The sequence below is a fragment of the Castor canadensis genome, chromosome 9, assembly GCF_047511655.1.
Source record: "Castor canadensis chromosome 9, mCasCan1.hap1v2, whole genome shotgun sequence".
Taxonomy (NCBI): domain Eukaryota; kingdom Metazoa; phylum Chordata; class Mammalia; order Rodentia; family Castoridae; genus Castor; species Castor canadensis.
Window position 1 is genome coordinate 12,367,207 of NC_133394.1, and position 72,089 is coordinate 12,439,295.

At 37.2% G+C, this 72,089-nt stretch overlaps 2 pseudogenes; one reads left to right on the forward strand and one right to left on the reverse strand.

Annotated features, from left to right (window-relative positions):
• Nucleotides 1–12,338: 12,338 nt before the first annotated feature.
• On the reverse strand, nt 12,339–14,224 carry LOC109674955 (large ribosomal subunit protein uL1m pseudogene; annotated as a pseudogene).
• A 110-nt stretch (nt 14,225–14,334) lies between these two features.
• LOC141411038 (alpha-ketoglutarate dehydrogenase component 4 pseudogene) lies at nt 14,335–42,987 on the forward strand (annotated as a pseudogene).
• The last annotated feature ends 29,102 nt before the right edge of the window (nt 42,988–72,089 follow it).

Below are 72,089 nucleotides of genomic sequence, written 5' to 3' on the forward strand. Positions count from 1 at the left end.
TTAAAATATAAAGCTTAGGCCCAGAAGCACCTAAGTTCACTCAGTCTTCTTAGCTCTACATTTCAGGCAGAACTTAGAATAACCTTCTCTTGATACCCTTAGTCCTAGTGTTTTTTGTTTCTGTTTCTAAGTTTCTTATTGTTGTGCTGAGTGGGAGGTACATTGTGGCATTTTTAAAGTTCTATTTATAAAGATATATGAAATATATCATACTTGAATTCACTCCCTTCACCATTGTCCTTTATCTTCCTTCCCCCCATTCTTGGAATAGTTTCAACAGGTCTCATTTTTCCATTTACATACATATGTACACAGTATTTGCACTACATTCACCCTCCTACTCCCTTTTTCCCACCTCCTCCCCACTCCCATTGGTACCAGCCTCCCCAGGCAGGATCTGTTCCACCCTCCTGTTCTCCAATTTTGTAAAAGAAAGGAAAAAAATGACATTTTTGTCTGTTTCAGAGCATCTCCCAGAGTGAAAATGTTATATCCAAAATTCGATTTTTTTTTGGTATGGTGAATTCCTACTCAATCTTCAAGATTAGTTATATATCATTTCTTCAGTGAAGCCTTCCCTAGCATCACTTCCCTAAAATCATTAATTACCTCCAACTCTGACTTAGTCCATTCAGGCTGCTATTTTAAAAAGGCTTGAACTGGGTAAGTTATAAACAAAATAAATGTACTGAGCATAGTTCTAAAGGCAGAGAAATTCAAGATCAAGGTGCTAGCTGGTAGCATATCTGGTGAGGGCTTACTTCCTGGTTCATAAACAGATGTCTTCTTATTTACTCACTGTTAATCTGGCAGGAGAGTGGTTTGTTTTCATTAGCCTCACATATTAGTAATCTTTACTTTTGTAAGATAGAAGAATTGTATGAGACTTTGCATGAACGACAGATAAGGATGCCACACTGTAAGTCTTTTTTAAAAGAATGTACCTAAAGTAAATTTTTGAAAATTCTGCAAAATAATAGTTATAAAATTACAGAGAGGAAAGAAACCTAATAGGTCAACTCTTTCAATTTTTAGACCGAACATTCTAGTTGTAGAAGTTTAATGGATCTGTCCAAAAATTAAACAGATGGAAAGTCACAGCAGTAGATATTCAACCTGGTTTTCTGATTACTTCACAATATAAAAAGAAAGTTATAATTCTTTTTTTTAAGACCTACATTTGTCCTCATAAAAGGCAAGATACAGAGAAGATGGAGTATCTCATAGGCTGGTAAACAACTTTTTTCTGAACTGTAAGCTTCACTGAGTTTTTATGTCTCATAAATAAACTATTTCCTAGGTGAAAGACAGAAGTATTTTTTAAAACATACTTAAAAATGACTCATCATTCAAGACTTAAATAAGAGCAAATGAGGTTTTTTTCATATGTTTAAAAAATTTTTATTATGGTGCTGTGTGGGCATACATTGTGACATTTACAAAAGTTCTTACAATATATCAAATATTTCGTACTCGAATTCACCCCCTCTATCATTCTCCTAACAAATGGGTTTTGACCTCATTAAGTTTAAACTACATTTTTCAATATAGCAAATTAGCATAGAGCACTGTTCTCTCTCTCTCTCAAAATCAACCCTGGACAAACTATAAAAGCAAGTGGGAAACTTTGATTACAACAATTAACATCAATTACAAAAACAGCAGTAGATATGTATGAAGAAACAAAAGAATGTCCCTTGAATAAGTAAGGGGCTAGGGAAACCACTGATTTGTAGCCAAGTCAGTAGGAAGTACATATAACCTAGGGATTTCTACTTCGATTTGGCATTTTAGGTGAGGAGCAGTCTCTCCTCACCCTTCATTTGTGGGTCTGTGCTATCCCGGGTAGCTGGTGTGAGAATAGAGTTACATTATAGGACACTCAGTTGGAGTCCACAGAGAACTGGAAAATTGCGATGTACGGGAAACCCACACATTTGATGTTGAAGTGTTGTGAGTAGAAAATCATGGATTTTTTTTCCTTTAGTGGTAAATATAATTTGGGAAAAATATACATATGTATATATTTGCACTTAAATATAAATATAATACATGCATGTGTATGACTATATATGTATACCTGCATATATATATACATATAGATATATATAGAGAGAGAGAGAATGAATAAGGAAAGATGACATAATGTACTAGAATATGAACAGAAAAGACATTAATGTGAATGTACCTAATGTGACACCCTCACATTTAGGTGATAGCTGTGAGGATGAGCACAGAGCAGAAGCACTAGAAGTTGGGATACATTTTGATGGTAGAGTTGATAAGATTTGCTGATGGACTAGATGTGGGGCACAATAATAAGACAGGAATTAAGATTTCATTTAGACAGAGAAAAGGAAGGGAAGAGCCAGTTGACAAAAGGTAGTAGATACCAAAAATTAAGAGAGTGGTTTTGGACTGGGTAAATTTGAGGTGTTTATTTGATATTTAGTTTGAAGCAACAAGCAAGATGTCAGACATATAAGCCTGTAGCTCATGAAATGGTCAAAAAAGCAGATAAAATTTGAAGAGCCATCAACACATAGGTAGCATTTAAAGTCATGAAACTAGAATGCATTGCCTAAGCAGAGGACAGAGAAGAACAGGGGACTAAAAGCTGAATGCTAAACATCCTGAGATGTATTATGGTTTGGATCTGAAGTGTCTCCAAAAAAGGCTCATGTGTTAAAAGCTTGGTTGCCAGTTGATGGGCTTTTGGGAAGTGAACAGATGATGAGGGCACTAACCCATCAATGGATTCGCACATTGAATAGCTCACAGTTGAATGGTGTATTCCAAGGTGGGCTCTAGTTGGAGGAAGTAGGTCAATGGGGGACATGCCTTGAAGGGTGTATCTTGTCAATAGCTCCACCATACTCACCAGCTCTCTGCTTTTTGGCTGCCATGATGTGAGCAGTTTTCTTCCACCCATATGTCCTGATGCTCCTTCCTTGCCACAGGCTTAAAAGCAATGGAGCTATCTATCCATGGACTGATATGTCTGAAAGTGTGAGCCAAATTAAATCGTTCCACCTTTAAGTTGATTCACTCAGTTATTTTTGTCACAGGTACAAAACATCAAGGAAAAAACAGATCAAGCATAAAATTTCACACAAGTCAAGGACACTGAGGTCTGAAGAAAGCCAGGAGATGATAGTGTCCTAGCAGCCAAGATAGTAAGTTTCAAGATAAGAACAATCATCTGAGTCAAATATTACTAAGAATGTAAATAACATAAGTGGAGGAAATTAGCCAAGAAAATGCTGGCAGTTGACATCATTAAGAGTAGTTTCAATGAAGTAGAGGAGGAATCAGTCTCTTATAAGCCCTAGGTAAATTAATCTAATTCAGTTTTTTGGACCAGCAAAGCTGAATGGGTGATGTATTGAGATGCCTTCAGCTGGTAATATGCTGCCAAGGGTATTGGTTGCCAGTGCTTGTGTGTTCTATGTCATCTTTTGATAACTGAAAACATAAACAGAAGTTTGTATGTAGTTTATATAAAGTTTAAATGTACTGTAAGATTTCATACTTAAGCTGATGGTTGCTTCCTTGTAAAGAATCTGTTTACATACCAGTCAATCCTATTGTTTAAATAATTTTAAAAAATCATAAATATGTCATTTTTTACTAAGGATGCTCATGAGAAGAAAAACTAGCATCCTAAGTCACAGGGAAGTTTTGGAATATTTCCAGGCTTACAATAGAGAACATAGAAAAATGGAAGATTTGAGAGTAGAGGCAGTAAGTCTTTCCTTTCGAACTCTCCAGGAAATGGTTTATTTGGGATTGAAAACCCATGGATAGATACGTGATCACAAAAAGTCCTTCTTCCTGGAGTGCTGAATTAAGTGGGTTAGGAAACAAGAATGTGCATTATAATCCAATAGAGCTCTTCCTCTCTCTACAGCCCTTAAATCCTAATAGCAAAAATAATTAAAAGAATAAAAGTGAATAAGAAAAAAGATCTGAATGGTGTAAGGGATACCTAGCAATTTCGAGGCCCTGATTCTAAACCCCAGTGCTGCCAAAGATGAGAGAGAGAGAGAAGAAGAAGGAGGAGTAGGAGGAGGAGGAGGAGGAGGAAGAGAAGGGAAGGAGGAGGAGGAGGAGGAGAAGGGACAGGAGGAGAAGGAAGAGGAGGACAGGAAGGAAGGAAGGAGAGGAAAGAAGGAAAGGAGGGAAAAAGAGGAGAGGAGAGGAAACAAGAAAAGAGAAGAGAAAAAGGAAACAAAAGAAAAGACCTATGTCCATATTTTTTGGTCATCTTTTCATGAGCATCAACAGTACTATATCCATTCTCCAATTTGGAAATTGGAGGGGACACAAATATTTAGTCCATGGCACCAACCTGATCTTACTTACCATTCCTAACATGGCAGTCAACATACAAGGCTTGTCCCTTTTCATGTCCACACTTTTAATCCTAGCTTTTTATTAATTTGTTTGTTTGTTTCTTTATTCATTATGGCAGTACTGGGCATGCACTGCCACACCTAGCACTCCTACCTTTTTAGAATCTAGTTATATTTCAAAAAAATTAGAAACATTTATTTAGCATTATCTGCATATGAAGAACACAGTAGGTTCAGAATGGGAAACATATATCACATGGAAATTCTAGGGCACTTCTAAAAACACAACAGGTTTTCCTAAAATACAAACGATGATTTGGGGAGCTAACTGACCAATCAGGAAAACTCAAGTGACAAGAACATGTTCTGTTCTTCTAAGCACGTCAGCTATGTAGTCCATCTAGGCAGACCTGAGAAAGTTTGGTGGATGGCTCAAGTGGTATAGCACCCACCTAGCAAGCATGAGGTCCTGAGTTCAAACCCTAGTATCACCAAAACAAAAATGGAGAAAGAGAGAGACCTAAAATTCAGAGACCCTGGGATGAAAGAACACCATGGTACAGTGACAAGAACAGCGAACTGGGAATCAAACTGGTTTTTTGTTTATTCTACAATTAACTAGCAGTGTCACCTAAGCAGTACTTAAAAACCCTCTCAATATTTTTACTACACTATTTAAAAAAAAAACTATGTATCTGACTGACTCAAAAGTCTCTTCTAACTCTGGGTTTCTATGACTTTAACCAACAGAGCTGACATTCCAGAAATTCACAAAACAATTGGAGTAATTTCTAACTTCATCATAATTCATGTATGCCAAGCTATCACATCATTCATTCCTATATTTAACAAGTGTATTGGATGTCTGTAACATGTGAAGTCTTATGATCCAGAGAAGGAAAATATGAGTCCCTGCTCTTGAAAAGATCATAAGTAAAGGAACTTATATATGCCAAATAGTTCACAACACATCATGCTTGCCCTATCAGAGAACCATGCCAACTGGAATAGCTCACAAAAGAAGAGTGACTAATGCTTGGGAAAGGACTGAAGGTTTCAGGGAATCCTTAAATGAAATCACATTTGAGTTGAGAATGAATTTTCTTGATTAATGAGAATTCTCCATTCAGAAAGAGAAAATTTACATTCATTGCCCATCAAGGCAAGGATTTATAGTAGCTATTGGTGTCTTTCTATGGGCTCTCTTGGAAACATTTTAAAAAACATTCAGTCCTTAAACTAAAGCAAAAACAAAATCCCTATCTTTTTTTGAGAAAAACAAATCTGTTTGATCTTTAATTAATTTATAGGTTTCTGAAACCAAGCTATTCTTAAAATGAAGTTAGAAAAATTCATTCACAGAAAGACATTGTTTAAAGAAATGGTCTGTAAACTGAAGAGCCTACCACAGAGTGGGAGAAAATATTTGCCAGTTATACATCAGACAAAGGACTGATAACCAGAATATATAGGGAACTCAAAAAACAAAATTCTCCCAAAATTAATGAACCAATAAAGAAATGGGCAACTGAACTAAACAGAACTTTCTCAAAAGAAATTCAAATGGCTAAAAAAACACATGAAAAAATGCTCACCATCTCTAGCAATAAAGGAAATGCAAAGTAAAACCACACTAAAATTCCACCTTACCCCTGTTAGAATAGCCATGATTAGCAACACCACTAACAACAGGTGTTGGTAAGGATATGGGGAAAAAGGAACCCTCTTACACTGTTGGTGGGAATGCAAACTAGTACAACCACTCTGGAAAAAAATTTGGAGGCTTCTTAAAAATCTAAACATAGATCTACCATATGATCCAGCAATACCACTCTTGGGGACATACCCAAAAGACTGTGACACAGGTTACTCCAGAGGCACCTGCACACCCATGTTTATTGCAGCACTATTCACAATAGCCAAGTTATAGAAACAGCCAAGATGGCCCACTACTGACAAATGGATTAAGAAAATGTGGTATTTATATACAATGGAATTTTATGCAGCCAAGAAGAAGAATGAAATGTTATCATTCGCAAGTAAATGGATGGAACTGGAGAACATCATTCTGAGTGAGGTTAGCCTGGCCCAAAAGACCAAAAATTGTATGTTCTCCCTCATATGCAGACATTAGATCAAGGGCAAACACAAAAAGGGAACTGGACTTTCATCACATGATAAAGCAAGAGCACACTTGGGAGGTATGAGGATAAGTTAAGACACCCAAAAAACCAGATAGTCGGCCTCAATGCAGAGAAACTAATGCAGATAATTTAAAGCGACAGAGGCCAATAGGAGAAGGGAACCAGGAACTAAAGAAAAGTTTAGTTCGAGAAGAATTAATTTAGAAGGTAACACACATGCACAGGAAAGCAAGGCAAGTCAACTCCCTGTATAGCTGTCCTTATCTCAACTAGCAAAAACTCTTGGTCCTTTCTATTATTGCTTATACTCTCTCTTCAACAAAATTAGAGATAAGAGCAAAATAGTTTCTGCCTGGTAGCGAGGGGGTAGGGGGAGAGGGAAGGGGTGGGGAGGTAAGGGAGGGGGCAGGGAGAAGGGGGGAGAAATGACCCAAACATTGTATGCACATATAAATAAAAGAAAAAAAGAAAAACATTGTTCATCTTGACATCCCATTCAGTTTTTATAGGTTTTGTTTGCAATTGAGTAGTTCAATTGAATCATAAGTCATAAGCCTTTCACAATTATAAAACTTTTTAAACTCAAGAAAACAAAAACCATATGGAGCTCTCAAAATTTTATAATTTTAAAGAACTTTATGATTTTATGCATTTCCAAAGTACGGATCTTATTATCTCCAGTGCTCATAACAATGCTTGATACATTTTAGACACCCCATAAATGTTTGCTAAATTTACACTGAGCAAAGAAGTGAGCATAGGAATGGATCAACATGACAGACAATACATGGGAAAGATATCGAAAGAGAGCTACAAAACGCGGTTTGCATTTCTTTTGTCAAGAAGTGTAGTTATTCACCATCCCAAAGTGAACTAAAGAGCAGAGGAGCTCCCTGGATGTGGGGAGTCATGCTCCCGGTGAGGGTTGATTACAAAAGGATTCAGCAACATGGGCCATCATTTTTCATTATCTTTTTTGTATATGATAAGTGCACCATAATTATATATTAACTTTTTTAAGGAGAGTGTAGTCCTAGGGGTAAGAAAATGGAGAGAACTTGTTCAAGAAGCTTTGTGTGGAGGAGATCAGAGAAATTGAAGAGGCAGCTGAATGGGGGCCATGAGGCTGCATGTATGAAGCAGAAGCGGGAAGGGATGGGGGCAAAGGCCTGAGCAGCTCTGGAGCACTATCCCCTCTGTCCTCTGTCCTCTGTCCCTGCCATCTTCAACCAGGTGCTCTCACACTGGAGCAACTTGGACTGTGAAATTCAGTTGGAGGCTTGTCATAGTGTAGACAGCAAGTGTGCCGCAGCCCTGGCACCTGAGTTCCCAATTCAGGAGTTCCAGGTGGGCCTGCAAGTGTGCTTCCTGGGAATGCCCATTCAAAGACCCCACTGAGGAAGACTGCTCCAGTGTAAGCCAGACCTGTCCATGCACACCCCTCTGGATTTGAGAATGAGATTTGTTCCTTCCAAGCTAGGGGTGGGAGGAAACAGGCAACTGAAGTGGAAGAGAGAAGGAAAGATGAAGGAGGAATGGGCAGAGCCTACCCTGCCCTAGCCAAGATCACTACTTCTCCCTGGGAACCTTGATCTTAAAAAAAAAAAAAAGTGTAGTTATTTCCCAACCACCTGAATTGGGGCTGATCTTGTGACTTGCTTTCACCAACAGACTGTGACAAAATAATATAATGTGATTTGTAAGTGTTGGACTCAACCTTTGAGACTCTGTTCTTAAGTTCTTGAACTGATGCCACCAGTATATAAGAAACTCAGATTATCCTGCAAAAGGAGACTTGTCAATAAGAGAAATTCCCCAGTCAACAGCCCCCACTAACAACTACATACACTCCTAGTGGAGCGACCAGATCACTGCAACCACATAAGTGACCCCAAGAAAGACCAGAACCACCCAGAAGAACCCAACTAAATTGCAAAGTTGTGAGATGTTGCTAAAACATGGGATGTTGTTTTAAGTCACTAAATTTAAGGATGCTTTGTTACAAATCAATATAATTGATAATGAAATTTGAAGTGGGGTCCTGGCTTAACAAAAATATAAGACATGGATCATTGGATTTGAGACCAAGTAACAATCAAAGGCTGGAAAAGCAGCAAGAATGAGTACAAGAATGTTGAATAAGTCATTATCAAGACTACAAAGTAGTTTATGAATTGCTATGGCAACTTAGAAAAATGGACACTCATGGTATGTACTTGGGGAAAAATTGGTGAAACTGTTACCAAAAAATAACATGGAAGCTAAATAATGTACCTAATGAACTCTTGGATCCAGTTAATGAATTATCAGGCAGAATATTGAAACCTTAAGCTTCAGTTGTGTATAGTTAACTATAAAATAAGATTGAGATTAAGTGAACAAGGAATTTCTCAGTCTGAAATCAGAATATACAATATAGAGTGGACTTGCTGAATTGGAACATAAAACTGTTTCTCATCCCAGCAAAAAAATTTTAAAGTAAGAAATAGTCTCAGAGTAAGGATGGACTTGAGTGTAGCTGTAAGACACAAGGGTGTTTGCTAAGACTTCAGAAAGATTTAAGATGGTGCCCAGTAGACTCTCAATTTAACAAATGGCTACTATCAATCATAAGAGTGTTTTTCTGCAGCATCTGATGCTTCATTCCAAAAGACATCTGTCTCAAACCCAGTGTGGATGCAGCTCAGACTAAAAGCAACTGGGATTATTCAAATTGAAAAATGCCACCAGTTTTCCACCATAGAAGGCACTATGGAGCACCCTCCAGATCGTCTTTCAAGAATGAAAGAACTATTACCCCATTTGGGGGTCTATTGCTCTTGTAGACAGCTCTGTGCTACAGATCCCTTTGGAAATTGCCATAGCTAAAAACAGCCACCTTGGCCAAAGTCATGCCTCTGTCCTTAGAGTACGATATCCAATATGTGACAAATTTTTATGAACAAAGGTCCAGCACTTTCTGTCCAACTCATCCCATGTTCATAACACCCCCATATACAGTCACTCAGGGTTCCATTTTAACTTCCATTACATGGAAATGAAGGGGAATGGGGGAGAGGAGGGGAGGGGAAGGAGGGAGATATGGTCCAAACAATGTATACACATATGAATAAATGTATAAACAATTTTTAAAAAACAAAGAAGTAATAAAGAAAAAAGCTCTAGTTACAGCAAAGAGATTGTGAGTATAGGCAGATGGTGATAAGACATCACATGCCCCAGTATCCTAAAGCAACTGACCTGATGAAACAATAGACCAGCCTGCTGAAAGTGTGGCAGAAACATTTTGAATGTGATTCTTTCTTGATATGGAGCACTATCCTCTAGATCAGAATGTACACTTTAAATTAACAAAGTTTGTATGGTTTCATGTCACCAAAAGGAAGAACATTTTTGTCTAGAAACCAAGAGGTTCCTGTTTCCCATCTTTCCCAGGGACTACTTAAGAAATGTGTGCTTCCTGTCACTTCAATTCCAGGTCCTGTGGGTTTAGAGGTCCTATTTCCCAGTGGGAGAATGGTTAAACTGTAGTTTATAGCAATAGTCCTATTGAACTATAAGAGAGAATCATTTCAATTCTGATGGTAAATAGATGAGTGCAGTGACTCTGGACCAAGATGGAGTTATCAGGGGTTCAAACTCAGAAACGAAGGAATGGGTCTCTAGTTGAGGGTGAGGGAAATACAAAATGGAAAATAAAGGATGCAGAGATGGAGATCCAATTGCAAGACAGGTTTGAGTTCATTCCAATAATCTTCCTCATCTAAGTTTTATCCACCAGAATCCTTGTGGAACTCTTTACCGAACTTGTAGGAAGAAGATCTCAGCAGCATTAGGAATGGATGATGACTGATGTTGTGACTCATCATCCAGACTCACTTTCAAGAGTGAAGAATTTATTATCCTAGCACCCAGAAGTGCCACTGGTAGGCAGTCCTCACCTGCCAACCCCCTTCTTGGATTGCTTGAGCAATAAAGAACCTCCTTATTCAAATTCATACCCTTTCCTTGGGCGGGGAATGGGGGTGCTGCACGTAATCATTACTTTAAAGACCCACCGTCTTCTTGCTCCATCTTGCAATAGCTTTGTAGTCATCCTTAAAACACTCTGTAGAGACACTGGAGGCTTCATCACAGCTCTTTTTCTCTGTCTGTCCAATTCTACTCTCTTCCCTTTCCTTCAGCAAGTGTTGGTCCCAAGAACACTCCCTAATAAAGATCCCACACAATAATCTCCATCAAGAAGATTTCCTAAGAAAGTTAACACAGAGGCATCAGTCTGAGAAAGCCACTAAACTGCAAGTACAGGTTGTCCTTATTACAATATCCCATTTTACCATACTGCACCCATGTACTGCAATTTAATTCTAGCACTAAGCACCTGATGCAGACCCCGTAACTTATTTGTGCAGTCCTCCCCAAGACTTCCCTCACTTCAGATGCTGGCTACAAGTCCCCAGGCCATGCTCACTTCTAACTGACTGGCTATAAATCCAAGGGTTTTCACAAACATCTCAGGTTCAACTAATTCACTAGAAAACTCCACAGAACTCAGAAAAGTACTACTATAAATGAACTGTAATTTCATGGTAAAAGATACAACTTAGAAATAGCCAAATGGAGACACACGAGGCTAAGTCTGAAATGGCCTCAAATACTGAGCTTCTGTGCCCAATCCCTGTAGAATAAGAATACATGAATATGTATTAGCATATTAGTATGTCACAAACCAAGAGCTCCACTGACTTCAGTGTCCAGAGTTTTATATGAAGCTATGTTACATAGTCATGATTAATTAAGTCAACAGCTATGTAATTAAACTGAATCTCCAGCCCCTCTCCCTTCCCTGGAAGTCAGGCTGGCTCAAAGTGCTAACCCCCCACTAATCATGTACTTGATCTTTCTGCTGCCTAGCCCCCATCTTGAAGTTACCTAAGGAGCTCCTGAATAACAAAGAAGCTTCTAATACTAGGAAAATTACAAATATTTAAATTCTTTCAAGCATCAGGAACAAAGGCTAGTGAAATTCTTTATGATACTAGAGATAGGGAAGAAACTTTCAGAGAAAGAAGGATAAAACCACGAATAATGGAAAACAAAAAGATTAGGGAGCCACTAAAATGAACAGAACTAGGCTGAAGTAAAGGAATGCTTCTACCCCAGAATAAGGCCTACTGACCACTTGTGCACAGCTGGATTTCATAATTTCTATGTATCAGTAATAACAACTTTTATTTCACTATTCTTTGGAACAGAGGAATTACTTCAAGGAATCTCATCTACATCCAGGTTGATGCCAATCTTAAACTTGTATGTCAAGCTTGACATTAAAGTTGGATAAGATACTAAAGTTGGATAGACTTTTGGGGGGTCTTAGGAAATGATAAGCACATGTTCCATAAGGAAGAATCTGTCTATAATTCTATCTCTCTCTTTCTATCTATCTATATATCTATATTGATATAGATATAGATCTGTGGCCAGAAAGTATCAGGATTATTGGCCACTACGAGTAAAAATGAATGTTTCTCCCAACTGAAAATGGTGATAGATGGGGAGAAGTCCTGTGACATTCTGACTCAGTTTCCAAAGGGAGCTCTGAGTGTGTAGTGGTGTGCTGCAGAGGGCAAGGGTAAAGAAAAAGAAAGAGTGGGAAACAAAAAAATGCAAATATCACAGACCTGGGCACCAAGCAGAAATGCAGTCTACACAGATAGGGGATCTGGAATATGTAGAAACTATGCAGTTTCATAGTTTTCTCTGTTGCTTAAAAATTCACTAAAAAACAATTTCACAATTCAACATTTTAAGGCAGCTTCTTCATTGTGTTCTTCAGTTTCTACTTTTTTGAACAAAAATGCATCAGCCCTTTAGTTAAACTTTCAGTTGTTGAGCTACAAAGGAAAACATGCACCATAAAGGGACCCAAACTCAACAGTACAAACCCACACACTTCATTAGTAACTGTTTAAAGACTGACTGCTTCTGATAACCAGAATATACAGGGAACTTAAAAAACTAAATTCTCCCAAAACTAATGAACCAATAAAGAAATGGGCATGTGAACTAAACAGAACTTTCTCAAAAGAAGAAATTCAAATGGCCAGAAAACACATGAAAAAATGCTCACCATCTCTAGCAATAAAGGAAATGCAAATTAAAACCACACTAAGATTCCACCTCACCCCTGTTAGAATAGCCATCATCAGCAACACCACCACCAACAGGTGTTGGCGAGGATGCGGGGAAAAAGGAACCCTCTTACACTGTTGGTGGGAATGTAGACTAGTACAACCACTCTGGAAAAAAATTTGGAGGCTACTTAAAAAGCTGGACATCGATCTACCATTTGATCCAGCAATACCACTCTTGGGGATATACCCAAAAGACTGTTACTCCAGAGGCACCTGCACATCCATGCTTATTGCGGCACTATTCACAATAGCCAAGTTATGGAAACAGCCAAGATGCCCCACCACTGACGAATGGATTAAGAAAATGTGGTATCTATACACAATGGAATTTTATGCAGCCATGAAGAAGAACGAAATGTTATCATTCGCTGGTAAATGGATGGAATGGGAGAACATCATTCTGAGTGAGGTTAGCCTGGCTCAAAAAACCAAAAATCGTATGTTCTCCCTCATATGTGGACATTAGATCAAGGGCAAACACAACAAGGGGATTGGACTATGAGCACATGATAAAAGCGAGAGCACACAAGGGAGGGATGAGGATAGGTAAGACACCTAAAAAACTAGCTAGCATTTGTTGCCCTTAACGCAGAGAAACTAAAGCAGATACCTTAAAGCAACTGAGGCCAATAGGAAAAGGGGAACAGGTACTAGAGAAAAGGTGAGATTAAAAAGAATTAACCTAGAAGGTAACACCCACGCACAGGAAATCAATGTGAGTCAATGCCCTGTATAGCTATCTTTATCTCAACCAGCAAAACCCCTTGTTCCTTCCTATTATTGCTTATACTCTCTCTACAACAAAATTAGAAATAAGGGCAAAATACTTTCTGCTGGGTATTGGGGGGGGGAGAGGGAGGGGGCGGAGTGGGTGGTAAGGGAGGGGGTGGGGGCAGTGGGGAGAAATGAACCAATCCTTGTATGCACATATGAATAATAAAAGAAAAATAAAAAAAAAATAAAAAAAAAGACTGGCTGCTTGCTGGTCATTTGGCATAACCAATGTTGCTATTTTGACCTCAAGAAAGTTCTTCTTTTCTTCATTTACCATAATATCATGTGTACTTTTAAATAATTCAAACATGGGGGAAGGTTACGGCCATTGGAATTCCTAATAAGCTTTGGAAATTTTTTTTTTTCATTTTGTTCTTGAATGGATTCTTTCTGGAACAGCTGCATAAAAGTCAACATGAATTTCATCTTCCAAAACCTTCTGAAGTAGAGGACCTTCTCTTACAATGCACCTCCACTTTCTACTGCTATTTTAATTTCTGATGTGGTCCCGTGAATAAGTAACCTTATTGATTTCTGAAGCAAATGGATATGGAAAACTAACGCTGGCAAATGGCTCCACTTTGTTCCTTTTCTCCAGAGCCATGTCCAGTGTCAAATCAAGATAAACATCTTGCTCCAGATTAATAAAGTCCAGAATTTTAAGCATTTTAAGTAAGTGAATGCCTTTCTCCATTTCATATATCTGCCTTGGGTACAAGCATTTTAATTGAACATCATTCTCAGGTTTGCCTTTCATCTTTGTTTTCATCTAATGATTTATCTTTGGCAACTTTTGTTTTGTTTTCTTTATAGGCTTCATAACAGGAGCAAAATTTCTGTGGGCACTTGAATGCCTAAAGAATAAGGATGCCGGTGGCTCACACCTGTAATCTTAACTACTTGGGAGGCTGAGATCAGGAGGACTGAGGTTTGAAGTCAGTCCAGGCAAATAGTTCATGAGACCACCATCTCCAAAAAAATAAATAAATAGAAACAAATGGACTGGAGGTGTGGCCCAAAACATAGAGTGCCTGCTTTGCAAGAGTGGAGCCCTGAGTTCAACCCCCTATCCACAGAGGAAAATTAAAAAGAGTAAGGACAAAAGATTTCTGATAAGCCATCTTAGAAAAGCATTCGATTGGTGATGCAGTAAGACTCAACCAAAGCATTTTAACAGGTACTTCCATGTAGACCATTCTGGACTATGTTATATGTGTGGGTTCTATTCTCACACAGCATCAAAAAAGATAGTCAATTTTTACTAAGTATCACAATATAATTCTAGGATTTAGAGGAGTTTTTCAAGTGTGTACTATGAATGTCTTTTCCTGAAATATACTTTTGTTCAAAGTGAAGTTGGGAAAAGATGTTCATTTGGCCACTTAGTAGCCTAGTTCTACTTCGCCTTCACCTTGCTAACCTGTTTTTCTTTACTATTCTGTAATTTATTGTTAATCATAAAATTTATTACAAATTCACAGTATGTGAAAAGTATCAGCAGCAAAAGGATGATGAGCTATAAAACTACAAAATCATGAAATTTTCTGAGCAAAGCCAGGCTACAAATGATACTTGCATACTCATGATCTGTCTGAATACAATATGTCTTGGGTTCAGATTCTATTTCTGAAAAGCTCGTCATCATTTAAATGTGAAATCATGAACAATGCCTAAGTACATTAGTACTCACAAACTTATCTGGGAAAATGTTCTTTGTAGTGTGAATGATCTATGACGAGGGTTAAGACTTTGCTCAGCATTTAAATACTCTAAGAAAATCAAACAATAATTTTGCTCTCTGAAAATCCTTAACTTCAAATTTCTTACAAGGGTTTTTTTGTTTTTATAAAAACAGTGAAATTTGCCTCAAAAGTGATTCCTTATTAGGCCACCTAACTAAAAAGCAATGATTCAAAAAAGTGTAACTATTTTTTAAGGCTTAATCTCCTTACTCCCTGTGTCCCATGTTTTATAGGACATTGGAATGGTGAAAACAAGAAAACGACAAGCAGTCACAAGTGAATGGTTTCCTGGGTCAGTAGGGCCTCCATGTTTCTTAGCCATTCTTTGTGTGTCCATTTGGATCATGTTTTAGTTTTTCTGGCACTGCTAACTCAGTATCCTAAAATCTTTATTCTGTACTACAGCCCTTAAGTTCTCTTAAGAGAATTTATACAAGTGATTTAAGCAAAAGAAATATTTTGGAGAGGAAAAGGATTTCTTAGAGCTCATGAACCTGAAGGAAAATCTAAACAGGAAACATTTTAGAAAGGGCAAAAACCTGATAAGCAGCCAACTCAAAACATTACATCAAATGACTTTGCAACTACTCTGTTCCCTGTGAGTCCTTACCCAAGATTTAAATAATAAGAACTGGGTGATCTAGCATTGGTCATACAGAGGGCTATGAAAAGAATTTACTGATTCAAGAAACCCACAAAATTCATATGAGTCTGAAATAGTGTGGAAGTAGCTCCAACAAATGAAAGATTGCCATTCAAGGGGAATCTTCCCAGAAAAAGCAAGTGCTTTAAACTTGCTTTTTTTGTGTGAACTCTATACACATACTATACATCCAATCAAACAAAATCCCATATGCATCTCTGCATACCCATCACCCGTCAGTCCTTCTCCTTTTGTAAAACAGGATTCCCCTCTTCTCTTATTTCTAGGCTGAAAATCTCAAGTGCCTTGTAGCTCTTATTTTCCAGTCTGTTTATTTACCATGTCTCTGTGTCTTCCAAAATCTTTCTCTTCCAAGAACTCTTCTCTTCACCATATAAATATGTAAGAAGCTCTCCCATTCTAAAACTAATTCTTTCCACCCTGAAATTCCTTTGGCAAACCTTTCCTCCTCATGTTGATAATCAAGTTCCTAGGAAGAGAAGCCACTATAGTCTTGACTTCCTCACAGCCCACAGCACTCTGATCCAGTGAAACTGCCCACTCAGAGTCATAAATGACCTCCCTCAGTGACACCTCTAGTAGATACACTTAGTCCTTGCCTTTGGGAGCAAGCATAGTAGCATAGTGGTTTAAAAACATGAGTTGTGCAATCACTCTTAGAGTTAGCTACCGATTACCATTAATTTATTGGATTTCTTTTTAGGACATTTAACATTGTTAGTGAAGGTTCTTCTTAAAATCCTCAATTACCTTGGCTCCTGTGACATTCCTTTAACATTCTTGCCCTGCTTTGTCATCCTTTCCAATTCCACTTCTCTTAAATACTGATGTGGCACCAGAGTTACTCTAGATTCTCTTTTCTTTTCATTTAGCACATTGTCCCTGAGAAATTTTATCCACTCCCATAGTCCCAGTTACCAACTATCTTCTTAGGATTATTGATTCTTTCCCTTTTCTCTTTTTTGTTCCTTTTCTCCTTTCCTCTTTTTTTCTTTGTCATTTCATCATTGAGAATTAATCTGTACCATGAGTTGTTCCAGCATCCTAACTGATCTTTTGTGTCCAATCTTAGCCCTTATCAGTCCCTTCTTCATATCACTGCCCAAAAATCTGATCTGAAAAACATTCACATAAAATAGAATGAAAGAAACTATGAAGTAAACATTTTATACCGATCACTCATGGAGAGTAAAAGTAGCCCCAATTTGGATCTACCTGAAAATTAGTATGAGGTCAATAGAAAAGACAAAGACCTGAGCCTTTAATCCTAGCTACTTGGGAGGCTGAGATGAAGAGGATCATGGTTGGAGACCGGCCCAGGCAAATAATTTGAGAGATCCCCATCTCCAAAATAACCAGGGCAAAAATGGATTAGAGGTATAGATCAAGCAGTAGAGCACCTGCTTTGCAAGTTCAAAGCCCTTAGTTCAAACCCCAGTCCCATAAAAAAAGAAGACAAAGACCTATAATCAACTTTCAGACACAATAATTTTCAAATATTGGCAAACTTCCTCCATAGCAAATATTCATATCCATTAAGCTTGGTCTGCCAAAAGCGAGTGGTTAAGATCACTTATTGTATATTCCAAGTTCCTGATTCTTTTTTGGTCATTTGAACATAAAAGAGATTGGAACTATTTTCAATATCAAAAGTAGCCCATTAAGAATAGCTGGGTAAGCAATACCACTCTTGGGGATATACCCAAAGGAATGGGACACAGGTTACTCCAGAGGTACTTGTACACCCATGTTTATTGCAGCACTATTCACAATAGCCAAGTTACAGAAACAGCCAAGATGTCCCACTACTGATGAATGGATAAAGAAAATGTGGTATTTATACACAATGGAATTTTATGCAGCCATGAAGAAGAACGAAATGTTATCATTCGCTGGTAAATGGATGGAATTGGAGAACATCATTCTGAGTGAGGTTAGCCTGGCCCAAAAGACCAAAAATCGTATGTTCTCCCTCATATGCGGACATTAGATCAAGGGCAAACACAACAAGGGGATTGGACTTTGATCATATGATAAGGTGAGTGCACACAAGGGAGGGGTGAGGATAGGTAGGTAACTCAAAAAAAAGATAGCATTTGATGTCTTCAATGCAAAGGAACTAATGCAGAAACTTTAAAACAACAGAGGCCAATAGGAGAAGGGGACTAGGAACTAGAGAAAAGGTTAGTTCGAGAAGAATCAATTTAGAAAGTAACACATATGTACATGGAAGCAATACTAAGAATCTCCCTGTATAGCTATCCTTACCTCAACTAGCAAAAACTCCTGGTCCTCCAGGAGTTTTTTTTTGTTTATACTCTCTCTTCAACAAAATTAGAGATAAGGGCAAAACAGTTTCTGCTTTGAAGCAAGGGTGTAGGGGGGAGAGAGAGGGGGTGGGGGGAAAAGGAGGGGGTGGGAGTAAGAGGAGAGTAATGACCCAATCATTGTATGCACATATGAATAAAGGAAATTTTAAAATAAATAAATAAATAAATAAATAAAAGAATAGCTGGGTAGGCTGGAGCCTTGGCCTAAGTGGTAGAGTGCCTACCTAGTAAGTGCAAGGTCCTAAATTCAAACTCCAGTACTGAAAAATAAAAACAAGAGAATATCTGGGTAGTACAGAATTTATATTATAATTATTAATTATTTTGTAAATTATACAAAATAATGGGTTTCACTGTGATATTTCCATGCATGCATATATCAGCTATGATCATAGCCATCCTCCCTTGTGCCCTCCCAGACTTTCCTCTCTCTACCCTCTTCCTTTCCCCTTCCCTAATAGTCTGTCTTCAATTTTCAAGTCATCTTTTTTTGTTTCATTTGCCCTGGATGAGAGAAAAGAAGTGATATTTGCCTTTCTGTGACTGCCTTCTTTCACGTAACATAATAAACTCTAGTTCCATCCATTTTCCTGCAAATAACATAATTTCCTTCCTCATTATGATTGAATAAGATCCTATTATGTAGATGTACTACATTGTCTTTATCCATTTATCAGTTGATGGGCACCAAGACCGATTCCATAACTTGGCTGCTATGAATAGTACTACAGTAAACATGGATGTGCAGGTGTCTCTATTGTATGCTGACTCAGATTCCTTCAATAAATACCCACGAAAGGTGAGCTGAATCATATGGCAGCTCTGTTTTTAGGTTCATTTGGATATTTTTGTTGTTTTGGCTTGTTTTTTCAGACAGGGTCTCACTATGAAGCTCATGCTGACCTTGAACACATGCCTCAGCCTCCCACACGTTGGGATTACAGGCATGCACCACCATGCCTGGCTCTATTTTTAGTTTTTTAATGATCCTCTATATTGTTTTCCATAGTAGCTAATACTGAATTAAGCATATTTAAAACTGAATTACAAACAACTTGGAGAACTTTAGGGGCTGACAGGGATACCAAATGAGAACAAGATTTACTTGATGATTTATTATTTTAACAAAAGAATTCAACTATAAAAACTCTGCATGAGGTTAAATCATGTTGATAAAGTAGTAACTACAATATATTATAGAAAACTTGCTTAAAAGCATTACACCACTGAATCCTATATTCTTATTCTAAAGTGGAAAAAAAATCTTTGCAGTGGGAATTAAGACTTTCTCTTAGTCTGATAGGCTGGGACAAGCTAACTTAATTTGCATCTATAAATTCTGATTTAGTAAACATTAGGCTACATCTAACAGTGTTCTGACAGTGATATTTTGTCTTGTCTTGACTAAAATCTGATCAATATGCCCCTATCTATATCACTCAGAGTGAAAAAATCCCCAAGAAGGGAATAAGTGTTAATTTGTCAAGGGAAAAAATTAACCTAAAAGTGTATAAATAACTAAGAAATTTTTTAATCAACCTTTAAGCCATATTCTAAAAAATTACATAAAGCATCATTTTCTCTATTATTTATTGACCAACATTGTAGTCAAACAAATAAACGTGACTATGGTCCACCCTTAAAAAAAATAAAGCACTGTTACTTTATTATCAACTCGAAAGATGTAAAGAAAAGTGGTATTCAGCACACTTGGTATTTGATAGTTGAATCAGCTCTTCATTGAAATGACTTTAGCATACCAAGCCTTATGGAATAATGAGTGTCTTCATTGCTGCTGTCTTCAGAAGTAATGTCATCTGCCCTATAATCCCATCTTGGGCTATGGTTATTAAACAGTTATAAAAGAGAAAGATTGGGAGACCGAGATTAGTTCCTTCACAAATGCAACAAAATCAACGAAGAGCATTATTCAGATAGAAATAGGAAGACATGTACAGCTTTTACTTCTACTATACAAAAACAAATGTCAAAAGGCAGTTTCCATATTATCACACCACAAACCCGTCACAAATCTATGTCATTGCATGTATGCCTTAGAAGAGAACTGGTTCAGATATTTTTTAAATGACTAAGGACAACTCTAAGAAGAAAGGTAATTAGGTGCCTTGTTTATACAATAGATAGCATCAGTCTTCTAAGAAGAAAGGTAATTTTCAAACTTGTTTCTTCCTAAAAAACAAAAATCTTATTTCTAAAAAAGTTGTTTATAAATAACACACATTGAGTTCTTTCTAAAATATTTGTAACCAAATCGATACTTTCCTTAGCTCTGTGTGGAATAAAAAAGGACACAAAGTTAAAGGTAAGTATGTTTACTTCTTATGGCAGCCAGGTTTTTAGCACAATATGACAAAAAAAACTAGCATTTAAGTAAAATTTTCTTTTGGTTTGTTTTTGAGATGGGGTCTCACTATGTTCCTCAGACTGGTCTTGAACTTGTGGGTCAAAGGGATCTTCCTGTCTCAGCCTCCAAAGTAGTGGAACTACAGATGTGTACCACTACTCCTGGCTTCCAATAAATGTTAACAATGAATGTATTTAATAAGACACTTAACTTTTAGAATAACAATAGTGTCACCCATAGGTGACAATAGCAGAAAAATCGCAAACACGTGATGAAAGAGATTTACATGAATCCATTCTTGTTGCCTCTATTGAATCTGATAAAATTAATAATTATTTACAAGGCCAATTAAAAATTGCTGATGACGTTTTCTGAAAGATTTTCTGGGTCATTTTAAGGCTCCCCATTTTAGTCTTACAGCTATTGCACTCTTCAGAAAATTTTTAGCAACAATCAACACTTCATCTTATTGATTAAGAAACTTCACAAGAGCCGTTTAATTTTCACTTGAAATATTGAGTCCCTTCTAAGTATATGCTGATTCTCAAGAGAGAAATTCAATGGAATGTTCTGAAGAACAGCTCTCCATCGGTCATCAAAGCAAAGATCCCAGTGTCACCAATACATCGCTGTTATGTTTTGACAGGTGACTTATGACAATACATGACTCCACTTTAACAAGCTCTATTCACCATAAGCAACTAACCCTTCCTTTGCATCACTCACCAACACTCAGTTCTCAACATAAACCTTGCTTTCTTCACATTCTGGGCAACACATGCTTGAGAGCAGTCATCTCATTTTCACCACTCCCCATCATTATTCTCAATGTTTTCAATCTCCAGAAGAGCTCTTAAAATAAGATAGATCTTGGTCAGAATCACAAGATCAACTTACTAGATAAATGACTGTGGACAGATTACTTACCCTGCTTCCATTTCCATTATCTGAAAAATATAAACAATATCTAACTTGCAAGTTGTAAAAATTAGAGGTGGTACATATAAGAAAAGTACCCCTCTCCACCAAATGATGAATATAAAGACTACATTAGACAATAAATTCTCATTTTCTTATTTTCATCTCTGTCTGCATGAAAAGTAATCTATATTATTATTTTAATAACACTAACAAGGCCTCTATGAGCTACTTAATCTCACTCTCCACTCTCCATAGTAGTAACTGATATATCTCTTACTTTTGTTCCTACCCAGGTGGCCTTATGAGCACCAGAATTTCCATACAGATGCTCTTTGACTTATAATAGGATTACATTTTGAGGAAACCCATCTTACATTGAAAACACTGAAAGTCAAAAATGCATTTAAGTGCTGGCGGAGTGGCCAAACAGTAGAGCACCTGCCTAGCAAACCTGAGGCCCTGAGTTCAAACTCCAGCAGTACCAAAAAAAAAAATTGCATTTAATACACCTAACCAAACAAACATCATAGTTTAGCTTAGTCCTCTTTAAATGGATCCTTATATTAGACTATTTTAGGGCAAAATCATCTCACACAAAGCCTATTTTATAACAAAGTATAAATCTAATGTAATTGTTTAAATACTATGCTAAAAGTATAAGACAGAATGACTGTTTTTATAGCATAGGTATGTTTTCATACCATCATAAAGTAAAAATCCTAACTCAAACTATCATAAGTTAGAGGCCATCTGCTTACAGTCCTCCCACCCTCCCATCCAAGGTCTTCCTTCCCTTGGTTTCAGTTACCAGTAGTCAATCACGATTTGAAAATATTAAGTGGAAAATTCCAGAAATAAACAATTGACAAGTTTTCAATCGTGTGCTGTTCTGAGGAGCATGATTAAATCTTGCACCATCCTGCTCCAATCTTCAGGATCCAGGATGGGAATCATTTGTCCCGTGTGTCCATGTTGTATACATCTCCCACGCAATACTCAGTAGTTATCTCAGTTATCAGACCAGCTGTTGTGATATTGCAGCGCTTGTGTTCAAGTAACTCTTATTTTACCTAATAATGGCCCCAAAGGGCAGAAGTAGCAACACTGGTAACTTGGCTATGCCAAAAAGAAGTCATAAACACTTGCATTAAGTATTATCTCATATCCTCATAAGAAGAAGGTTGAGATAAGGATCAATAAGATATTTTGAGAGAGAGAGAGAGAGAGAGAGAGAGAGAGAGCACATTCACATAACTTTTATTAAGATATGTTGTTATGGGCTGGCAGGGAGGATCACTGGGTAGAGTGCCTGCCTAGCAAGCATGAGGTCCTGAGTTCAAATTCCCTTACTGCTAAAAAAAATTAATATATTGTTATAATTGTTCTATTTTTTACATGATTTTTTGAAACAGGGTCTCATTGTGTAGGCCAGGCTGGTCTCAAACTTTCTAGCTGGCCTCAAACCCATGATCCTCCTGCTTCCACCTCCCAAGTGCTGAACTTACAGGCACACACAACCATGCCCAGCTTGTTCTATTTATTATCAGCTATTGTTAATCTCTTACTGTGCTTAATTTATGAATTAAGCTTTACCATAGGTATATATGTACAGGAAAAAATATATACTATATATATTATAATATTACATATTATAATATTTATATATATTATTATATATTATAATATTATATATATAGTTTGGCACTACCCATAGTTTCAGGCACCAACTGAGGCCTTGGACCATATCCCCCATGAATAAGGGAGGGTTTCTCTAGACAGAACACAGAGCAACCCTCTGGTAGAAAGCCATTACAAAAACTGTCTTAAAGCAGAAATTGTGTAGCAAGAATACTACTTTTAGCTCCATTATGAACACAAGAACTTTTGTGTTCATGCTGTGATTTGCAAAGCAAGAACCCTGCTTTTATATATTTTTAAGTATCTTTCCATCATGGAGGTATATAAAGGACCTTAAAATGTCACTTTCTACCATCACCTCCAGCCATCTTTAAATCATCATTGATCATTATCTTCCATGACACTTTTCAAAATTGCATTCTTAAATTATATTACTATCCACATTTATAATCTTCCCTTCTTGTAATTTATATTCTCCTCCATGTCTACCTTAAGAGAAATTAAGAGACAAAACTGATCATGCCCTATCAACTAATTTTGACAAAAATGTCAGTTTTCTTGAATCAAGAGAGCTGCAATAGACTACTTAATGCTGACACCAGCTTGCTTGTGTTCACGCAGCTGTGTGACCTTGGGCAGATTTCTTATCCTTTTAATGCCTCAGGTTCTTCATCTGTAAAATAAAGATAGCAATAATTATCTAACCCATAGGATTGCTGCAGGGGTTAAGTGACTTAATAATTGGCACAAAATGAAGTATACAGCTAGTTATTATTACTGTTACTAAGGTTTAAAGGGCACCATCTTATATGTATACAGCATTCTTATAGGCTACTTAGCTGTAAGCAACTGCCTTGTAATTAGTTCCTCTAGGCATTTAGTAATTAAGCCTCATTCAGTGGTGCCTCAAATCCATTTTTATTCCATTTTGTTCTGTAGCACAGTGTTATTTTTTTTTCTTTCATTCTACAAACATTTATTAAGTATTTACCATGTGCTACTATCCTAGGAATTGAGAACACAATGAATAAATATAGATGTTACTCTTCCCCTTTGGTGTTTGCATATAGTTGGAGAAAGCACACAAATCCAATAATTATAAAACAAATGGAAACTTTAACCAAAAAATGCTACAAGGTGAGGTACATGATGCTACAAGAAGGCCAATTCACCAAAAATCAATTTGCAGAAAGCCAATTTGCCAAAAGTCAATGTTCCAAATGAATGATTCACAAAATTCCCTAGCAGACAATTCACTGAAAGCTAGTTTGCCAAAAGCCAATTTCTAGAAAATCAATTTGATGAAAAGTAGTCCGCCAAATCATCATTTTACCAAATGACCAATACACTAAGTTATTGAGAATTTTTTTGAAGTCATCATTTCACAGAGGTTTTGATGCATTTTTTCATGACAGCCAAATTTGGCTGTCTGAGCTGAACATCAATTTCATGTTTTCACATTTCAAATGCCAAGCCCTTCCCTGATATCTGGTGATCCAGTATTCCAATATAAGCTATGGAGGGCTCCTCAATTAGATGCAGTTTGCTGTCTCATACTTCAGCTTCTGCCTGACTCTGACACCACCAGAAAGACAGCAGCTGAGAACCATCCTAGATCACAGTGAGGAGCTCATTTCTGCAAACTGTCTGTTGCCAAATTGATGTCAGCAAATTAGTGATTTGTGAAATTGACTCACAGTTAACTGTTTCTCACTGAAATTACCTAAAGACCATGTGTCAAGAATCTATAACTGGAGAACATCCAAGATGGCGGATAGGATAGGGAATCAGAATTCCTGAGCTCCTTGATTTCAGAAACCACTTTGAGACATGGGAGCTACACTTGGGTAATTCTGATTATTTCTACCCAACTTCATAACTGCCAACACATTGGGTGCACATAAAATTCAAGGATTGACCATTCAAACAGCTTTTAATTACACCTAACAGCCAGAGAAATCCCAGCGTGGTAGAGCCACTAGGGTATATCTGCCCTGGGAAAAAGCCCACTAGCCATGTCTCCCTTCTCTTTCTTTGTTTTTTTTTTTTTTTCATTTTCTTTCTTTCCAAAAGAAGAAGATAGAGCATCAAACAGAACCAAACCCTGCAACATACTGGACCCCTAACCTGTGGAAAGCCTACCTACACCATTTCTCCCCACTGGCCAGTATCAAAGCTGCCTGCATAAATCTGAAGACCCAACATGTGAGCTCCATGCACCACACACCCACCACCTGGGAACATAATCCAGTGCAGCTCATGGGCAGATTGAAACATCACCCACACAAAACTAAAAAAACATAGACAGTGAATTGTAATCTACCACTGATAGTGGGGATGGGTGGAATGCTGAACCAACCTCAGAGAGTGCATGTAGAGCAATGAGCCAAACTCTCAGCAAGCAGAGGTGGGGTGAGGAACAAAGGCTGAGAGCAAGGGTGAGGTGACAAGCCAATCTCCCAGAGCAGGGACATGGCACATTACTGAGCTAGTCTCCTGGGACTGAGGTGGCAGTGCACAAAACTGAGTTGCCCCACCTTGATGGAAGAGGAGCTGACCAGCCAGAGTTGCAGCTATAGAGCAATGCAGCTACCAACTGGTGAAAACAACAGATCAGACCACTCTCACAAACTGCTAGTGAACTACCACAGGTCCCAATCGTGACCTGCTCTATGGACAGAAGGAACCAAATACTGCTCACAACCCAGCCATCTGATGAGACCACTTAAGAACTCTTGCTTATAACAGATGGCCCATAAGACCAAGAAAAGCAAAGAAAAAAAAAAAAACCCTCCAGTTGTCTCCCTGACCAAGCTGTCCAACAATAGGGACAGCATGCTTCCCCACATACCCCAGAACACAAAGTGCCAATACCAGGATTGGATGCCAAAGGAATAAGTACAGAACTATTGCTGAACAAACCGAACTTGTTGTTGTTGTTGTAGCTGGTGTTTTCTTTCTCTTTTTCTTTTTTTTTCTTAGTTCCCCCCTTCTTTTTAGTATTTTTATTTTTATTATTACTGTTTTCTTATCTCTATTCTTACCCCCTTCACTTTCTTTCTTTTTTTTGTGCTACAATCCATTGTTCTCCCCCCAACTATTCTTTCTGCCCCTTTTCATCCACTCTCTTCTCCTGAATTTGCCTCCCCCTCCCAGCCCAATCTGTCTCCATATTACCCCTCACTTCTCCACATTTACCACCTGCTGATTAGCCTACTGTAACAACCACACACACTCCCAGCCCTCTGCAATCACTGACACAAGCACCCTCCACTGCAACAGTGGAACTACACCCAAATACACACAAGGTCCCCAAAACCCAGCATCCTCAACACCTTTTCCCCCACTCACTTCACCTTCCCTTCCACCCCCTACTTTTAGTGCCACCTTTACTAATTACTCAAGTGTCTATCTTTATCTAAACACCATTACTCTCCCCCAACTCCCACTGTCTATATAAATTATAACCAAGGAGTTCTGTATATAATACATAAATAACTGGTCTGGCTTGAAACTGTGAATTTGTTATTGCAAATTTACACTTCCAGGCCAGGGGCAGAAATAACCCATCAACCTAGCTAATGACTAAGCCAGTCACAACACAAAAATTAAATCAAGGGAAAGAAAATAGGCAATTAAAACCACTAACTAGCCAATCCAGGACATAGTTGCCCAGCACAAATTAGAAGCATGGGGAAAAGAGGAAGGCAAGAAAACTGCACTCCTCAAAAGAACAATTCAATAGAGGACTTAGTGAGAAGTGAAGAAAATTAATACCCAGTTCCTGACCCCAACAGAACAATGATAAATATCACCAATGAGCTTAGTGATGTCTACAAAAAATCTCTCAGAGAGGAAAGCATGGATGAAACCATTGAGAAACTCATGGAGAAGCTACAAAACATGGTTAAACACAAGGTACAAGATGAACTCAAGAAATATCAAGACACCACAAATAAAAAACTTGAGAAGATACAGAAACAACTAAATGAACTCAGACAGGACTTCAACAAACACCAAAGTGAAAAAAAGGACAATAGAAAAAAAAAGACACTATGAAAAAAGAAGGCAACACAAGATATGAAAGAGGAGTTCAACAAAGATAGGGAAATCCCCAGAAAAAAGAATCAAACAGAAATCCTATAAATAAAAAGTCCCTTTAATCAAATAAAAAATACAGTAGAAGGCCATTCCAGCAGACTAAAACAAGTGGAAGACAGAATCTCAGGGCTCAAAGATAAAATATATATTAAAGAAAAAAACAGAAGAACTTTTAGTCAAACAACTCAAGAGCTGTGAAAGGAATATGCAAGAACTTAGTGACCCCATCAAAAGACCAAAGCTGAGAATCATGGGCATCAAAAAAGAAGGGGTGCAAGTCAAAGGGATACATAATATATTCAATAAAATAATAGCAGAAAATTTCCAAAAACCTCAATAAAGTGATGCCCATTCAGGTACAGGAAGCCTCCGGGACACCAAACAGAAGACAAAAATAGAATCTCTCCCTGGCATATTATCATTAAAACAAGCACAGAGAACAGAGAAAGAATATTGAAGACTGGAAGGGAGAAAAAACAAATAACATACAAAGGGAAATCTGTCAACATAACAGCAGATTTCTCCACAGAAACCTTAAAAGGAAGAAGAACATGGAATGAGGTATGTCAAGCACTAAAAGAAAACAATTTCAGTACTAGGATACTCTACCCAGCAAAACTATCATTCAAAATTGATGGAGGAATAAAAGTCTTCCATGTGAAGCAGAAACTAAAACAATATATGACCACCAAGCCACCACTACAGAAGATTCTGAAAGGAATCCTATACACAGAAGATGAAAGCAAACAAAACCACGAGAGGATGGGAATTACGGAACCGCAGGACAAGAAAAGACAAGTAATCAGAGGGTAGCATTGAATCAGCTGCACACACTCAAATCCTTAAACAACAAAAACAACTAAATGACAGGAATCACCACATACCTATCAATATTAACACTGAATGTTAATGAACTCAACTCCCCTGTCAAAAGACACCATTTGGCAAATTGGATTGAAAAGGAAGATCTGACAATATGTTGTTCAAAAGAGACCCATCTTATTGACAGAAACAAACATTGACTTAGGGTGAAAAGCTGGAAGACTTACCAAGCTAATAGCCCTCCAAAACAGGCAGGAGTAGCAACAGTTACATAAGACAAAGTAGACTTCAAACTTACATTAGTCAAAAGAGACAAAGAAGGTAACTTCATACTAATAAAAGAGACAATACATCAAGAGGAAACAACAATTTTCAACTTATATGCACCCTATATCAGTGCACTTAACTTCATTAAACAAACACTAAAAGACTTAAAATCGCATACAGACCACAACACAGTGGTAGTGGGAGACTTTAATATCTATCTATCACCAATAGATAGGTCATCCAGACAAAAACTCAACAAAAAAATCCTACAAATAAATGACACCGTAGAGATCAAAGGACCCAAAAGATATCTACAGAATATTTCACCCTGCATCATCAAAATATACATTCTTCTCAGCAGCCTATGGAACTGTCTCCAAAAGAGACCATATCTTAGGGCACAAAGAAAGTCTCAACAAATTTAAGAAAATTAAAATAATCCCCTGAATACTATCTGATCAAAATGCAATAAAACTAGAACTCAACAATAAAAGCAGCAGCAGAAAATACACAAACAATTGTAGGCTGAGCAACACATTGCTCAACAATCAGTAGGTCATAGAAGAAATAAGGGGGAAAAATCAAAAAGAAGGTTCTGGAATTTAATGAAAATGAAAACGCAACCTATTGGCACTTATGGGACACAGCAAAGTCAGTCCTAAGAGGAAAAGTTACAGCCGTGCATTCATATATTAAAAACACAGAAAGATCTCATAAAACAATGTAATGCTACATCTCAAACTCCTAGAAAAATAAGAACAAGCTAAACCCAAAACAAGCAGAAGGAGGAAAATAATAAACTGAGGGCCAAAATCAATGAACTAGAGACCAAAAAAATCATATAAAGAATCAACAAAACAAAAAGCTGGTTCTTTGAAAAAATAAACAAGATTGACAAACCCCTGCCAAATCTTACTAAAAGAGGAGGGAAAAGACCCAAATTAGTAAAATCAGAAAGGAAAAAGGGAAGATAACAACAAACACCAAGGAAATCAAGGGAATCATCAGGAACTAATTTGAGAACCTATATTCAAATAAATTGCAAAATATAGAAAAAATGGACACATTTCTAAATACATATGACCATCAAAAACTAAACTATAAGGCTATTAGCCACCTAAACAGATCTATAACATGCAATGAAATTGAAGCAGCAATGAAGAGTCTCCCTAAAAAGAAAAGTCCAGGAACTGACAGATTCTCCACTGAATTCTACCAGACCTTTAAAGAAGAAATAATACCAGCACTCCTTAATTTTTTCTACGAAATAGAAGGGGAAGGAACACTGCCTAACTCATTTTATGAATCCAGTATTACACTCATCCCAAAACTGGACACGGACACATCCAAAAAGGAGAACTACAGACCAATCTCCTTAATGAACATCAATGTAAAAATCCTCAATAAAATAATGGCAAACTGAATCCAACAACACATAGGAAATATACACCATGACCAAGTTAGCTTCATCCCAGGGATAGTTCAACATATGCAAATTATTAAATGTAATATAGTACATGAACAGAAGCAAAGACAAAAACCACTTGATCATCTCAATAGACACAGAAAAAGCCTTTGATAAGATTCAACACCATTTCATTATAAAATCTTTAATGTAACTAGCAATATAAGGGATGCACCTCAACATTATAAAGACTATATATGGCAAACCTATAGCCAACATCATACTTAATGGGGAAAAACTGAAACCATTTCCCCTAAAGTCAGGAACAAGACAAGGGTGCTCACTCTCCCCACTCCTATTCAACATAGTCTTAGAATTCCTAGCCAGAGCAATAAGGCAGGAAGAAAAAATAAAAGGAATACAAATAGGTAAAGAAGTAGTCAAACTATCCCTATTCACAGATGACATGATTTTATACCTTAAAGACCCAAAAAACTCCACCCTAAAACTCCTAGACACCATAAACAGCTTCAGAAAAGTAGTAGAATACAAAATCAGCTTACAAAAATCAGTAGCCTTACTAACACCAACAATGAACAAGTTCAGAAAGAATATAGGAAAACAGTTCCATTTACAATAGCCTCAAAAAAAATCAAATATCTAGGAATACACTTAACAAATGGTGTAAATGACCTCTACAAGGAGAACTACAAACCACTGAAGAAAGAGATCAAAGAAGACTACAGAAGATGGAAAATCTCCCATGCACATGGATCAGCAGAATCAACATAGTAAAAATGACTACACTACCAAAAGCAATCTTCATGTTCAATGCAATTCTCATCAAAATCCCAAAGACATTCACCACAGAGATTGAAAAATCAACCCTAAAGTTCATTTGGAAATACAAAAGACAGCAAATAGCCAAGGCAATACTGAGCAAAAAGAACAATGCTGGAGGTATTACAATACTACAGAGCCATAGCAATAAAAACAGCATGGTACTGACACAAAAACAGATATGAAGACCAGTGGAATAGAATAGAGGACCTGGATATGAATCCACACAGCTATGTTCAGCTAATTTTTGATAAAGGTGCCAAAAACATATGATGGAGAAAAGACAGCCGCTTCAATAAATGTGTCTGGGAAAAATGATTTTCTGCCTGAAGAAACTGACACTAGATCCCTGACTGTCACCCTATACTAGTATCAACTCAAAGTGGATTTAGGACCTTAATATCAGATCCGAAACCTTGTAGTTAGTACAGGAAAGAGCAGGGAATACTCTGGAAGCAATAGGCATAGGCAAGAACTTCCTCAGTAGAACTCCAGCAGCCCAGCTGAGAAAGGATGGACAAATGGTACTACACGAAATTTAAAAGCTTCTGCACAACAAAAGAAATGGTCTCTAAATTGAAGAGGCCACCCACAGAATGGGAGAAAATCTTTGCTAGTTAGTTATACATCAGAAAAGAACTGATCATAAGAATATACAGGGAACTCAAAAAACTAAGCTCCCAAAAAATCAATGACCGAATGAAGAAGTGGGCAACTAAACTGAACAGAACTTTTTCAAAGGAAGAAGTCCAAATGGCTAAAAAACACATGAAAAAATGCTCATCCACACTAAGATGTCACACCACTCCCATTAGCAAAACTACCATCAAGAACACCAACAACAACAAATGTTGGCAAGGATGCAGGGAAAAAAGAACCCTCATCACTGCTGGTGGGAATGTAAGCTAGTACAAACACTATGGAAAACAATATGGAGGCATCTTAAAAATCTAAACATAGATCTGCCATATGATCCAGCATTCCCACTCCTAGGGTTGTACCTGAAGGTTTGTGAGTCAGGTTACAACAAAGGCACCTGCACACCCATGTTTACTGCGACACTATCCACAGTTTAAGTTTAAGCTATAGAAACAGACAAGATGCTCCACTACTGACAAATGGGTTAAGAAGATGTGGCATTTATACACAATGGAGTTTTACTAAGTTACAAAGAATGAAATTTTGTCATTTGCAGGTAAATGGATGGATTTGGGGAACATCATCTTAAGTGAACTTAGGCTCAGAAGGTCAAAAATTGCATGTTTGCCCTCATATGCAGATTGTAGATCTAAAACAAATGCAGCAATATTGCTGAACACAGGTCACACTAAGGGGAGACCATGCACAGGGTAAAGCAAGGGAAGGAAACCAAAAAGTTGAATGTGATTGATGCGCTCACTGTAGAGGAATGAGTATAGTAACCTTAAATTGGCCAAGGCCACTATGGGAACGGGACTAGGGAGGACTTAAGAAGTCTTGAAGAGATGAACCAGTTGGGGTTGTAATACACTAGTGCATGGAAATAACACAAGGAATCTCCCTGTATAGCTATCTTTATCTCAAACCAGCAAAAATGCCATGCTTCTCTTATTTTATGTTTTTTACTTCTACAAAATCAGAGAACAGGAGGGCAGAACAGGTTCTGCACAGAGGTGTGAAGGTGGAGGGGAGGTGGTGCAAATAATGTACACATGTAAGTAAATGCAAAAATAATTTTAAAAATAAATGAAAAGTAAATCTGAAATGTTAAAAAAAAATCCATAACTGAACAATTGGGCCTCAACAGACAGGTAGATGAAGGCTTCACTGAGAAAAAAATAAATAAATAACTGATAAAAGGTCAAAAGAATAAATGAAAACCAGGCACAAGGAAAATGGAAGAATGTCTAAGCAAAAACCATTCCATTTGCAAAGGCCATTTGGAAGGAAGAAGCATTGTAATTACAAAGGTGAAGAAATCAGGGTGGCTGGAAGAGAACAAAGGCTAGAAATATGAGCTAGAGATGATGTTGTACCTCATAGACCATGAGGAAGATTTCTGCTCCTATTTTAAAAATAGGAATTCTTAGCTGGTCACCTGTGACTCACACCTGTAATCCTAGATACTTGGGAGACTGAGATCAGGAGGATCATGGTTCAAGGCCAGCACCGTCAAATAGTTCATGAGAACCCCCATCTCCAAAATAACCAGAGCAAACTGGGCTGTGTGTGTGGTTCAAGCAGTAGAGCCTGTACTTTGAAGCAAGAAATCCTGAGTTCAAACTCCAGTCCCACCAAAAAAAAAAAAGTAGGACTTTTTAATAGAATGGCATGACCAGATTGCATTTTGAAAGGAGCATTTCACCGGTAGTACAGATTTTAAGTAGACTAGATTTTTTTAAATGCTTGTACAGCCTATTTCCTTACCTGGAAATTTATTATTACAGTAGTTTAGAAAACGGATGATAGTATTTGGCTAGGAAATGAGGAAGAGGTGGAGCAAATTAAGTCAATTACAGAATTATTTAGGAGGTAGAAAAAAACAGGACTTGTTATGCAGGTATTGTGTGAGGAAGAGGAGAGCATCATGGGTAACTCCTGTGTCTGTGATTTGTGTAACTACATGGTGGTGGTATTGCCGAGGAAGTGAACACTAGAAGAAAACCAGGCTGGTGTAATATTCTCTCTCAACACACTGCTATACATGTGTTTTACATATCTTTTAGAATGTCTTTTTTCAAATTTTAGGTTATTGAAGATTAAATGTTAATTTGGTTGATAATGTTTTATGCACCTTAGTTACCTCATTTATATTGGTTTTTAATAAATGGTAACTTTTAAAAATACAGACTCCATCATTTATTAGCTAGTTGACTTTAACAACTGACTTAATCTCTCTGTGCTCTAATTTCTTGGGTTTTTTTTCGATTTTCAATTTTTTTTATGGTTTTATTATTCATATGTGATATAAGGCTTGGGTCATTTCTCCCCCCTGCCCCCACCCCCTCCCTTACCACCCACTCCGCCCCCTCCCTCTCCCCCCACCCCCTCAATACCCAGCAGAAACTATTTTGCCCTTATTTCTAATTTTGTTGTAGAGAGAGTATAAGCAATAACAGAAAGGAGCAAGGGTTTTTGCTGGTTGAGATAAGGGTAGCTATACAGGGAGTTGACTCACATTAATTTCCTGTGCATGTATGTTACTTTCTAGGTTAATTCTTGTTGATCTAACCTTTTCTCTAGTTCCTGGTCCCCTTTTCCTATTGGCCTCAGTTGCTTTTAAGGTATCTGCTTTAGTTTCTCTGTGTTAAGGGCAACAAATGCTAGCTAATTTTTTAGGTGTCTTACCTATCCTCACCCCTCCCTTGTGTGCTCTCGCTTTTATCTTGTGCTCAAAGTCCAACCCCCTTGTTGTGTTTGCCCTTGATCTAATGTCCACATATGAGGGAGAACATACGATTTTTGGTCTTTTGGGCCAGGCTAACCTCACTCAGAATGATGTTCTCCAATTCCATCCATTTACCAGCGAATGATAACATGAAATTCCATTGTGTATAGATACCACATTTTCTTGATCCATTCGTCAGTGGTGGGGCATCTTGGCTGTTTCCATAACTTGGCTATTGTGAATAGTGCCGCAATAAACATGGGTGTGCAGGTGCCTCTGGAGTCACCTGTGTCACAGTCTTTTGGGTATATCCCCAAGAGTGGTATTGCTGGATCAAATGGTAGATCAATGTTTATGTGCTCTAATTTCTTCAGCCTTAACTTGAAAATAGTAATAATGCCTGCTTAGGAAGAAACTTCTTAGCAACATGCTTAAAATCTATACTCTCTCTTTACTTGAGGAAAGAAAAAATGTGAACTAGTTAAATCTTCTAGGAACATTCTAATGGCAAACACATTGGTTGTACTTGGTAGTGAGAGAGGTCTAATCTATGGAAAACCTTCAACAGGAGGTACCTGGTCTGAATTGATTGTTTACTGTAACCAAACCTGGAGTCTAGGAATTATGGATCATGCCCCTTAAAATTTGTATGTAAATAATAACAGCATCATACCTGAGAAAGCTTTGTTCTGTAAGTAATACAGCCTCATGCATCACCTATTTAGAGTCTTCACATCTTAATTTGTGCCAGAGCAAATCCTGGTTTAACAAGAATGGACATGAGGAACAGTGTTCAGAGGTCTGAACTCTTCCTGCTAAGCCTCTGTCCTGGGGTCTCTTGTTCTGATCACGAGTAAAGCTTGATGCAGGGAAAGACCCTTGATTTTTGTGTCTGATATGACAATTCAATCTTCTGTGTTAACATCAGTGCTTCAGAGTATTGTTTGAAGATTAAGAGTTAATGCTGGGGGAAATGTTTAAAAGAGTGCAATTCTCATGGCAAATAGAAATTAAGTATTGCTACTACTAATATATTATTATAATACCAAGGAACAATAATTTATCATTTATAGAATGAGTATCATGTGACAGACACTTATGCTGAGTGCCTTCTGGGGATTCTCATTTAAACATAGAAATAGCCTTGTGTTCTATGTTCTTCATTATTTTATATATGGGAAACCTGCAGTATAGAGAGTAATTGGTTTTTTCCAGCACCTCCATCTGAAGCAATTTTTCTTGCCAAAGGGAATAGACTATAGACTCTGACATTGTAGAAAACGAGACAAGACAAAGGAAATGTGCATAATCAGAAAAAGATTAGATGTATTTAAAGAAAGTTCTTAGGTCTGCATATGCAGAGATTAAGAAATTTCTGGAAATAGTAATAAGGGCTTTGACACAAAATTGCCACCATTCCATGGCAGATTCATAATGGATAGCAACTCTCCAAAGGAAGATAAGGAGGACTTGATGAAAAGAAATCTAGATTGGATCAGACAAGAGATGGAAGTTTATAGCACTGAAAGTGTGACTTAAACAGTAGAGCACCTGCTCTGAAGACCTGAGTTCAAACCCTAGTCCCACCAAAAAAAAAAAAAAAACAAGAAAGAAATTCAAGTAAAAAGAAATTAATGAAAGTTTGTTAAGGAAGAAGTGAAAATTGGCATCAGTATCCCATTTATGAAGAATTTCTATTTAATTTTATATATCTATATATGTCAACTATGCATGAAAATACATGTTCGTAGTTTTTTTAAATCCCAATGTGCAGAATTTCTTTCCTATTGTAAAAAAGAGACTCCAGAACTAATAGGACCTGTTATGAGAAGAACCTGCCATTGCCTTTAGCAGCCTCCATGTTTTACAGGGAGTGCAAAGCCCTGACTACCTTGACCCAGGTCACTTCTCAAGGTTGAATTTGCAGCATACAGCCTTGAGAGATAAAGTGATGCCTCCGTTCTAGATAAAGAACAGTCTTGCATACTGCTTGTTACAAGAACAGTGGAATCTCAAGTTCAGTGTTGGTCTCTTGCAACACCGCCTATTGCATGTGCACACTCCCAACATGTGTCATTCAATGAGAAGCAGGAGGAACCAATGCAAACACACTGGTGCTTATCCTTCTTGCTGTGCTGTAGTAATAAAGTGCTTCTTTTCATATCCAAAAGACACATCTTCCATCAGTATAGATTAAACAGTTGAAAGAAAAGTCACAGGCTAATATAGTACCTTGAACACCGCCCCAAATCAAAACCCAGAGCTGTTGAGCCTTGCATGAATCTCTAATCACAATCCCAGAATAGACAACATGAGGTAAATAGTGTATCTTAAGTAATGCATTTTAAAAATTTAATAATTTCATAGAATTTTCCCACAAATTGTCTCAAAAACGAAAAGCAGGGGGTTAGAGGGAGGGATTACACAAAGATATGGTTAATGAACCAAAATATCACAAAAGGTGGGAGCTATAAGACACAAGCAGCAGAATTAACAAAAAGGAGAAAAATGTAAGACAAAAACTTTTTTTCTACAGAAGAGGAGTGAGATTTTAAGAGTGTTGATGTGATAATCCTCAATCTTTTCAATGCAATAGGAATGAAGGGGGTTATAAAGATGAAGAGGAAAGAATGAAGTGCTTAAATGCTGAGAAAATATGAAATAGAGGTGAACATAAAACTCATTTAACAACAAGGTCAAAGGTGAGTGTAGATAAAATAAATAAGCAATTAACCAATTAGTGTCCTTTCAAGACTTAGTCTGAACAATATTAAAACAGTCTGAGAACAGAAGTAAGAGAATTGAATTATGAGGTTGACCCAGCATTTGGATCCAACCATAAAAATTTAACTGAATTACATAATGTTTGTGTCCTATAATTACTAATTAATTGGAATACTTTTCTTTCTTTAAGAAGATCTTTTATTAGTCCTGTGATAATCTACAGGCGGTTAAGACTATTGTGGTAAATACCATTGGAAAAAAATCAGAAAACCCTGGAGTAGAACAAATGAATCATTTTAAAAAACTAAAATTTCCAAAGATTTTTGCTCTCTGCCAAGCAAAAATGGAGGATATCAATAAAACTCACCTTGTGTATTTTACCTGTTTAAAAAAAACAAAAACCCATCAGCTTTCATTTAAGGTAAGCTAAACTGAAGCAGCTCATTAGTATTGTGAGCTATCTCTTTGAGATAATTTGACCAGTATCATAACATTTACCAAACTTAATTATACTGACCTATTTAATTATATTAAGAGAAAAATGATTTATGTTAGGTAGATTTTATCTAGCTTCTAGATAATATACTTACGGAATACATCTAAAGTTCCTATTACAAACTTTTTGGACAAAAAAAAACTCCTTATCCTTTCTTCTCAAATCCAAAAATGACAAAAAAATAATTGTTTCTAGTTTTCACACCAATTCCACCCCTCTTTTCATGGGCCCACTTGTAATACAGAAACTGTAAATAACACATATTTTTATGATTTAGTCAAGAATCCTTTTATATTAGTTAGGTTTCTTTTATTTATTTATTTTTTTAGCAGCAGTGGGGTTTGAACTCAGGGCCTCATGATTGCTAGGCAGGTGCTCTTACGATCCAGCCCCATTTTGTGATGGGTGTTTCAAGATAGGATCTTGCAAGCTATTTGCCTGAGGCTGACTTTGAACCATGATCCTCCTGATCTGTGCCTACTGAGTAGCTAAGATTATAGGTGTGAGCATTGGTACCCAACATTAGTTGGGTTTCTGTAGCTGAGAACAATTTAAATGAGCGAGGATATGTTTTTTCTCATGGTTCAGAAGGTTCAGTCCCTTGTTGGTTGGCCCCGTGTGCTTGGGTGCTTGGGCAGAACATGATGGTGGTGAGAGCCTGTGGCAGTGACTGTTCACCTCATGGTGGACAGGAAGCAGAAAGAGAAGAAGAGAATGGAGGCTTTCAAAGCAATGCCCCCTGTGACCCACTTCCTCCAGATAGTCTCCACATCCTGAAGTTTGTACCACCTCCCCAAACAGTGCCACCAACTGGGGACCAAGTATTCAACATATGAGTCTCTGGAAGGAACTTCACATTTAAACCATAACACTTTATTTTTTAATTTTTATTTTATACATATGTGCATACATTTGGGTCATTTCTCCTCGCTTCCCTCACCTTCACCCCCTCCCTCTCACCCCCACCCTCTCCCTCTCACCCCCACCCCTTCGCTACCCAGCAGAAACTATTTTGCCCTTATCTCTAATTTTGTTGAAGAGAGAGTATAAGCAATAATAGGAAGGAACAAGGGGTTTTACTAGTTGAGATAAGGATAGTTATACAGGGAGTTGACTCACATTGATTTCCTGTGCATGTGTGTTACCTTCTAGGTTAATTCTTTTTGATCTAACCTTTTCTCTAGTTCCTGGTCCCCTTCTCCTATTGGCCTCAGTTGCTTTAAAGTATGAGCTTTAGTTTCTCTGCATTGAGGACAACAAATGCTATCTAGTTTTTTATGTGTCTTACTTATCCTCATACCTCCCTTGTGTGCTCTCACTTTATCATGTGATCAAAGTCCAATCCCCTTGTTGTGTTTGCCCTTGATCTAATGTCCACATATGAGGGAGAAAGCAGGCTAACCTCACTCAGAATGATGTTCTCCAATTCCATCCATTTACCAGTGAATGATAACATTTCATTCTTCTTCATGGCTGCATAAAATTCCATTGTGTATACATACCACATTTTCTTGATCCATTTGTCAGTAGTGGGGCATCTTGGCTATTTCCATAACTTGGCTATTGTGAATAGTGCCGCAATAAACATGGGTGTGCAGGTGCCTCTGGAGTAACCTGTGTCACCGTCTTTTGGGTATATCCCCAAGAGTGGTATTGCTGGATCAAATGGTAGATCAATGTCTAGCTTTTTAAGTAGCTTCCAAATTTTTTTCCAGAGTGGTTGTACTCTTACACTGTTGGTGAGGTTTACATTCCCACCAACAGTGTAAGAGGGTTCCTTTTTCCCTGCATCCTCGCCAACACCTGTTGTTGGTGGTGTTGCTAATGATGGCTATTCTAACAGGGGTGAGGTGGAATCTTAGTGTGGTTTTAATTTGCATTTCCTTTATTGCTAGAGATGGTGAGCATTTTTCATGTGTTTTTTGGCCATTTGAATTTCTTCTTTTGAGAAAGTTCTGTTTAATTCACTTGCCCATTTCTTTATTGGTTCATTAATTTTGGGAGAATTTAGTTTTATAAGTTCCCTATATATTCGGGTTATCAGTCCTTTGTCTGATGTATAGCTGGCAAATATTTTCTCCCACTCTGTGGGTGTTCTCTTCAGTTTAGACCCATTTCTTTTGATGAACAGAAGCTTTTTAGTTTTATGAAGTCCCATTTATCTATGCTATCTCTTAGTTGCTGTGCTGCTGGGGTTCCATTGAGAAAGTTCTTGCCTACATCTATTAATTCCAGAGTATTTCCTACTCTTTCCTGTATCAACTTTAGAGTTTGGGGTCTGATATTAAGATCCTTGATCCATTTTGAGTTAATCTTGGTATAGGGTGATATACATGGATCTAGTTTCAGTTTTTTACAGACTACTAACCAGTTTTCCCAGCAGTTTTTGTTGAAGAGGCTGTCTTTTCTCCATCATATATTTTTAGCTCCTTTGTCAAAGACAAGTTGGTTATAGTTGTGTGGCTTCATATCTGGGTCCTCTATTCTGTTCCACTGGTCTTTGTGTCTGTTTTTGTGCCAGTACCATGCTGTTTTTATTGTTACTGCTTTGTAATATAGCTTGAAGTTGGGTATCGTGATACCTCCAGCATTGTTCTTTTGACTGGGTATTGCCTTGGCTATTCGTGGCCTCTTGTGTTTCCATATAAATTTAACGGTGGATTTTTAAATCTCTTTAATGAATGTCATTGGAATTTTGATGGGACTTGCATTAAACATGTAGCTTACTTTTGGGAGTGTAGACATTTTTACTATGTTGATTCTACCACCCATGAGTATGGGAGATCTCTATACTTTCTATAGTCTTCCTTAATCTCTTTCTTTAGAAGTGTATAGTTTTCCTTGTAGAGGTCTTTCACATTTTTTGTTAGGTTTACGCCTAGGTATTTGATTTTTTTTGAGGCTATTGTAAATGGAATTGTTTTTGTGTATTCTTTTTCAGTTTGCTCATTATTAGTGTATAGAAATGCTAATGATTTTTCTATGTTGATTTTATATCCTGCTACCTTGCTGTAGCTATTGATGATGTCTAGAAGCTTCTGAGTAGAGTTTTTTGGGTCTTTAAGGTATAGGATCATGTCATCTGCAAATAGGGATATTTTGACAGTTTCTTTACCTATTTGTATTCCTTTTATTCCTTCTTCTTGCCTAATTGCTCTGGCTAGGAATTCCAGTACTATGTTGAATAGGAGTGGAGATAGTGGGCATCCTTGTGTAGTTCCTGATTTTAGAGGAAATGGTTTCAGTTTTTCTCCATTAAGTATAATGCTGGCTGTAGGTTTGTCATATATAGCTTTTATAATGTTGAGGTACTTTCCTTTTATTCCTAGTTTTCTTAGAGTTTTTATCATGAAATGGTGTTGGATCTTACCAAAAACTTTTTCTGCGTCTATTGAGATGATCAAGTGGTTTTTGTCTTTGCTTCTGTTAATGTGGTTTATTACGTTTATTGATTTTCGTATGTTGAACCACCCCTGCATTCCTGGGATGAAGCCTACTTGGTCATGGTGAATAATCTTTTTGATGTGTTGTTGAATTCAGTTTGCCATTATTTTATTGAGGATTTTTGCATCAATGTTCATTAAGGAGATTGGCCTATAGTTCTCCTTTTTGGAGGTGTCTTTGCCTGGTTTTGGGATAAGTGTAATACTGGCTTCATAAAATGTGTTAGGCAGTTTTCCTTCCCTTTCTATTTTGTGGAACAGTTTAAGGAGGGTTGGTGTCAGTTCTTCTTTAAAGGTCTGATAGAATTCAGCAGAGAATCCATCAGGTCCTTGACTTTTCTTTTTGGGGAGACTCTTGATTGCTGCTTCAATTTCATTTTGTGTTATAGATCTATTCAGTTTATTAATATCCTCTTGGTTCAGTTTTGGATGATCATATGTATCTAGAAATCTGTCCATTTCTTTAAGATTTTCAAGTTTATTTGAATATAGGTTCTTGAAGTAGTTTCTGATGATTTCCTGGACTTCCATGGTGTTTGTTGTTATCTCCCCTTTTGCATTCCTGATTCTACTAATTTGGGTTTTTTCTCTCCTCATTTTAGTCAGGTTTTCCAGGGGTCTGTCAATCTTGTTTATTTTTTCAAAGAACCAACTTTTTGTTTCATTAATTCTTTGTATGTAAACCATATAACTTTTATTTAATAATCCTTTTAGTATTGTCAATGCTCTCCCTTGAAATTTTCTTCCCAATACACTTATCACAACTCCACAGTTTTCTGAGTTTTCTTTTCTTTTCTTTACAGTGCTGGGAATTAAACCCAAGGGCTCCTGCTTGGTAAACAAGCACCCTCTCACTGACCTAAGAACACAGCCCTCTGAGCTTTCTAAATCAATCCAAGATCTACATATGAATAGTTGAGATAATATACACCTTCCATTCTCCTCAAACCTTAACAACCTTTCTTATAATTACAAATGACAATCCAAACCACAACTTTAAACTTTTCAGACAGGAAGAAAAAAGAAGGAAGAAAGGAAGGAAATGAGGGAGGGTGAGAGGAACCCGGTCTGAGGTGTTAAAGGATATGGCTCAATAAAATCCTATAATGACTTTTTTTGTTCAGCCAAACCACCAACTGATAAAAAAATGAAAAAAAAATATAGTCAGCCTCTGTATCCATGGGCTCTTTTCAGTGAATTCATCCAACCATGAATCAAAAATATTTGGGAAAAATGCATCTGTACCAAATATGTACAGACTTTTTTCTTATTATTATTCCCTTAACAATGACAATTTACATAGCATTGCATTCTTTTAGGTATTATAAGTAATCTAGAGAAGACTTAAAGCAGAAGGATGTGCATAGGTTATATGTAAATACTGAACTATTTTATGTAAGGACTGTGGCATTTGTGGATTTCAGAACCAATCCCTTTCCAATACACTGGAATAACTACAATTTTTGCACTCATTATATGTCAGACAAACTCTGTTTCTTACATTTCTATAGACTATCTTTGAGTATAAGATGTTACTGTTCTCATCTTCCACCTGAGTAAACTAGGGGTCCAAGCAACTTACCCATGCCCACAAATAAAAGAGGAAGTAGAGTCAATCCAGTTTGGTCTATTTTGAAATGCAGGAATGCTTCATCACTAATCCGCAACTCAAAGGGGAAATGTATAGAATAGGACATTGAGAAACAGAAAGATAATTGCCCAACTTGGTTCCCAATTATATGGGTCTTTGTTTGTCACTGTTGCAGCTTATATTTTAGGGACAAAAAGAACACTTCCAATCAGCACTATGAACTGCTCTGCACATAAAAGTGCATAATAGCCTAAACTCCTCAAGAATCTTCTTCCTAACGTGCTAACATTTTCCTCTACATTGGGCCATGTATCAGACTATCACATCTTGTTTCATTTAAGAAGTAAATCTCCCTGCTTATACATCTTTGGGGAGTGTGTATAAAGCTGTGGAAACAATGCAATAAAATATTGTTTGAAATATTTAATAAGCTAAAGGTTGCAAGGTTCATATCAATATAAGAAAAGTCTTCAACAGAGCTGCCCCTTCTCAGGGGTCACAATGGGCAATAATAAGATGGATCTGCTAGCAGGGTTCAGGTAGTCAAACTATTTACACCATTAGTGAATTTCCCTAACAGAAGGGACAATTGCAAACCCAATGCAACAGAAGCTCTAAGATCAGCAGGGCCTCCATCTCACTCTTTTGCAATATCACAACATTCTAAGAGAAGTACATCACCAGATTTACTGATGCATCAGGACCTGCCAGACACTGATGAAGTAATAAAAATATACCTAAAAATACAGAAAGAAACTTGTATCTCAAGAAGTAGAATTTATTCAATGTGGAGGTCTAGAATAGTTATTGTGGCTGCTGTGTGTGATTGGATGAAATAATTGTCTTTACAATAAAGAACTTCCAAAATGAAAATTTGTATATTGAACAACCTTCATAAATATTCTGTAAAAAATGAGATATAGAAAATTTCAATGGATACTTGTATCTCCCAATTTAAGTATCTTGGTCAGTGTCTCCACTGACTATTGCCAGTGATGAATTGTAAAAGTACACAAAGTCTAGTAAACTATCATACAAACTCTTGTTCTTTGGTTTATTTTCCTATTGATTGTGATCATGTATGCAAATCCTGATACCCACTAACTTTCTTAAACTTCATTTCTGGAAGCCTCATAAAATCAACTTAAATATTTACCTTATTAAGACAATCTATGAAACTTTAATAGGGTCTTCCTTTGCCAAGGGTATGTATATTGTGAGAGTTAAGCTTCAAAAAGCTTTAAAAAATTTCCTTCCATACCATGGAAATATCACAATGAAACTCCCTGTATAGTTATCTTAAACAAACAAAATGTCTTTTTTCAAAAACAGAGAACAGGAAGGTAAAACAGGTCCTGTCTGAGGGTTGGTATCAGTGGGAAGGGGGAGGATACAAGGAAAGGGCATAAGACGATGAATGTGGTGGAAATATTATGTATTCATGTATGAAAAGGAAAAAAGAGACCTGTTAAAACTGTTCCAGGAATGGGGGATGAGCGTAAAGGAGAATGATGGGAGGGGGTGAATTTAACTAAGATATATTGTAAATACTTTTGTAAATGTCACAATGTACCCCCAGTACAATAATAATATGGCAATAAAAAGAATCTTTTATATATGTATGTACATTTTTTTTCAGTTACAGAAAAGGAAGTTAATATGCATAATCTCTAAAAAAAATTTAGAATATTAAAAAGCATTTCTTGTCACATCTTTCTTTGAAAATATAGATGTATGACAAATGCACAGATCTCCAAAATAGATTTTATTAAACTAAGATTAATTATTGAATAATTATGGAGTGCTGAGTACTGTGAGATACTGTACTGGGTGCTGGTCAATGAGTAGGAGGTATGACAAACATGATAATTGACCTCAAGGAACTTGCAACCTAGTGTAGACTAAAGACATTCAAAATTTGCAGAATGTATAATTGTGATAAGTGCTAGAGAGAAATACAGGGTGTTATGAGGGTATTTTCCAGAATAATTAGCTTATGTTGTGAGTTTGGTAAGCCTTCCCCTGAAGATGGGATGTTTGACTTAAAAGAACAAGTTAGTGAAGTCAAAGGAAAGAGATCAAGGTAGAAAGATCTATTAATCTACTGTGATATACAAACAGGTGGGAGGAGTCTTGCACAAATCTGGCAGAACATTAAAGATCTTATTCCAATAGCTAGAGACATTGCAACCAGAAGTCATTATTCTATTTCTATATGACATTCCAAAATTTTCTCAAAAAACTCTTAAGAAAGAAAATGCAGCTTAGGCCAAACATTGTACTACACATGTTGCATGTTTTACTTAATTTATTCTTAAAACAAAACTATGAGCTAGCTATTTATACACTCTAGCTTTATTCTCTCTTCAGTCTGCTATGTTGAATTATATCTTGCATATCAATTGTGACATCAAAAACTTTTTTTAAGAAACCTAGTGTAGGGTGAATATAATTCACAAGAATGCATTATATATCTCAAAATAGAGAACAGGATTTTGATTGTCCTCACCATGAAGAAATGATAAAATTTAAGATGATAGGTACACTAGTTGTCCTAGGTTGATCTTTTCCCATTGTATACATGAATCAAAACATCACACTGTACCTCCTAATTTTGTAAAAATATTTTGAGTCAATCAATACAAAATTAAAAAGAACTGAAACATCAAATAATAAAGCTCTGAGTCAGTCGTCGGTGAGCAGCAGCAACACGTTGGGCCTTCGAGAGCCAGCTGCCACCCCCGCAGGCCCAGGGCAGCCACTCAGCAGCAGGACCAGCAGCAGGATAGACCCTAATGAACAGAACATGATTCATAAAGAGCTAAAGTACAGAATTGGCATCCAGTCAGCCTAGTTACTAGGGCAGCTAAAGCAGAAAGATAGGCTTCTGCATAAAGTTCAGAGGAACTGTGACATTGTGATGACCTGCTTGCAGGCTGTGTCACAGAAAACAAAGATTCCAAGATGGTGGCTAGAGGGAGGAAGCAGAAAGCATGCTAACTAAAGTGAAATCTTGAAGAGACGCTGGAGACACACCTTGCAGGCAAGGCCACCAAGAAGAGGCAAAACTTTGATGACTCCACACCTCCGGCCTGCACAGAGAATCTCCACTTCACGTTAAATGGAGAAACCAGGAGGGTCCCCGGGCCGCCAGAAACCCGTATCCAGATGGCTTGGGAAGACGTGGACAAGCTATGGTTGATTTGTACACTATCACTCCCTGTTTATATCTTTGAAATTATTTTTGTTTTTTCTTTGTTTTGTTTTTTCTACTTGATTATTTTTTCTCCCTTTTCCTTTAACTCCTTTGCTTTCCATCCCCTCTCACTCTTCCGTTCTAAATATCACTAGTGCTATTATTACAAGCCAGAAAATACTTAATTCCACACATTACAGGGACAATAACAACACCAAGGGCAATGATGAGAAGACAGAAAAAACAGGGAAATCAGTTTCCCCACAGCAAAAAATTAGTACAGGAACCAAAGGGAAATGAAGAAAACAGATACTCAGATCCAGACTCCAACAAAATGAAGATAAACTATGCCAAAGAACCCAATGAAACCCACAAGAATAATTTAAAAGAAGACATACTACAGGTACTCAATGAGAATTTTGTAGAGATGATACTGGATATGGCCAACCAAAATGACAGGAGACACTAAAGAAATTCCAAGCAACAAAAATAGAGAATTTGAAAAAGCAAAAGAAGAAATAAAGGAAACCAGAAAAGCACTGTAAAAACACAAAAGTGAAACAGAGAACATGATTAATAAACAGATAAATGAACTCAGAACAAAAATAGACAACATTAAAGAGGAAACCACCCAGGATATGGAAAACCTCAGAAAAAAGAACGAAACAGAACTGAAAAACAAAACGGAAGGCCAATCCAGCAGAATAGAACAAACAGAAGACAGAATCTCAGAACTTGAAGATGAAATGGTAATTAAGGAAAAACCGAAGAACTATTAATTAAACAACTCAAGACCTGTGAAAAGAAAATGCAAGAACTCACCGACTCAAATTTGGTGAGTTTGGTCTCAAAAGACCAAATTTGAGAATCATGGGCATCGAAGAAGGAGAAGAGGTGCAAGTGAAGGGAATGCGTAATATATTTAACAAAATAATAACGGAATGTTTCCCAAATCTAGAGAAAGATATTCCCATACAGATGCAAGAGGCCTCCAGGACATCAAACAGACCAGATCAAAATAGAACTACCCCACGACATATCATCATTAAAACAACAAGTTCAGAAACTAAGGAAAGAATATTGAAGGCTGTAAGAGAGAAAAAACAAGTAACATACAAAGGTAAACCCATCAAAATCACAGCAGACTTCTCAACAGAAACATTAAAAGCAAGAAGAGCGTGGGGTGAGATCTTCCGGGCACTGAATGAAAGTAACTTCAACCCCAGGATACTCTACCCAGCAAAGCTATCATTCAAAATAGATGGAGCAATAAAAGTCTTCCATGATAAGCAGAAACAAAAACAATATGTGACCACAAAGCCACCACTACAAAGGATTCTTCAAGGGATTCTGCTCACAGAAAGTAAAACCCAGCTTTACCATGAAAAGGCAGGCGGCACCAAACCACAGGAAAAGAAAAAGCAAGACAGTAGAGAGTAACCTCAACTTAGGTACACACAATCAAACCTTCAAACAACTGAGACAACTAAATGACAGGAATCACCACATACCTATCAGTACTAACGCTTAATGTTAACGGACTTAATTCACCCATCAAAAGGCACCGCTTCACGAAAGGGATTAAAAAGGAAGATCCAACAATTTGTTCCTTACAGGAGACCCATCTCACTGACAGAAATAAGCACAGGCTAAGGATGAAAGGCTGGAAGAAGATTTACCAAGCCAATGGCCCCCGAAAACAGGCAGGAGTAGAAATACTTATCTCTGACAAAGTAGACTTCAAACCTACATTGATCAAATGAAATAAAGAAGGACATTCCATACTAATAAAAGGGGAAATAGACCAAAAGGTAATAATAATCATCAATCTGTATGCACCCAATGTCAACACACCCAATTTCATCAAACATACCCTGAAAGACCTAAAAGCATATATAAACACCAACACAGTGGTTGTGGGAGACTTTAACACCCCATTATGATCAATAGATAGGTCATCCAAACAAAAAATCAATAAAGAAATCCAAGATCTAAAATATGCAATAGATCAAATGGACCTAGCTGATGTCTACAGAACATTTCATCCAACCTCTACACAATATACATTCTTCTCAGCAGCCCATGGAACCTTCTCCAAAATAGATCATATCCTAGGGCACAAAGCAAGTCTCAGCAAATATAAGAAAATAGAAATTATACCATGCATACTATCTGACCACAATGCAGTAAAAGTAGAACTCAACAACAAAAGTAAAGACAAAAAACATGCAAACAGCTGGAAACTAAATAACTCATTACTTAATGAAGACTGGATCATCGATGAAATAAAAGAAGAAATTAAAAAGTTCCTGGAAGTCAATGAAAACGAAAACACAACCTACCGGAACCTATGGGACACAGCAAAGGCAGTCCTGAGAGGAAAGTTTATAGCCATGAGTGCATATATTAAAAAGACTGAAAGATCCCAAATCAATGACCTAATGATACATCTCAAAATCCTAGAAAAAGAGGATTCCAAGATGGCAGCTAGAGGTAGGAAGCAGAAAGCGACCCTCCTATAGTGAAATCTTGGAGAGACGCTGGAGACACACTTTGCAGGCATAATCACCGAGAAAAGGCATAACTTTGACCCCTCCACATCTCCAGCCGGCGCAGAGAATCTCCACTTCACGTTAAACGGAGAACCGAGGACGGCCCCCGGGGCCGCAAGTGGCCGGCGCCCATACGGCTTGGGAAGACACGGACCAGGTGAGCTTCACGGTACCGCGGTAGCCCCACAGACAAGCCTGGGCCAGAGCAGCATAGCCCCCTGGACAGACTGACCTCCACCTGGGAAAAAAAGAGAAACTGAGTAATAAGCAATAAGAACAGTTAAGATACAAGGGAAAGAGGGTGGGGCGCCCTGAGCGCTGAAGATTGGGGGAAGGAAAGCCTTCCTGGGACTGTAAATAAACAAGCCGGGCAGGCCGGAGAGCCTCTGGCGGGAGCGGGGCGCGCGCCCAGCAACCAGGAGCCGGGACACTTGTGAGAGGAGGGAAGACCCACTTCCCACGTGAACTGTAAATAAACACGCAGGCCTGACAATGCGGGGCAGTGGAACCTTTCCCAGTGCTTGGAAAGGGGAAAGCCTGTGGCAGAGGCCCCCCGCACAGGAGAACTCTGAGCAAACAAAGCCTGTGGGACCAGGTGAGTGCTAGCTCACCCCAGAGATCTGCATAAATAACGCCGCCAGCTACAGGCTGAGAGCAGCAGGCAGGCGAGCCACAGTTGCAGATACCACTCTCAGAACTGCCTCCAGACGCTTTTTTTTCTTTTTCTCCCTACCTTTGATGAGAGAACAACCGAATTACACCTGTAAGCCGAAAAACTTACTGAAACTGTATTGCATTTGAACTGGGGACACTTGGTGGGGCTTTTTTTTTTTTTTTCTTCTGTGTGAGTGTGAGTGTAGTTTTGTTCTACTTTATGCATCCCCTTTGATGAGACAACTACAGAACAACATCTGAGGCACCAACTCCAGGACTGGAGATTGAGACGAACATCCAAATTATTAAGACTGAAATTGCATTGCATATAAACTTGAAAGTTTCTTGGTTTTTTTTTTTAATTTTCTATTTTCCATTTTATTTTAATTCATTTTTATAAATAGATATTACTTTCATATACTTATTTTTTATTTTTTTTATCTTTGATTTTCAATCCTCTCTCTGTCTCTCTATTGTCTGTTCAGCTTACTGTCGATTAGTACACTAACACTCCCTGTTTATACCTTTGAAACTCTCTTGTCTGATACCTTGTTCTGCTTTCTCCCTCTTGTATGTATATTTGTTTTCCCCTTTTCTTTAACTTCTTGCTTTCCATCTCAGCTCACTCTTCCATTCTCAATATTACCATTGTTATTATTACAAGCTAGAAAATACTTAATTACACACAGTACAGGGACAGTAACAACACCAAGGACAATGACAGGAAGACAGAAAAAACAAGGAAACCAGTTTCCCCACAGCAAAAAATTAGTACAGGAACCAGAGGGGAATGAAGAGAACAGAAACTCAGATCCAGACTCCAACAAAATGAAGATAAACTATGCCAAAGGACCCAATGAAGCCCACAAGAATAATTTAAAAGAAGACATACTACAAGTACTCAATGAGAATTTTATAGAGATGATACTGGATAGGGTCAACCAAAATGTACAGGAGACACTCAAGAAATTCCAAGACAATAAAAATAGAGAATTTGAAAAAGCAAAAGAAGAAATGAAGGAAACCATAGAAGCACTGTATAAACACCAAAGTGAAAGAGAGAACACAATGAATAAATGGATAAATGAACTCAGTACAAAAATAGACAACAATAAAGAAGAAAACAGCCAGGATATGGAAAACCTCAGAAAAAAGAACGAAACAGAACTGCAAAACAAAACGGAAGGCCAATCCAGCAGAATAGAACAAACAGAAGACAGAATCTCAGAACTTGAACATGAAATGGTAATTAAAGGAAAAACCGAAGAACTATTAATTAAACAACTCAAGACCTGTGAAAAGAAAATGCAAGAACTCACCGACTCCATCAAAGACAAAACTTGAGAATCATGGGCATCGAAGAAGGAGAAGAGGTGCAAGCGAAGGGAATGCGTAATATATTCAACAAAATAATAACGGAAAATTTCCCTAATCTACAGAAAGATATTCCCATACAAATGCAGAGGCCTCCAGGACACCAAACAGACCAGATCAAAATAGAACTACTCCACGACATATCATCATTAAAACAACAAGTTCAGAAACTAAGGAAAGAATATTGCAGGCTGCAAGAGAGAAAAAACAAGTAACATACAAAGGTAAACCCATCAAAATCACAGCAGACTTCTCAACAGAAACATTAAAAGCAAGAAGAGCGTGGGGTGAGATCTTCCGGGCACTGAATGAAAATAACTTCAACCCCAGGATACTCTACCCAGCAAAGCTGTCATTCAAAATAGATGGATCAATAAAAGTCTTCCGTGAAAAGCAGAAACTAAAACAATATGTGACCACAAAGCCACCATTACAAAAGATTCTGCAAGGGATCCTGCACACAGAAAGTGACACCCAACTTAACCATGAAAAGGCAGGCAGCACCAAACCACAGGATAAGAAAAAGCAAGACAGTAGAGAGTAACATCAAGTTAGGTACACACAATCAAACCTTCAAACAACTAAGATAACTAAATGACAGGAATCACCACATACCTATCAGTACTAACACTTAATGTTAATGGACTTAATTCACCCAGCAAAAGACACCGTTTGACAAAATGGATTAAAAAAGAAGATCCAACAATTTGTTGCTTACAGGAGACTCATCTCACCGACAGAAATAAGCATATGCTTAGGATGAAAGGCTGGAAGAAGAAGATTTACCAAGCCAACGGCCCCCGAAAACAAGCAGGAGTAGCAATACTTATCTCTGACAAAGTAGACTTCAAACCTACATTGATCAAATGAGATAAAGAAGGACATTCCATACTAATAAAAGGGGAAATAGACCAAAAGGAAATAATAATCATCAATCTGTATGCACCCAATGTCAACGCACCCAATTTCATCAAACATACCCTGAAAGACCTAAAAGCATATATAAACACCAACACAGTGGTTGTGGGAGACTTTAACACTCCATTATCATCAATAGATAGGTCATCCAAACAAAAACTCAATAAAGAAATCCAAGATCTAAAATATGCAATAGATCAAGTGGACCTAGTAGATGTCTACAGAACATTTCATCCAACCTCTACACAATATACATTCTTCTCAGCAGCCCATGGAACCTTCTCCAAAATAGATTATATCCTAGGGCACAAAGCAAGCCTCAGCAAATATAAGAAAATAGAAATAATACCATGCATACTATCTGACCACAATGCAGTAAAAGTAGAACTCAACAACAAAAGTAAAGACAAAAAACATGCAAACAGCTGGAAACTAAATAACTCATTACTTAATGAAGAATGGATCATCGATGCAATAAAAGAGGAAATTAAAAAGTTCCTAGAAGTCAATGAAAATGAAAACACAACCTACCGGAACCTATGGGACACAGCAAAGGCAGTCCTGAGAGGAAAGTTTATAGCCATGAGTGCATATATTAAAAAGACTGAAAGATCCCAAATCAATGACCTAATGATACATCTCAAACTCCTAGAAAAACAAGAACAAGCAAATCCCAAAACAAATAGAAGGAGAGAAATAATAAAAATAAGAGCTGAAATCAATGAAATAGAAACCAAAAAAACCATACAAAGAATTAATGAAACAAAAAGTTGGTTCTTTGAAAAAAAAACAAGATCGATAGACCCCTGGAAAACATGACTAAAATGAGGAGAGAAAAAACCCAAATTAGTAGAATCAGGAATGCAAAACGGGAGATAACAACAAACACCATGGAAGTCCAGGAAATCATCAGAAACTACTTCAAGAACCTATATTCAAATAAATTTGAAAATCTTAAAGAAATGGACAGATTTCTAGATACATATGATCATCCAAAACTGAACCAAGAGGAAATTAATCACCTGAATAGATCTATAACACAAAATGAAATTGAAGCAGCAATCAAGAGTCTCCCCAAAAAGAAAAGTCCAGGACCTGATGGATTCTCTGCTGAATTCTATCAGACCTTTAAAGAAGAACTGATACCAACCCTCCTTAAACTGTTCCATGAAATAAAAAGGGAAGGAAAACTGCCTAACACATTTTATGAAGCCAGTATTACACTTATCCCAAAACCAGGCAAAGACACCTCCAAAAAGGAGAACTATAGGCCAATCTCCTTAATGAACTATTGATGCAAAAATCCTCAACAAAATAATGGCAAACCGAATTCAACAACACATCAAAAAGATTATTCACCATGACCAAGTAGGCTTCATCCCAGGGATGCAGGGGTGGTTCAACATACAAAATATCAATAAACGTAATAAACCACATTAATGGAAGCAAAGACAAAAATCACTTGATCATCTCAACAGATGCAATAAAAGCCTTTGATAAGATCCAATACCATTTCATGATAAAAGCTCTAAGAAAACTAGGAATGAACACGGACCAAATAATCACTGCCACCAAGACTGTCCGCCCCAAGGCAAAGGGACTTACCTTCGCAGCAGACACACTGAGCTCAGGCACCTGCACACAGAGACAATGAATAAAGAAACACGGGATGAAAAGAAAAAATTAGGAATAGAAGGAAAGTACCTCAACATTATAAAAGCTATATATGACAAACCTACAGCCAGCATTATACTTAATGGAGAAAAACTGAAACCATTCCCACTAAAATCAGGAACTAGACAAGGATGCTCACTATCTCCACTCCTATTCAACATAGTACTGGAATTCCTAGCCAGAGCAATTAGGCAAGAAGAAGGAATAAAAGGAATACAAATAGGTAAAGAAACTGTCAAAATATCCCTATTTGCAGACGACATGATCCTATACCTTAAAGACCCAAAAAACTCTACTCAGAAGTTTCTAGACATCATCAATAGCTACAGCAAGGTAGCAGGATATAAAATCAACATAGAAAAATCATTAGCATTTCTATACACTAATAATGAGCAAACTGAAAAAGAATACATGAAAACAATTCCATTTACAATAGCCTCAAAAAAAAATCAAATACCTAGGTGTAAATCTAACAAAAGATGTGAAAGACCTCTACAAGGAAAACTATACATTTCTGAAGAAAGAGATTGAGGAAGACTATAGAAAGTGGAGAAATCTCCCAGACTCATGGGTTGATAGAATCAACACAGTAAAAATGTCTACACTCCCAAAAGTAAGCTACATGTTTAATGCAAGTCCCATCAAAATTCCAATGACATTCATTAAAGAGATTGAAAAATCTACTGTGAAATTTATATGGAAACACAAGAGGCCATGAATAGCCAAGGCAATACTCAGTCAAAAGAACAATGCAGGAGGTATCACAATACCTGACTTCAAACTATATTACAAAGCAATAACAATAAAAACAGCATGGTACTGGCACAAAAACAGACATGAAGACCAGTGGAACAGAATAGAGGACCCAGATATGAAGCCACACAACTATAACCAACTTGTCTTTGACAAAGGAGCTAAAAATATACAATGGAGAAAAGACAGCCTCTTCAACAAAAACTGTTGGGAAAACTGGTTAGCAGTCTGCAAAAGACTGAAACTAGATCCATGTTTATCACCCTATACCAAGATTAACTCAAAATGGATCAAGGATCTTAATATCAGACCCCAAATTCTAAAGTTGATACAGGAAAGAGTAGGAAATACTCTGGAATTAATAGATGTAGGCAAGAACTTTCTCAATGGAACCCCAGCAGCACAGCAACTAAGAGATAGCATAGATAAATGGGACTTCATAAAACTAAAAAGCTTCTGTTCATCAAAAGAAATGGTCTCTAAACTGAAGAGAACACCCACAGAGTGGGAGAAAATATTTGCCAGCTATACATCAGACACAGGACTGATAACCCGAATATATAGGGAACTTAAAAAACTAAATTCTCCCAAAACTAATGAACCAATAAAGAAATGGGCAAGTGAATTAAACAGAACTTTCTCAAAAGAAGAAACTCAAATGGCCAAAAAACACATGAAAAAATGCTTACCATCTCTAGCAATAAAGGAAATGCAAATTAAAACCACACTAAGATTCCACCTCACCCCTGTTAGTATAGCCATCATTAACAACACCACCAACAACAGGTGTTGGCAAGGATGCAGGGAAAAAGGAACCCTCTTACATTGTTGGTGGGAATGTAAACTAGTACAACCACTCTGGAAAAAAATTTGGAGGCTACTTAAAAAGCTAGACATTGATCTACCATTTGATCCAGCAATCCCACTCTTGGGGATATACCCAAAAGACTGTGACACAGGTTACTCCAGAGGCACCTGCACACCCATGTTTATTGCGGCACTATTCACAATAGCCAAGTTATGGAAACAGCCAAGATGCCCCACCACTGTCGAATGGATTAAGAAAATGTGGTATCTATACACAATGGAATTTTATGCAGCCTTGAAGAAGAATGAAATGTTATCATTCGCTGGTAAATGGATGGAATTGGAGAACATCATTCTGAGTGAGGTTAGCCTGGCCCAAAAGACCAAAAATCGTATGTTCTCCCTCACATGTGGACATTAGATCAAGGGCAAACACAAGAAGGGGATTGGACTTTGAGCACATGATAAAAGTGAGCGCACACAAGGTTGTTAGCCTCTCAACACTGAGCAGGAGACATGGTAGGGTCTGAGTTTCTATTGTAAATGAGTGAGGAGAATACACAGGTCCAGGCTCACAGGTTAGTGATTTGACCAAAACTAGAAGTTGTCAGAAGTTAATGTTCCCCACTAGTTTTTGCCTTTCAGATGTTGATAATTTTAGGCAGCATAAGGGGAATTGTCATAGTTTTTTTTCAGTGACTACAAATATATATGTTCAGGTTTTAGGTTTGGAATCTTTGGCCTCCATTTCTTTATTTTGAATTCATGTTCAGCTAGCTATGGACTGCTTTGATCATTTGGTACATTTAACAATAAAGTTTCAAGTGAGAGCACACAAGGAAGGGGTGAGGATAGGTAAGACGCCTAAAAAATTAGCTAGCATTTGTTGCCCTTAATGCAGAGAAACTAAAGCAGATACCTTAAAGCAACTGAGGCCAATAGGAAAAGGGCACTAGGAACTAGAGAAAAGGTTAGATCAAAAAGAATTAACCTAGAAGGTAACACCCACGCACAGGAAATCAATGTGAGTCAATGCCCTGTATAGCTATCCTTATCTCAACCAGCAGAAACCCTTGTTCCTTCCTATTATTGCTTATACTCTCTCTACAACAAAATTAGAAATAAGGGCAAAATAGTTTCTGCTGGGTATTGAGGGGGTTGGGGGGGAGAGGGAGGGGGCGGAGTGGGTGGTAAGGGAGGCGGTGGGGGCAGAGGGGAGAAATGACCCAAGCCTTGTATGCACATATGAATAATAAAATAAAATAAAGTTTCAAGATTCAAATTTTGTTTAAATGTAGCAAGAGGTAAAATCAAAAAGATGCTGTCTGCTACTCAAATTCTTGTCAGGCAAAGAAGCAGAAACTTTCTGCCAAGCTTTGATAAAGAGATCATCAGCTAATGAAAATCCTTGAGATAGCAGCAATAATTGCTGCATGATGTCAATTAATGATAAGAAATAATTATCCTTGAATATCATCAGGGTCTTAGGGATTCCGTAATAGCCTCAGATGTTTTGCCACAGGCATTTTACTCATGACTAACCTTAGCCCAAGCTTGTACTCCAGTTTTCATTAAGGTTGTACATTTGTTTCATTAGCTTTAGTTATGAACTTAAAGCTTTTATCAAAATTTTCCTCAAGAATAATCTCAATATGTCCTTCGTGACTATTGCTGCAAAAAGCCAAAATCATCTCATCCTTAAGACTCTAAATCCCATAAGATTCTGAACATTCTTTTTTTTTATATTATATCATTTTTACATTTACTTCCTGGCAGAACCTGTTCTGCCCTCTTGTTCTCCAATTTTGTTGAAGAGAAAATGAGAAAAACATAGCATTTTTGCTAGATTGAGATAAAAGTAGCCATACAGAGAGATTCCTATCATTGCTTCCATGCACATGTGTATTACAACCCACATTGGGTTTTCTCTACTATTTCCCGGTCACCTTCCCATAGTGGCCTCTGCCAGTTTAAGATTACTATATTCACTCCTACACAATGAGCACATTAACCACATTCAAGTTTTAGGCTTCTTTCCCTTTCCCTATTCCTCCCATGTTTGGTCTCCCCTTACCATGTGACCCACGTCCAATATTATTACTGCATTTGTTTCAAGTCTATAATCTGCATATGAGGGAGAACATGCAATTTTTGGCTTTCTGAGTTTGACTTACTTCACTTAAGATGATGTTCTCCAGTTCCATTCATTTACTTGTGAATAACAAAATTTCATTCTTCTTTGTGGCTGAATAATATTCCATTGTGTATAAATACCACATTTGCTTAATCCATTCACCAGTAGTGGGGCATCTTGGCTGTTTCCATAGCTTGGCTATTGTAATAGTGCTGCAATAAACATGGGTGCTCAGGTGCCTTTGTAATAACCTGTATGGCAATCCTTTGGGTATATCCCCAGGTATTGCTGGATCATATGGCAGATTTTGTTTAGTTTTTAAAGAAGCCTCCATGTTGTTTTCCAAAGTGGTTGTACTAGCTTGCATTTCCAACAGCAATGTATGAGGATTCCTTCTTCCCTTCATCCTCGCCAAGACCTGTTGTTGCCGGTGTTTTTGAGGATAGCTATTCTAACAGGAGTGAGGTGGAATCTTAGTGTGGTTTTGATTTGCATTTTCTTTATGGCCAGGATGGTGAGAATTTTTTCATGTGTTTTTTAGCCATTTGGATTTCTTCTTTTGAAAACTTTCTGCTTAGTTCAGTTGCCCACTTCTTCATTGGTTTATTGATTTGGGAGGGAATTTAGTTTTTTGAGCTCCCTGTATATTCTGGTTATCAGTCCTTTGTCTGATGTATAGCTAGCAAATGTTTTCTCCCTGACTCTTCAGTTTAGAGACCATTTCTTTTGTTGTGCAGAAGCTTTTTAATTTTATGCAGCCCCATTTGTCCATCCTTTCTCTTAGCTGCTGATCTGCTCGGGTTCTACTGAGGAAGTCCTTGCCTATGCCTATTGCTTCCAGAGTATTCCCTGATCTTTCCTGTACTAACTACAAGGTTTCGGATCTGATATTAAGGTCCTAAATCCACTTTGAGTTGACACTAGTATAGGGTAACAGGCAAGGATCTAGTTTCAGTTTTCTGCAGGCAGACAACCATTTTTCCCAGACACATTTATTGAAGAGGCTGTCTTTTCTTCATCATATATTTTTGGGCACCTTTATCAAAAATTAGGTGAACACAGTTGTGTGGATTCATATCCAAGTCCTCTATTCTGTTCCACTGATCTTCCTATCTGTTTTTGTGCCAGTACCATGCTGTTTTTATTGCTATGGCTCTGCCTGTAGTACAGTTTGAAGATGAGTATTATGATACCTATGGTGTTGTTCATTTTGCTCAGTATTGCCTTGGCTATTTGCTGTCTTTTGTGTTTCTAAGTGAGCTTTAGGGTTGATTTTTCAATCTCTGTAATGAATGTCATTGGGATTTTTTTTCTTTTATTATTCATATGTGCATACAAGGCTTGGGTCATTTCTCCCCCCTGCCTTCACCCCCTCCCTTACCACCCACTCTGCCCCCTCCCTCCCCCCTACCCCCTCAATACCCAGCAGAAACTATTTTGCCCTTATTTCTAATTTTGTTGTAGAGAGAGTATAAGCAATAATAGGAAGGAACAAGGGTTTTTGCTGGTTGAGATAAGGATAGCTATACAGGGCATTGACTCACATTGATTTCCTGTGCATGTGTGTTACCTTCTAGGTTAATTCTTTTTGATCTAACCTTTTCTCTAGTTCCTGGTCCCCTTTTCCTAGTCATTGGGATTTTGATGGGAATTGCATTGAACATGCATATTGCTTTTGGTAGTGTAGTCATTTTTACTATGTTGATTCTGCTAATCTATGAGCATGGAAGATTTTTCCATCTTCTGTAGTCTTCTTTGATCTCTTTCTTCAGTTGTTTGTAGTTCTCCTTGTAGAGGTCATTTACATCATTTGTTAAGTTTATTCCTAGATATTTGATATTTTTTGAGGCTATTGTAAATGGAATTGTTTTCCTATATTCTTTCTGAACTTGCTCATTGTTGGTGTATAGAAAGGCTAGTGATTTTTGTAAATTGATTTTGTATTCTTCTACTTTTCTGAAGCTTTTATGGTGTCTAAGAGTTTTGGGATGGAGTTTTTTGGGTCATGTCATCTGACTATTTGTAGTTTGACTATTTCTTTACCTATTTGTATGCCTTTTATTTCTTGTTCTTGCCTTATTGCTCTGCCTAGGAAACCCAGGACTATGTTGAATTGGAGTGGGGATAGTGGGCACCCTTGTCTTGTTCCTGACTTTAGGGGAAATGGCTTCAGTGTTTCCCCATTAGTTATGATGTTGGCTATAGGTTTGTCATATATAGCCTTTATTATGTTGAGATACATTCCTTCTATTCCTAGTCTTCTTAGAGCTTTTATCATGAAATGATGTTAAATCTTATCAATGGCTTTTTCTGCATCTATTGAGATGATCAAGTGGTTTTTGTCTTTGCTTCTATTAATGTGCTGTATTACATTTATAGATTTGCATATGTTGAAACACCCCTGCCTCCCTGGGATGAAGCTGACTTGGTAGTGGTGAATGATCTTTCTGATGTGTTGTTGGATTCAGTTTGCCATTATTTTATTGAGGATTTTTGCATCAATGCTGAACATCCCATTCTTATCACTGCCCTCCTCCTGAAATCTTTCCATTATGCCCTCTGAGACTCATATAATGATCAACAAAATCACCTTCCCTGAGCAGCCCCTCCATTTCTTGCTTTTAAACTTGGTCAACCCTATAGCTCTCTCCTTGGCAGCCCTCTCATTCTTTCTCCCAAATTCCAGTACAACCTGGTCTAGAGTTTGAGAAGATGACACTCTTCATGCTTTTTGTTCCTTCCAGACTATTCTATCTCTACCCTCCAAAGACACAGCTATCTATATCACATCAAACTACTTTACTTCCTTTCCTTGTTGCAGCATGCAGTCCCATGTCACTCTCCTTCTACCTAATTCCTGGAAGATTTTAGCTCCTTACTCCCTAATAGTATCTCAGACCCTATTCCTGTCATAATTCTTAGTGGCTCGCCAGTGTCTGCATAGATTTATCTAGTGTGTTGTCACTTGGTGCCTTGACCTCACCTTTTTTGATGATTTTGTTCCCTGCTCCCTACTCCAGCCTCTTATACACACAGTCAAAACTCAATCTTTGTCCTTCCCAGTAACTACAATCCCTCTATCATCTCAACTTGAAATATACCCTTTTTTAACCACCATTTATATCACCATCTCACTCTTTCTAGCTAGAATCTAGAGAATTCCAAAACCCTCTGACCCCCAACCAGGACCTAACATTCACCAATTCTAACACTTCTTTTCCACTGTTCCTCACTAACTTATATCCTCCCTTCTATCTTTATCCAAGTCAAATTCCTTGGTCAGTTATAATCATGCCCTTGAATTTATCATAACTGTCCTGCCCTTGTCTTGCTTTCTAGTACCTGTTATATCACATCTGTGGTTCTGTCCCACTTCCTACTTATTCCAGGCTAGCGTAGAATATAATGTATGTCTGGTCATGGCTGGAGGAAAGCAAAAGCCAACTGACTGTTCTCATTAACATTTAAAATCTCTAACTTTAAGAAGCCCTTGTGCTGGATAGGACTCATACTGCATTTCCATTCTCCTAAATTAAAATTCCATGTATTCCCCTGTCTCTTAAAATCTTCATTGCTTCCTCTTTCCTCTGCAAACTCTCAAAAATGTACTCTCAGAAGAGTACAGAAATGTACTCTCAGAAGTACATTTTCCCATCTACATGTAACTGCTTTCTCTCCTATTACTGACTGAACTTCATACCCCTGGCAAAGGAAAACCTACTCATGGTTATTGTCTGAGCAGTTTGTTTCTTCTTTCACTAGTATCAATAATTTTTCCTTCTCTTCTAGATATCTTATCCAATAGCCAACAAACATGCTTTTCCTCTTATCCTGTTTTATTAGCATACACTAGCTTTACAGGGATATACATTTAACATTTACAGAAGCACTATACATAGTGCTTTAATCAGATTCCCCTCACATTATTCACTCTTTCTCTATCACCCTGCTCCCCTATTATTCAATAGCTTTCCGTGCATTGCATTAGATTATCTGCAAACATTGATGCCATGTTTTAATATTTTAAATACATTCTCTTTCCTCTCCTGCCTCACACAGATCCATTAATACAATCATGTTCTTATTCTCTCTCTTTTTCCATATACGGTCTACCTTCTATATATGAGGTCAAACATATGACCTTTGACATTTTGAGCCTGATTTATTGCATTTAACATGATGTTCTCCAGTTCCACCCATTTACCTGCAAACACCTTAATTTCATTTTTCTTTATGGCTGAATAATACTCCATTGTGTTTATATACTACATTTTCTTAATCATTATGAAACATCTGGGCTGTTTCCAAAGTTTGGGTATTGCAAATAGTGCAGTAATAAACACGGGTGTGCAAGTGACTCTATTGTATCCTGGCATACGTTCTTTGGATATATGCCCATGAGTGGTATCACTAGATCATATGGTAGTTCTATTTTTATTTTTTTGAGGAAACTCCATATTGCTTTTCACAGCAGTTGCACTAATTTTACATTTCCACCAACAGTTACAAGTTTTCCTTTTCCCCACATGCTCACCAGCATTTGTTTGTGTTGTTGGTGACAGCCATTCTGACTGGAGTGAGGTAGAATCTCAATGTCATCTTGATTTGCTTTTCCTTTATGGCCAAAGAGGTTGAGCAATTTCTTCATATATTTATCCACCATTTGAGAATTGTCTGTACAGTTCATTTGCCAACTTATTCAGTACATTGTTGATTCTCTGTGGGGTTAGTTTTTTGAGCTCCCTGTATATTCTGGTTAATCCCTTGTCAGATGTATAGCTGGCAAAGATTCTCTCCCATTCTGTAGGCTGTCTCTTCAGTCTGATAACTGTTTCCTTTGTTGTGCAGAAAATTTTTAGTTTCATGCAGTCCCATTTATCAGACTTTAAATTGTTGAGCTGTTGGAGTTCTATTCATAAAGTGATTACCTTTGTGATCCAGTGTATTCTGTTTTATTCCTGGAATAATTTCAGTTTCAAATCTTATATTAAGGTTTTTGATCCACTTTGAATTATTATTAGTATATGTAAGAAACTTGGATTTAGTTTCAATCTTCTGAAGGGGATATCCCATTTTCTCAGCCCCATTTGTTGAAGAAATCATTTCTCCAATACACATTTTGGGGTCCTTTGTAGAAAATCAAATGGCTGTCCATGTGTGGTTTTCTGTCAGTGTCTTCTATTCTATTCCTTTGGTCTCCCTTCTGTTTTTGTGCAAATACCATGCTGTTTTTGTTACTATGGCTCTGTAGTACAGCTTGAAGTTAGGTATTGTAATACCTCCAGCATTGTTCTTTTGGCTCAGGATTGCTTTGGCTATCCAAAGTCTTTTTTGCTTTCATGTGACCTTTAGAATTGACTTTTCTATCTTGGTGAAAAATGTCATTAGAATTTTGATAAGGATTGTATTGAGACAGATTACTCTTGGTATACAGCTATTTTCACAATATTGATTTTGCCAATCCATGAGCATGGATGTCCTACCTTCTTCTAATGTCTTCATTGATTTCTTTCTTTGCTGAATTATAATTTTCATTGTATAGGTCTTTCACTTCCTTCAGTAAATTTATTCCTAGCTATTTTAATTTTTTGAAACTATTGTGAATGGTATTGTTTTTCCGATTTCATTCTCAGACCATTCATTGTTTGTGTATAGAAAGGCTACTGATTTTGTATCCTGCTACTTTGCCAAACGTGGTTGTGAGATCTAAGAGTTTTTTGGCTTAGGGTTTTTCAGGGATAAGATCATATAATCTGAAAACAGAGATAATTTGACACTTCCTTATTTGAATCTCTTTTATTTTTTCTCCTGTCATATTGCTCTGGCCATGAATTATGGTTCTATGTTGAATAAGAGTAGGAAGTGAACACCTTTTCCTCATTCCTGATTTTAGATGAAATTGTTTCAGTTTTTTCCCATTTAGTATGATGTTGGCTATAGGTTTATCATATATAGTCTCTATAATGAAGAATGTGCCTTCTGTTTCTAGTTTCATCAGAGCTTTTCCCATGAAAGGATGTTGGATTTACTCAAAGGCTTTTTCCGCATCTATTGAGATGATGATGTGGGTTTTGCCCTGGTTCTGTTTATGTGTTGTATTATATTTATTGGTTTGCATATGTTGTACCATCCTTGCATCCCTTAAATGAAACCTACTCAATTATAGTGCATGATCATTTTAATGTGTTGTTGGATTCTGTTAGCAAGTATTTTAGTGAGGATATTTGCAACTGTGTTAATCAAGGACATTTGTCTATAACTTCCTTTTCTCAGTGTGTCTTTACCTGACTTTGGTAGTAGGTAATGCTGGCTTCATAGAATAAGCTTGGTAGTATTCCTTCCTTTTGCATATGGAATAGTTTGAGAAACATACTATTCTATAATTTATCAGAGTTTGGATTTTGCTGACAATGCATTTAGAAACATGTTTCTTTGCCTCTTGTATTTCCCATAAATTAGTCAATTGTTCTAGAAGCTTCATCAGAGCCAGAATTCCATGTATTTATTCTCCAGATTATGTAATGGGTTGTACTGTGTACTTCATCAGAGGGTACACAAAGTGTAGATGTTGCTCTTTTTTACATTTATAGACCATTGAGGGTTATTGCCTGTATCTACTAATTCAGGGTTTCAAAATGGTGATAATCTGTCATTCCTTCTTCATTCACTGAAATACTTCTATCTCTTCTGATCTTTGCCTATTCATCCTTTTTGTCACTCTAATGTAAACATTTTATTGGAAAAGTAGGATAAATGCTTTGTTCTTTCCCTTTACCAGCTTTCTGAAAAACAACAATTTTTTAGCATTCTCCAAAGAAAATCAATAAGCTTTTTAATATCATTATGAATTAATGGATGCAAACATAGCTTAATATTTACTTTCACTGATGCTCAAACTATAGCATTTTTTACAGGAAAAGTTTATTAAGTTGATTCCTGAATCCTTTTGACATGATTCTGATAGTCATCATGTGACAAGATACTGTTGGCCCATCTTGAATCTTTCCTGTCCAAACTCTGGAAAAAGCTATTTTTCCAAATTATCCTTTTTTAATTTTTTTGGTGGGACTGTGGTTTGAACTGAGTGCCTTGAGCTTGCAAAGCAGCACTACCACTTGAACTATATGCCTCCAGCCCATTTTGCTCTAGTTATTTTGGAGAAGGGGTCTCACAAATTATTTGTATGTGTTGACCTTGAACCGTGACAATCCTTGTTCCTTTTAGTGAGAAGTAGTAGTTAAAGACTACATTCTGAGTGGTACTAAATTTCTTTGTTTCTAGAGTCCGGCTTACTTGTTTTCTTTCAAAGATCATGAAAATCTCCATTATCACAAGTAGAAACATAATTACTCACTTCATTTAACCAAAAATACACATAAAATAATTCCCTCCTAAAAAATGTAATACTGTTACAATGTGATTACTAAAAACTTAGAATTTTTGCAGGTATTTTTGCTTTTAAAGTTTACTGAATAGGGATGTGTTAAAAAAAATAACTTGGAATATCACCTTTTTGTTTGGTTATGAACCAAAGTATTTTTATTATTCATTTATTCACATGAGCATACATTGTTTGGGTCATTTCTCCACCCTATCCCCTGTCCCCCACCCTCTCCCTTCTTCCCCCTCGCTTCCAGGAAGAATCTGTTCTGCCCTTATGTCTAATTTTGTTGAAGAAAAGACATAAGCAATAATAAGAAAGACATAGCATTTTTGCTAGTTGAGTTAAGGATAACTATACAGAGAGATTCCTATGATTGCTTCCATGTACAAATGTGTTACAACCCAAGTTGATTAATCTCTAACTGATCTTTACACTGGTTCCTGATCCCCCTCTTGTGTTGACCTCTGTCACTTTAAGGTTACTGTATTAGTTCCTCTGGAGTGAGGACATCAAACGCTTTCATGTTTTGGGTTTACTACCAATCCCCATACCTTCCATATGTGCTCTCCCCTTGTCACATGACCCAAGTCCAAACACATTCCTGTATTTGCCCTAGATCTAAAGTCTATATATGAGGGAGAACTTACGATTTTTGGTCTTCTGAGCCTGGCTAGCTTTGCTCAGAATGATGTTCTCCACTTCTATCCATTTACTTCAGAATGATAAGATTTCATTCTTCTTCATGGCTGAGTAAAATTCTATTGTGTACAAATACCACATTTTCCTAATCCATTTGTCAATGGTGGGGCATCTTGGTTGTTTCCATAGCTTGGCTATTGTGAATAGTGCTGCAATAAACATGGGTGTGCAGATGCCTTTGGAGTAACCTGTGTTGCATTCCTTTGGATATAACCCCAGGAGTGGGATTACTGGATCATATGGCAGATCTATGTTTAGATTTTTAAGAAGCCTCCAATTTTTTTTCCAGAGTGGTGGTACTAGTTTGCATTCCCACCACCAGTGTATGAGGGTTCCTTTTTCCCCACATCCTCACCAACACCTGTTGGTGGTGGTGTTTCTAATGATGACTATTCTAACAGGGGTGAGGTAGAATCTTAGTGTGGTTTTGATTTGCATTTCCTTTATGGCTAGAGATGGTGAGCATTTTTTCACGTGTTTTTTTGGCCATTTGAATTTCTTCTTTTGAGAAAGTTGTTTAGTTCAGTTGCCTGTTTCTTTATTGGTTCATTGATTTTGGGAGAGTTTAGTTTCATAAGTTCCCTGTATATTCTGGTTATCAGTCCTTTGTCTGATGTGTAGCTGGCAAATATTTTCTCCCACTCTGTGGGTGGGCTCTTCAGTTTAGAGACCATTACTTTTGTTGAGCAGAAGCTTTTTAATTTTATGAAGTCCTATTTGTCCATTCTTTCTCTTAGTTGCTGAGCTACTGAGGTTCTATTGAAGAAGTCCTTGCCTATACCTATTATTTCCAGAGTGTTTCCTCTCCTTCCTGTACTAACTTCAGAGTTTCAGGTCTGATATTAAGGTCCTTGATCCATTTGGAGTTGATACAAGTACAGGGTGATAAACACGGATCTAGTTTCAGTTTCTTGCAGACAGATAACCACTTTCCCAGCAACATTTGTTGAAGAGACTGTCTTTTCTCCATCATATATTTTTGACACCTTTGTCAAAAATAAGGCAAGTATAGTTGTGTGGTTTTATAGCCGGGTCCTCTATTCTGTTCCACTGGTCTTCAGTCTGTTTTTGTGCCAGTACCATGCTGTTTTTATTGCTATTTCTTTGTAATATACTTTGAAGTCAGGTATTGTGATACCTCCAGCATTGCTCTTTTTGCTCAGTATTGCCTTGGCTATTTGCGGTCTCATGTTTCTAAATGAACTTTAGCGTTGATTTTTCAATCTCTGTGATGAAAGTCATCGGGATTTTGATGGGAATTGCATTAAACATGTAGATTGCTTTTGGTAGTATAGCCATTTTTACTGTGTTGATTCTACCAATCCATGAGCACAGGAGATTTTTCCACCTTCTGTAGTCTTCCTCCATCTCTTTCTTCAGTGGTTTGTAGTTCTCCTTGTAGAGATCATTCACTTCTTTTGTTAAGTTTACTCCTAGGTATTTGATTTTTTTTTTGAGGCTATTGTGAATGGAATTGTTTCCATATATTTCTTCTCAGTTCATTATTGGTGTATAGAAAAGCTAATGATTTTTTTAGGTTGATTTTGTATCCTGCCACCTTGTTTATTTGTTTATTGTGTCTAGGACTTTTTGGGTAGAGTTTTTTGGGTACTTAAGGTATAGGATCATATTCTGCAAATAGGGATATTTTGATAGTTTCTTTACCTATTTGTATTCCTTTTATTTCTTCTTCTTGCCTAATTGCTCTGGCTAGGAATTTCAATACTATGTTGAAAAGGAGTAGGGATAGTGGGCACCCTTGTCTCACTCCTGATTTTAGGGGAAATGGTTTCAGTTTTTCACCATTAAGTATGATGTTGGCTGTAGGACTGTCATATATAGCCTTTACAATGTTGAGGTAATTTCCTTCTATTCCTAGTCTTCTTAGAGCTTTTATCATAAAGTGGTGCTGGATCTTGTTGAAGGCTTTTTCTGCATCTATTGAGATGATCAAGTGGTTTTTGTCTTTGTTTCTATTAATGTGCTGTATTACATTTATAGATTTGCATATGTTGAACCACCCCTGCCTCCCTGGGATGAAGCTGACTTGGTAGTGGTGAATGATCTTTCTGATGTGTTGTTGGATTTGGTTTGCCATTATTTTATTGAGGATTTTTGTATTGATGTTCATTAAGGAAATTGGAGGTGTCTTTGTCTGGTTTGGGGATGAATGTAATACTAGCTTCATAAAATGAGTTAGGCAGTTTTCCTTCTCTTTCAATTTAGTGAAACAGTTTAAGGAGGGTTGGTATTAGTTCTTCTTTAAAGGTCTGATAGAATTCAGCAGAGAATCCATCAGGTCTTGGACTTTTCTTTTTGGGGAGGCTCTTTATTGCTGCTTCAATTTCATTTTGTGTTATAGATCTATTCAGGTGATTAATATCCTCTTGATTCAATTTTGGATGCTCATAAGTATCTAGAAATCTGTCCATTTCTTCAAGATTTTCAAATTTATTAGAATATAGGTTCTCAAAGTAAACTTTTCTCTTAGGGCTGCCTTTGATGTGTCCCATAGGTTCTGGTAGGTCATGTTTTCATTTTCATTAACTTCCAGGAACCTTTTAATTTCCTCTTTTATTTCACCAATGACCCATTGATCATTGAGCATGTGTTGTTCAGCTTCCAACCACTTGCATGTTTTTCACTGCTGTTCTTGTTGTTGAGTTCTAGTTTTAATGCATGGTGATCAGATAGAATATATGGGATTATTTCTATTTTCTTATATTTGCTGAGGCTTGCTTTGTGCCCTAAGATGTCATCAATTTTGGAGAAGGTTTCATGGGCTGTTGAGAAGAATGTATATTGTGCAGAAGTAGGATGAAATATTCTGTAGACATCAGCTAGGTCCATTTGATCTATGGTGTGATTTTGATCTAGGATTTCTTTATTGATTTTTTGTTTGTATGACCTATCTATTGGTGATAGGGGGGTATTAAAGTCTTCCACTACCACTGTGTTGGCATTTATATGTTTTTAGGTCCTTCAGAGTATGTTGATGAAATTGGGTGCATTGATGTTGGGTGCATATAGGTTGATTATTGTTATTTCCTTTTGGTGTATTTCCCCTTTTATTAGTATGGAATGTCCTTTTTATCTTGTTTGATCAATGTAGGTTTGAAGTCTACTTTGTCTGAGATAAGTATTGCTACTCCTGCCTGTTTTCAGGGGCCATTGGCTTGGTAAATCTTTTTGCAGCCTTTTACCCTAAGCCAGTGCTTGTTTCTGTCGATGAGATGGGTCTCCTGTAAGCAACACATTGTTGGAGCTTCCTTTTAATCCAGTTTACCAAATGGTGTCTTTTGATGGGGGAAATAAGTCCATTAACATTCAGTGTTAGTATTAATAGGTATGTGGTGATTCCTGTCATTTAGTTGTCTTTATTGTTTAAGGGTTTGAGTGTGTGCAGCTGAATCAATGTTACTCTCTACTTTTTTGCCTTTTCTTCTCCTGTGATTTCGTACTGCCTGTCCTTTCATGGTTCTGTTTGCTTTCATTTTCTGTGTACAGAATTCCTTGAAGAATCTTTTATAGTGGTGGCTTGGTGGTCACATATTGTTTTAGTTTCTGCTTATCATGGAAGACTTTTATTGCTCCATCTATTTTGAATGAAAGTTTTGCTGGGTAGAGTATCCGAGGGTTGAAGTTATTTTCATTCAGTGCCCGGAAGACCTCACGCCATACTCTTCTTGCTTTTAAGGTTTCCATTGAGAAATCTGTTGTGATTTTGATAGGTTTACCTTTGTACGTTATTAGTTTTTTCTCTCTTGCAGGCTTCAATATTCTTTCTCTAGGCTCTGTGCTTATTGTTTTAATGAAAACATGTCGTGGGATAGTTCTATTTTGGTCAAATCTCTTTCATGTCCTGGAGGCTTCCTGTACCTGAATGGGAATAGTTTTCTCTGCATTTGGGAAATTTTCTGTTATTATTTTGTTGAATATATTACTAATTCCTTTTTCTTGCACCTATTCTCCTTCTTCAATGCCCATGATTCTCAGGTTCAGTCTTTTGATGGAGTTGGTGAGTTCCTGCATATTCCTTTCACAGGACTTGAGTTGTCTGACTGATAGCTCTTCAGTTTTTCCTTTCATTACCATTTCATCTTCAAGTTCTGAGATTTTGTCTTCTGCTTGTTCTAGTCTGCTTGAGTGGCCTTCCATTTTGTTTCAGTCTTTTTTCTGAGGTTTTCCATATCATGGGTCACTTCCTCTTTAATATTGTCAATTTTCAGCCTTAATTTATTTATCTATTTCTGGTATTCTCTGTTTTTACTTTAGTGTTTATTGAGGTCTCCTATGATTTCGTGTATTTCTTTTTGTGTCTTCTCATATTCTTTATTTTTATTGTCTTGGAATTTCTCGAGTGCCTCCTGTATGTTTTGGTTGACTATGTCTAGTAACATCTCTATGAAATTCTCATTGATTACTTCAGAATTTCTTCTTTCAGGGTGTTCTTGTGGAATTTGTTGGGTTCCTTGGTATAGTTTATCTTTGTTTTGTTGGAGTCTAGATCTGGGTATCCATTTTCTTCATTTCTCACTGAATGCTATACTAATTTATTTTGGGGGGGAGAATGGTTTCCATCCCTTTTTCATCTTCCCATCATTTCACTTGGTACTGTTCCTGTCTCTGATCTATGTGTAATTTAGTATTAGCTAACTAACAATAGTAAAATTAACAAAACCAAGAAAGAAGGAGAAAAACGAAGAAGAAAAAGAAAGAGAAAAAAAATGGAGAACCAAAGAAATTAACAGGGAGAGATGGTGGACAATCAGACAGTGAACAAGACAAACACTTATAGAAAAGAAAAAAAAAATCCCCGGTTCAGGAACAGTAGAATTTCAGCCTTAGTAGTTCTGGTGTTACTCCTTTAGCATCCAGTTCTGTTTGTCTGCATCTACTAGGCAGGTTTGGAGCTGGCATCTGGTGATGCTGGAGCCTTCCTGTGGCAGGTGGCAGCCGTTGTGCCATCAGGGCGGAATCCCGGTGGGTACGGGGGCTGGCGGGCCTGTGGGGCAGGGGCCTGCCAGTCCAGCAGGCAGGCAGTGGCCCACCAGTTCTTTCAGTGTATTGGGACGTAGAGAAGACTTCCACGGGTTAGGGGTTCAGGGTATCAAAGTTTCAGTTCTGCCTTGTACTTTACCTCAGCCAAGCATGTCTCCAGCATCTCAGCAAGGTCTCTAATTCCTGGAGCTCACACAGTCTGCGTCTGTGTCCCAGTCACCATATTGGATCCTGAACCAAAGTATTACACAGAAAAATTTGCTCATTTAATTTATTTTAGGAATTGCCTCTTTCATTTTTTTATAATTATGTAAAATATATACATGGCTCAAAAGTGAAATCTATAAAACAAGATACTTCCAAAATAGTCAAGCTTTTTCTTCCCTTTATGGGTATTCTTTATGGTACATTCTTCCATTTTTTAAATTAATAGACATGTGTTTGTACATATATATATTCCCACTCTGAACCTTCTGAGATAAAAGGTAACTCACTATAAACACCAACATGTTTCTTCCTATCATGATTTTTTTATTAACACTGTATTCTGAAGATCACTTTTTTTCTGAGAGACAGAGTACTCGATGTATACTCTACATTGCTTTAATTTACTCAGCCTGGGGGAGGGAGACAGGGTGGAGAAATGATGCAAACAATGTATGCACATAATAAAAAAAATTTTTTTTAATTACTCAGCCAGTTCCCTTTTGATGGACATTTGATTAACTTAGTCTTTTTTATTACAAAAAGTGCTATAATTAAAAGCATATTAACTTATGTCTTTTAGTATTTTTCACCAATTTGACTTTGGGATAGAGTATTACAAGTAGGATTGCTAGATCAAAGAGTAAGTCCATGTAATCTTTTATAGTTAACCTCCATATGGGTTATACCATTTTACATTCCCATTAGCAACAGAGAAGGACTGAGTCTATACAACCTCACTGACATAGTATGTTGTCAAATTTTAGAATTTTTGTTTGCTAGAGATGATATATTTAATAGTGTTAATTGATATTTATTAAGAGTCATGTTGGGTATCTTTCCATACAGCTAAGGCCCATCTGCACTTCTGTGTAATTTGCTCAAACCCAGTTTTAAAAGGAGTTGTTGGCCTTTCCCCAATCTATTTTCAGAAATTCTTTACATATCAGGAATATCCACCTCTGTGACTAACCTGCCAGTGCTTTTCTTTCCAATTTGTTGGTTATATTGTGTTTTTTCCCAAAACTTATTTTTCACCAAATTTTCTGATTTTTCCCATATTATTTCAAAATTTTCCCTCTTTTTCTTTGACTCATTTATAACAAGGGCTCCTTACTTCTAGAGTAAAAGAAATTCATTTTTGCTAGTACCTGTATGGTTTTATTTTTCACAATTAAGTCTCTGATCCACTTGGAATTTATTCAAGTATATATTATAAACAATGAATCTAATAACTTTCCACAATGCTATCCAATTATTCACTTTTTAAAAGTCCATCGTTGTGGAGGATAATGGAGAATGATGGAAGGGGTGAATTCAACTATGATATGTTGTAACAACTTTTATAAATGTCACATTGTGCCCCCAGTATAACAATAATATAAAATAAATAAAATTAAATTAAAATAGATAAAAGTCCATCATTTAGTCACAGATTTGAGATACCTTGGATCATGTACTAACTATCCATATGTCCTTGACTCTATTTCTAGATTTTCTTGTCTAATCCATTCTGTTCTGTGTATCTTTTCATATGACAACATCATTTGCTTCAATTAGGATAGTTTTAGAGGGCTAGGCCTATCCCCTCACCATCATTCTTTTTTCAGGATAGTCTTAATATTCTTGTTTTATTTTTCCAATTGAATTTTAGATTCAACAGTGGTCTAACTCCAAGACAAAAAATAACCTGCCTATAGGTTTAATGCAATTGTACTAAATTTACCAAAAAAAAATGGGAAAGAATTGACTTTCGTGACATTACAGACTGACCTTTTTAGAACATCAAGTCAAATCCCTCTGCTTAAAATCTTCCAAGGTCTCATCTCACTTGAAATAAAAGCCAGTGTTTGCAATAGCCTGCACTGATTCTCTCAAGTTCTTTATCCTCTCCCCCTTGCTAAGTCCACTACAGCCACACTGGCCTTAGGAACTACTGGCTCCTTAGTAGGGCTGATCTCTCCTCCAGGCCTTCCCATGGTCCTTCAGACCTTTGGTCAAGTGTCACCCTCTTCACAAGCATTTCCTCATCATGCTTCTTAAAATTATAACTCTTATCCTATCTCCCTCTTCCCTGAAATATTTTTCCATAGCATTTCATGTCAACTAACAGTACTGAATTTATTTTGTTTATCATGCTTTTTTCCACCTTTTCCCAAGAGTGTATGCTGTATATACTACAGAGGATTAAACTGCCAAGTAGCAATCAGGAATTGTTTTTTTAAATTTTGAATTTTTTATTTTTTAGAATTTTTTTTTCATTTTTCTTTTATTATTCATATGTGCATACAAGGCTTGGGTCATTTCTCCCCCCTGCCCCCACCCCCTCCCTTACCACCCACTCCACCCCCTCCCTCTCCCCCCGCCTCAATACCCAGCAGAAACTATTTTGCCCTTATTTCTAATTTTCTTGTAGAGAGAGTATAAGCAATAATAGGAAGGAACAAGGGTTTTTGCTGGTTGAGATAAGGATAGCTATACAGGGCATTGACTCACATTGATTTCCTGTGTGTGGGTGTTACCTTCTAGGTTAATTCTTTTTGATCTAACCTTTTC